General features: G+C 33.7%; 1 protein-coding gene across 1 annotated transcript; it reads right to left on the bottom strand.

The window, feature by feature from the left end:
* Window positions 1–2,701: 2,701 nt before the first annotated feature.
* Window positions 2,702–36,923, bottom strand: LOC129951294 (E3 SUMO-protein ligase ZBED1-like). The gene is made up of 3 exons (XM_056063383.1): window positions 36,483–36,923; window positions 36,222–36,437; window positions 2,702–4,711 (listed from the first exon to the last, which is right to left on the bottom strand). Exons 1-3 carry the CDS (start codon window positions 36,921–36,923, stop codon window positions 2,702–2,704), a joined length of 2,667 nt encoding a protein of 888 aa, XP_055919358.1.
* Window positions 36,924–61,237: the final 24,314 nt, after the last annotated feature.

The raw sequence follows: 61,237 nt of genomic DNA, 5'->3' as shown, positions 1-61,237 counted from the left end.
TAGATTATAGTAATGTTCGTGGGCTAAGATCGAATTTTTTGTGTCTGTATACATCCACATTAATTCTAACAGACCAGCTGTTTTGGCATTGAGTGAAACCCAAGTAGGTGAAGACTCCGATCCTGCTGAATTTTTTATTCATTGGTATTGCTTAGTGCCATTATTCTTCTCACACCATGCTCTCGCCATATATATTAGGAATGATGTTGCATATCAACTTTTACCACAATACGGTCATTGTACCAACTCCCTTTTTAATTTCATGTAGTTAAAACTTTCCGTGAATAAGCACATCATTCACTATTGTTTTCTTTATCGGAGCACAAACCTGGACAGAGTTTCAACTTCTCAGGAATTTGATGCTCTGTCTGACTCCATACATAGAATTGTCTCCCTGTATCCTCACACTGAAATCGTTATTACGGGCGATTTCAATGTTCACAATTCTTCGTGGCTTCGCCATTCGGGCCAGACAACGCCCAAAGGAATGTGTGCTGAGATTTTTGCCGAGTTTAACCATCTTACTCAGCTTGTCAATGAGCCTACTCGAATATCAGACGTAAATGGCCGAGCAGAAAATACCCTTGACTTGTTTCTCACTTCTGATCCTGATAAGTACACAATCAGTGTATTGACGCCTCTAGGCACATCGGACCATAGTGTTATATCTGCTAATTTCTCGTGTCAAACAAATCCAGTTAAAGAAAGAGCTCCAAAGAGAACCGTTTGGCAGTATTAGAAAGCCAAGCTGGGACGGTCTCAATAATTTTTTCAGGATCTTTAACTGGTCGCTATGCTTCCTCGGTAGCGACGTAGACTCCAGTGCAGATATGATTTCTAGTATGATTCATTTGGGAATGGAAACGTTTATCCCGAATAGATTTAAAAGTATTAAACCCAAGGTTAAATCATGGTTCGATTCGAGCTGCAAAGAGGTTATCAAGGAGAAAGAGGTGAGCTTCCGGTGTTTTAAAGCCAACCTAAAACCGGAAAACCGGAAAAAGTTTAAGCAAGCCAGGAAGGCCTGCAACGCCTATATTCGAAGGACCAAATTTTTACATGACCAAAAATTACGGCGAAAAATACTGCAATGTCCCAAAAGCAGTAAGAATTTTTGGTCATTTGTAAAAAACATGAGGAATTCTTCCTCTTCCTCGGTTCCTACGCTTGTTGTCAATGACACTCCTTTAGTTAGCTCTATTGATAAAGCCAACTTATTTGCAAGGCAGTTCGCCGAAAATTGCACCTTACCAGATAGTGTCATGATTCCTCCAGTTCTTGAACGCGTAAATGATTCTATGGGACCAATCTTTTTTCGTACTCGAACTGTGGCGAGAGTTCTTATCTCAACATTTATAAATCCGCTGGCCCAGATGGTATCCCTGCTATTATTCTGAAGAGGTGTTCTTCCACGCTAGCCAAAACCACTGCGTAAGCTTTTCCATCTATCCTATTCTTCTGGGCTCGTTCCGAGTAGTTGGAAAACTGCATTTGTTCAGCCAATTAAAAAAAAAGGCGAATCTTCTTCTCCCACAAATTACCGACCGATAGCACTAACGTCCCTTCTTTCTAAGGTCATGAAAAGGCTGATTAATTATCAGCTTAATAAATATCTTGAGGAACGGAAGCTTCTTAATGACCGGCAATACGGATTTCGTAGCAATAGGTCCACCGGTGATCTCATGGTTCATCTCACCGAACAGTGGAACAGATCTTTACATCGTTTTGGAGAAAGTAAGATTATTGCACTTGATATTTCAAAGGCATTTGATAAAGTTTGGCATCTTGTAGACCTGTGTCAATCGTGATTGATTCGGTCTTTATGACCCGTTCATCAAAAAGATTGAGTGATTGCAATCGTAGTAAACCAAATCAATCGTTCTCAATGTCAATCGTTTCATCCAGCTGTCTTTCGTTTTAAAGGAAATGGAAAAGAAAAGAAATATGTTTCGTTCATTCAACTTATTCTCATTCAAATAAAATGATATAAAATGGGAAGTAAACATAGCTTTGAAAAAATCAATCAATTATTTCAATACTAATCGTTCTAAAGTAAAGACCGACTGACCGAAACTGAATGAAAATGAAGTACCTTACTTACCTACTCTACTGCAAAAAGTAAAAGTTCCATATGGTTCCACTCGCTTATTTTCCAATTTCCTAAGGTTCGCTTACACTTAAATTCAGTCCACAATCGCATGGAGTGGAGATGAATTTTTGTAAGTAAGGTAAAGGTACGCTCATTATTATTCCATTGTTTATGAATGCGGGTGAAAATATATAAATAAATATAATTTGTTTATGAACCAACGTGAATGTGCCGCTTTCGCCGACGCGGCGGCAGTTTTTGTTGTTGTTTAATATAGTTTTATAGATTTACATATGTCTGTTCTATTCTGTATGACAGTTGAATTTTTGTGTAACGAAAAAATGTACCGCTACATGCAAAACGCTGAGAAACCAAGTCAAATAAAGTGAAATTAACAAGATCAAAATAATTCTATTTGAAATAAAACACATGATGTCTTTAAAATTTATAATATGGAATGTTTATTAAGGTAAGATATAGGTACGAGGAACTTTTTTTTAAATCGAAGTTATTGCACTCGATTGAACTCTTAATACGAGTACAGTAATAAAAGGTACATTTGTAAGTCTTATAAAATTTTAAGACGAAAAAGTATTAGGTATTCGACAAAGTCTACAAGTTATAATTTAAAAATAGGCATTGCGCTGCTTTTGTGGGCTTTAAGCTGCTACGCCTATTTGAAATCGTAAGACCTGCTTTTGAAAAAACTCTCTCGCATGGTACACTCGTTGCAACAATGCAAAGCCTCTTAAGGGCAAGGTTGTAGAGTCGTGGGTATATATGTTTTCTTTCCTTCCACCATTTAAGGGGATCATCGTTGCGTCGAATAGGTGTTTCATTGATGTACTTATCAATTTCTAAAATACTTGCAGCATGTTGGTTTGGGTTGGAAACGATTAAATCCAAATGAGAATCGAAATCTCCCCATATCAGTGCATCGTTTTGACGCCACGATGATTCGGAATTTGTTGAAGTTGATGCAGTAGTAGTATCTGGATCTGCCGGTGGTGTTTGCGTTGGGAACCATAACGCCTTAGCCTTCAAGTCCTTTAAACATTTTTCATTGGCTGTTAGGTTAGAAAACCCATGTTTTTTGAATCTTGGATCCAAAAATGTAGCTTGTGCCACTCTGTCATCAACAAATTGATCCACTTGCTTAAACCTGTTTTTAATGGAATTTACAAGAGTACTAATAATGAAATTAATTTCGTCGATTTCATTATTATTTTCAATAGACATTTTATTTAAATGTGATCTTATCGCTTTGATCATGAGCATCGTTTTTGAAATGGTGACATTTTTTTCAGCCGACATTTGTTCCGTTATTGCATGAAAAATTTTGAAAATATTTGTTGCCCTCTCCAAAATTGTCCAGTCGCTGGCCGACAAGCAATTTAGGTCAGGATTTTCAATTGCCAGAACTGCAAGCACAGCGGATTTAACAATTAGAATTCTGTTGAGCATTTCGTAGGTAGAATTCCACCGCGTTATGCAGTAATGCTTAAGCTTAAGTTCTGGAAAATTGAGCTCCCTTTCCATGCTTGCAAGTTTGACTGTTGCTTTAGAGCTTTTTTTGAAAAATGCAACAATATTTTTTACTTTCACTATTTTCGACTCGATAATAGCAAGTCCTTCACCAACAACCAAATTAAGGCTATGTGCAAAACACGGGAAATGGTTCCACTTTTTAAATTTTACAGCACCAACGACATTGTAAGCATTGTCTGTCACAACACAACACACTTTTTCTTCCAGGTTCCATTTATTTAATTCCGAGCTGAGCATGTTTCCCAGGTTAGTGATGGTGTGGCTTTCGTTATAAGGAATGCATCCTAGGAGACGTGACTCCAGGGATAAAGTGTCTTGCTGCTCTTGAATGAAGTGGACCGTAATTCCGATATAGCTTTGCTGCGTATTGGATGTCAAACCGTCTGTTGTGACACAAACAGCTGAAACTGTAGCTAATGCGTCTTGTACCTTTACTTTTGTCTCTTCATAGAGCCTAGGTATCAAAGAATTACTTACGGTTTTCCTTGAAGGGAGCTGGTAACTTGGATTAAGCATTTGAACAAATTTCTTTAATTCCTGGTCTTCAACCATACAAAATGGATAGTATTGCTTCACCATAGTTTTGACGATTTGTTCGTCTAATTGTTTTGAATAGTTTAAGGAAATGGGTTTTTTAGTATAGCTGGAAATTGTTTGTTGTCGTTGTGCTGTAAGTCGGGGCGTTTGATTAGAGGTTGATGTATGGTTATTGTACATGATGAAGATGAAGTTGAAGGACGTTCTGTTGTTGCAATTATGAATGGAGTAGTGAAAGACGTTGTGGATGGAACTTCTATTGCGATAGTAGGTGGTTGAGAATTTTGTTGTTGTTGGTTGATAGAAGATGAAGATGGGCTGTTGTTGTCGGGTATATTTCGCTCCTGAATATAACGCCTTTTCAACTGTTATGCCAACGTGTTTGGTTTTTAAATGCCTTCTTAGATTTCCGGTGGCACCTCCGCTGATGCTTATAAATTTTTGACAATAGAGGCATTTTGCCGTTTTCTCTGTTGTTTGAGAGAAATGCATCCAAATTGGACTGCGTTTGTTCTTAAGATCCATTATTAAATTTGTCTTTACAAGGTTAAAAAAAATTATACTTATTTAAATTTTCTATTTAGCTGAAAAAAGAAAGCTACCTGTAAAATTAAAATAAAATTCCCTTGATTTTCGTAAGCATTAATTTGCTGCCTGAGCCAATAGGTAGGTAGGTATTTTATGTAGTTTTGAATTTGAATCTCAAATTCACAATCGCAACCAAAAAGGCAAAAACCAAATACCAAATACCAGACGAAAGACAATAACGGAAGTTTTCCCATTTCATTCAAAACCAAAATGAAACAGAAACCTAAGTGATTGAAAAAGTGAACGATTGGAATAGAATGAAATTTCCCCATTTTATTCGCAGCCAAAATGAAACAGAAACCAAAATGATTGAAAAAATGAACGATTGAAAAGAACGAATCATTGAACTGAACGACATATGAACGATAGAATCTTTTAAAATGAACGATTGACACACCTCTAGCATCTTGCTCTCTTATCGAAAATGCGTGCTTTTGGTATCGACGAATCTCTTCTTCGTTGGATTAGAAATTTTCTTTCGAACCGTTCAATACAAGTTGTTTTGAACGGATTCAAGTCTGAAACTCATAAAATAAACGCTGGTGTACCCCAGGGCTCCGTTTTGTCTCCGACCCTCTTCCTCATTTTTATAAATGATCTCCTGTCTGCTACTTCTAATCCAATACATTGTTTCGCTGACGATAGCACTCTTAGCTTTTCATATTCGTTTCCAGACTCACAACCCTCCTCTTCGGATGTGGAACTTCAACGGCAAAATATGATTAGCTCATTAAATTCCGACTTACACAGCATTGTACAATGGGGAATAAAAAATCGTGTGTAATTTAATGCTTCGAAAACGCAATGCTGTTTTGCATCATTAAAGCGAGATAAACCGTCTTTGCCACTATCTATGAGTGGCACTTGCATCAACGAAACAGAAAATCTTGACATCCTCGGAATGTGCATCAGCAACCACCTATTGTGGAGCGATCACATACGCGATGTTGCCAAAAATGCCGCAAGATGTCTAGGTTTTTTGAGACGTTGCAAGAAATTTTGTTCTCCGTCTGATCTGGCTACAACCTTTAAAACCCATATACGTCCGAAACTTGAATATAACTCTCATCTCTGGGCTGGTGCTCCAGTAACTTATTTAAGCCTCTTGGACAGTATTCAAAAAAGAGCTTTCAAAATGATTGGTGACATTAACATCATCAACTCGTTTACATCACTCGAACATCGACGCAAGGTTTCTTGCCTCACCCTTTTTTACCGTTATTTTAACGGACTATGCTCTAGTGAAATAGCCAGTTGCATTCCTCCCCTTAAACAATTTAACTGTAATACCCGCGCTTCTAGGAATGCCCATCAGTTTACCCTTGAGCCCAACTTCGGACGTACTATGAAGTACAGAGATTCTTTTTTTAGCCGTACTACGCGAATGTGGAACGCCTTGCCACGCTCTATCTTTCCCTGTCATTGCAATGTTCAGAAATTTTAAACCAATGTACACCGACACATCCTATCCAACCCTTCCCTCTTTTCCTAATGCTCACACTGTGTCTTTGGCATTTTAAAGGTATAAAAAACCCTTTTAGTGTTTGCTAATTATAAAAAAAAAAATCTCATAAAGCTTTGTACATCTCGATTTAGATTGGAATTTATTATAACTTAGTTTTTGAATTGTTGGGTTAAATACATCCAAACGGTTTTCAGTACTGTCTTATAAATCATAAGTTTTTTCTAAATAGAAAGATCAACGTTCTCTTCTAGTAATCAGTAAATTCTTCTGTAATTTAAAATTCAGGTCTTCTCTTTTCGATGTGCTCTTTCCACTCAACTATTCCAAGGCACTTGGTATTATTGGAGGAATGCACTTCTGTACTGTTTATAACATCAGAACATTGTTTATGTTTGATTTTTTTTTTGGTAAAGTTTACATATATACTTGATAATGTTTCATTAAGTATAATGCACCATTTTTAATTCCATTAACTTACTAACCAATATACCACTTTCTTATGGACTTTAGGCCGCAAAGCAATTTTGAACTTTACAGATTGCATTTTGTTTTTTTTTTTTTCCTTTGTGTGGAATTTATCTGGCATTTACATTTTATTGTCACTGAAGTCCGCCATAGTATGACGTCAACTTCAACTGGTATTCGAATAAAAAACGTGCTTAGATGTGACCCACACTGTTAACTTCCCATCCCGTCAGTCGATTTACTTATACTTACTTACTTACTTGAGGTGGCGTTACAGTACGGGTCGGGCCTGGGGCTCAACCAACATGCGTCTCCAGCCAGCTCGGTAACCAGCTAGCTGCCTTCAGTTTCGCACGCCAAGTTGGTTAAGCTCTTAACCCTTAATCCTCTACTGCGTCGTCCCTCGAGAGTGGATTCGAAGACCTTCCGGGCTGGAGCGTTCGCTCTACATGACCCAGCCATCTAAGCCGTTGGACTTTAATTAAAATAGGTCAGTGTCGCTGTACAGCCCGTACAGTTCGTCGTTATATCTTCTCCTCATTCTCCATCTATGCGTACGGGACCAAAAATCACCCGAAGCATTTTTCTCTCGAAGCATCCTAGGACTCTTTCATGGCCTCAGGACTCAGCGCCATAAATAAGAACCGATGAGTGTCTTATAGATGGTGATTTTAGATGCTCGGGAGAGGATTTTACTTCTCAAATGGTAGATTGTGCCTCTAGTGTTCACGGTTGAATTTTGCACAATTCTTTCCAGAACGATATTGAAGAAGTAGATTGACAGTGCATCGCCTTGTCTAAAACCTTTTTTGACATCAAATGCATCGACCTCCATCGTCATTCTGCACAAACGGAAAAGTTTGACAGGGATGCCAAAACCAGACATTGCTCGGTAGAGCTCTTCCCTATAGGTGCTGCCATACGCGGCTTTAAAATCGATAAAGAGATGGTGGGTATCGATTTGAAGTTCCTGGGTTTTTTTTTCCAAGATCTGCCGTAGTGTGAATATTTGGTTCCTGGTCTGAAGCTACACTGATAAGGACCAATAAGGTTGTTGACGAGCGACTTCGGACTTTCACATAATACAGCAGAGAGGATTTTATATGCAATGTTAAGGAGACTGATGCCTCTGCAGTTGGCGCAACTTAGAGGGTCTCTTGTTTTATGTATCGGGCACACTATGCTGAGATTCCACTCATCGGTCAGGCGTTCTTCCGACTATATTTAGGAAGTCACCCCGACGGCACAGCCCCCAACCTGTAGGGTCAGATCCCTAGTATAACTCCAAGGACGTGGAGCCGGATAAACTGCTCCTTACAGACCTGGGCTCCGAATATGTCGAAGAAGCCCTATTAGGTGTTGACTAAGTACTTCAACCTTACTGGAACTGTAGATGCCACCGTTGATTCCATCTCGAGAACTCGTTCGCTGCCGCCTGGATAAGGAGAGGTGCCTTAACGGATACACCTCTCCCCCCTCTCTCGTTTGCTGCCCAACAACTTTCCACTGGGGTTAGAACCCAATCTCAAGTTGAGGTACTAGGCACCCGATGTTCATAGCGGGGAGGTGAGAGTAGGAGTTGATAGACAGAGGTGTTTGTCGATTTGGCATTTCTCTTGCTTAAAAGTTTTTAGGTTTTCGTGTTGTTGTCAGTTGAAGTATTCTTAAAAGTTATAAAATTATCCACATTATTTTTCATATAATGAAAAAATTTGATTTCAAAACCTATTTTTGTTAACGAGATTTTAAGTCGAAAGCCAATATTTAGCAATTTTAGTAGTATTTCTTAATTTTTTTTAAATCTTTATTTAAACAAATACAAATTGGAGCAATAAAATTAGTTTGAAGACAACGTCTACTATTATTCACGAGATATCAAAAAGCGAACAATAACTTCAAGTTCAATTTTTTGTAGATTTTATTTTTTTATAAAAAAACATAATTTTAAAATGTTTATTAAAATTTTTTTGAATGTCGAAAACAATTTTTTGTGTGAGATAAAAATAGTTTAAAGCAAATATTTTTAAATTTTACAAACATGTTTGAGTAAAAAGCAAATTTTTACCAAGTTTTGGTATAGATTTTTTTGTAGGTTATTATTTTTGTAAAAAAACAAATAAATTCGATGTTTCTCAAAATTTTACTGAATGTTGACAACAAAATTTTTTTAAAAATTATAAAGCCATTATTTTAAAGTTTTGAAAGGATATCTGAGTCAAAAATCAATTTTGACCAACTTTCATTAATTTTTTTTAGTTTTTTTTTAATTTTCTGTAAAAAAGCTGTCAACTCTGTTTTTCTCAAAATTTTACCGGTTGTTAAAAACAATATTTCTTGTAAGTTAAAATTATTTGGAAGCAAATATCTCAAATTTTGAAAAGATATTTTATTCAAAAATCAATTTTTAAAATTTGTATGTAATATTTTTTGTACGTTTTTATTTTTTATAAAAAAAAGAGGTTATTTCTTGTTGCACAAAATTAATTTTTAGATAAAATCATTTATTGTTCGTAAAATTTTTCAGGTAAAAAATATTGTTTTTTTTTTCAGTTTTTTTGGATTTATATTTAGAAGTCGATATTTTTACTGGTTCTTGAGCTATTAACGACGAAAAACTTCACTAACGTACGGACGTGCGGACGTGCGGACGTACGAGCTTAAGTACACACGCACTTACAGACATCTCTCCAAACATTTTTTATTTAGATTCTATTGACCTTTAAACGACGAGAAATGTCAGAATTTTAAATTTGACAAAACGGAACGATTACAATAACTTCTTATGGGAAGCTAAAAATTATGAGTGTTTTTTTTTGTAAAATGTTTTTGTATCGATTATCGACTAGATTTTGCAATATCTGTAAAGCCAGCGTAAAGAATTCATCTGTCATTGTATCGTCTGTATCGTCTGTAAAGGAAACCATCTTAAAGCGTCGGTGTCAACTGGTTTATGCCTGGTATTTGCTAGTGGTAAACGGGCTTAAATTTTCTATAATAGTTTTGGACTTACAGACTTATAAAAAGCTTGAGTAACATGGAAAATAGTTGAACAAACCTGTTATTTCTCAAATACCTTTTCCAACACATTGCAATTTATGTGATGATTCAAAATTTATCTTCTTTATTTTATTAGTGCTTTTCAATTTCAGTTTTTCGAAAACCTTTGATGTGGTTTGTATAAGCGATATTGGTCTTGGAAATATTATTTCTGTTGGTGTATTTACTTGTTTTTTAGCATTGACTTTTGCAATTTTTTAATAATCTGAAACTTATATTAGATTAAGGAAAATACCTTTTTTATTGAAAGTTTTGAAAAGTTGAAAAAGATGTCTTAGTTACAAATTTATCCATGTTATATTTATTTTTCAGTTTTCACCATATTTGTAAGACCCATTTAATTTAAACAACTTAAATTAAATTGTATCTACCTTATCTTTCAAAACGTCCTTATTCTTTAAATCTCATTTTTGTCAAAAAAGTCAAAAAATTAAGAATTGAGGCATATTTCTTTTTACTTTTCCTGAATATTGTTATTATTTCAACCAATTAATTTTATTAAATAATCAATTTTTCTATTTGTACCTATTTTATAGTTATATAGTTAAAAATTAAAAAGTTACATTTTTGGCTTTTTCTCCAGAATTTCTGGTTTACATAATATTTAATGATCAAACGTAAAACATCCTTTGCTTTATGGCTCATTATATAATTTTAAAGTATTATTGTATTTTCGTTACTTTATTTTTGTTCCTAAACCAATATCTGACGTCATTTACTCTCTATCCACTACCCAACAGCGATACCTATCAAAAATATTTTCACTTCGGTGCAACAAAACAATGCCCCGGAAAAATAGCAAAAACTTTTGAGGTTAATGTTTTGCAGGCGCGTTGTATTTGCACTCAAAACCGTTATGTATAGATTCCTGTTTGGTATCTCTTCAGTATGGTATCTACATTCTACACGTCCTATATGTCCTTACAACATCCGCTTGATTTTATATATTTTGTTGTTTGTTTATTTTCATTTTTTTGGCATTCAGATTTGTCTGTGTTTAATATCTTTTATCGATTTAACACTTATCACACAAAATAATATTACCAAGAATGAGGGCGGAAATGATACTAAGGGCAATCTCTATTTCAACCCAACAACGTGTGTGTGTAGATATTGTGCAAGGATGCATTTTTAAATGTACCTATAGCTTCATATGTATGTATATATGTAAGTCTATAAACATTTCAGCAGGAAACTGATTTAAAGTAGCTATAGAATTTTATGCAACATGTGTTCATGTAAATTTACACTTCAAATATACAGAAAACAGACCGTGGATTCTTAAATAAAAAAATAAAAAATAAAATAAAAGAGTTGATATATATTTATGTGTTGAGTTTCGTTTTTTTTTTTTTTGAAGTAGTAAACACTTCGTTGTAATAAATGTAATTTGAGTTCATGGTTTTTAGTAGCGTGAATTTTTATATTTTTACACTCGAATGATTTTTATATCGATTTAATTTTTTTGTCACTTTATGTGAGAAAGTTCTTTTATTGTATTTTGTCATTCTAGTACTTTAACAGTACGACTTGGTTTTTGGTTTCATCTTTCGTCCCATATAAATATTTGAATGTGTTGTTGTGAAGTTTAAATTTAAGTGTTTAAGGGTAAACAAAATATTTTAAAATTCTATATCATGACAAACTAAATAGTTATTTATTGGATCAGTGTCAGAAAATAATAAATGTTTCTTAGGCCTTGGTGAATATATTATACCTTGAGACCGAATGTAATGGTATTCTTCTAAAAACGTGCATGTTTCATGATTGTTCACTTTGGCGTATACGTACTTTTTCATTTCTTAGCCCATTTTAACAGATAAACACAATTTTGAAAGGCCAGCAATGCTATTTTGGCCATTAGTCAAAACATTTTAAACATGCTAAATGTTTGAGTATGTCGCCATACCTAGAACCCACACGTTGAAATAACGTTGTAAGGACCAAAAATTAAGTATTTAGATGGTTGCCCAATTATCATCAAACGTCCATTCTATACGTATTTTAAAAATAGATTTGAACAGTATTATTAAAACTATAACTATAGTACACAAATGTATTATTTTCATATTGCTTTAAAAAGGGTTTAAATTAATTAATGACTAAGGTTAAGAATAGTCCAAAATGGTTAAAAAAGAGATATGGTTCCCGTCTAAGGCATTGCGGATATATTCATTGATATATTCAATATTAATTGTAGAGTTATGGCCTCTTTTGTGACCTGATGAGATTAAGTCAAAAAGGTATTTGATTATGTTTACATGAATTTGTTCAAGGATTAAAGAAAAAAGTAAGGGTTGATATGGTCCAAAACTTTGTAGATTAAGCTATTTTAAGGAGTAAGTATCACTTTTGAAAATTTTCGTAATGGGTCCGATTTGTCAATTTGAAAATATCACATGAAATATTGTTTTCGATATTCATTAGTTTTTTTTATAAAAATCCAACAGTCCAATTTTTTCATAAAGAAATAAAATCTACGAAAGTCAGTACGCAAATTCGCTAAAATTTGATTTTCGGTTCTTGATATCTCTCAAATTAATTTCATTCATCTAATTTGTAAAAATATAAGAAAGGATGCTAAAGTCGGTAAAAATTTGTTTTCGACTAATAATCTATTTAACAAAACTTTGTTTTGAATCTAAACTATTTCTTTATCTGAAAATATTTTTGGTAATTTTAAAATATTTAAGAATAATTCAACTGACAACATTTTAAAATCGATAGACTGGATGGGATGTTATCAGTGTGCGTCGCATCCCAGCCTCTTTTTTTGTTTATTTGATCACTCCACTGGAGATGAGGGTTGCCTCTGCTTCAAGGTTTCTCAAGCTTAGTGTTCCATACCCTACGGTCCCTGTACAGCTCGTATAGTTTGTGATTGTATCTCCTTCACCAGATATTAATTTTCCTGTCAACACAAAAAGGTCCATATACCCTACATAGAACTTTTTGCTAGATGGTATCGAGGGAAACGTTCCATTCTTCTGGATAATACACTAAGTTTGGGATGAATAAGATTTTGTAAAGTATCTCTTTGGTACTTTGTCATACCGCCTTATTCCTCAAATGCTTACTTAGGCCAGCAAAACAACGATTAGGAAAAATAATTCTACATTTGATTTGAGCGCTGATGTCATTTGCAAAGTTATCAGCAGTACCTAAATAGATACATTTATTTACCATCTCTGAGTAATACCTATCAACGGTCAAGTTCTGACCAGTTCTACAATGGATATCGACTTTATTACTTACTTACTTACTTAAGGTGGCGCTACAGTCCTGTGTGAACTAGGGCCTCACGCAACGAACTTCTCCATCTAGCTCGGACCCTAGCTAAATGTCTCCAGTTTCGCTCTCCAAGTTGGGTAAGGTCACCTTCCACTTGTGAGCGCCACCTGATTTGCGGTCTTCCTCTACTGCGCTGTCCTGTGGGTGCGGATTCGAAGACTTTCCGGGCCATAGCATTGGTTTCCATGCGCTCTACATGACCCAGCCATCTTAGTCGTTGGACTTTTACCCTTCTGGCTAAGTCTACGTCGCTGTACAGCCCGTACAGTTCGTCGTTCCATCTTCTCCTCCACTCCCCTTCGATGCATACGGGACCGTAGATCACACGACGAACTTTTCTCTCGAAGCGACCCAAGGTGCTTTCATCCGCTTTTGTCATGGTTCATGCTTCTGCACCGTATAGCAGGACGGGGATGATAAGGGTCTTATATAGCTTGTAATGTAATTATATAATTCGGATGTCCTCGAGAGAGGACATTACCATTCAATTGCTTTCTTAGTCCAAAGAAACAGCGGTTAGCAAGAGTTTTTCTGCGTTTGATCTCAGCGCTGGTGTTGTTTTCTGCGTTTACAGCGGAGCCTAGGTAGACGAAGTCCTTGACTACCTCAAAGTTACGTCTGTCGATTGTGACGTTTTGACCAAAACGTCGGTGTTGTATGTCCTTTCTAGACGACAGCATGTACTTTGTTTTGCCCTCATTAACCGTTAAACCCATTTTTGCCGCCTCTGCCTCAATACTCACAAAAGCCCCATTGACATCACGCTGAGTTCTTCCGATTATGTCAATGTCATCAGCATATGCCAGTAATTGGACAGACTTTTGAAAGATAGTGCCTCTAGTGTTGACGTGTGAGCTCTGCACTATTCTTTCTAGCACGATGTTAAAAAAACCGCATGACAACGCATCATCTTGTCTAAAACCTTTTTTGACATCAAAAGGTTCTGTTAAGTTGTTTCCAACCTTTATGGAGCAGCGTGAATTCTCCATGGTCATCCTGCACAAACGGACGAGTTTGGCAGGGATGCCAAAACTAGACATGGCTCTATACAGCTCGTCCCTGTAGATGCTGTCATATGCGGCCTTGAAATCGATGAAAAGATGGTGGGTGTCGATTTGGTGTTCTTGAGTTTTTTCCAGGATCTGCCGTAATGTGAATATTTGATCAACTGTGGACTTTCCTGGTCTAAAACCACACTGATAAGGACCTATCAGGTTGTTGACGATGGGCTTCATACGTTCACATATTACGGCAGAGAAGATTTTATAGGCGATGTTAAGTAGACTTATTCCTCTATAGTTGGTGCAGTTTAGAGGGTCTCCTTTTATCAGGATCAGGCAAACAATACTGAGGTTCCATTCATCGGGCATGCTTTCTTCCGACCATATCTTACAGATAAGTTGGTGCATGCTCCTACCAACTTATCTCCAGCTGCTTTAAAGAGCTCGGCATTTAGGCCATCCGCTCCAGCGGCTTTATTAGACTTCAACTTAGATATAGCAATCTTTACTTCGTTTAAGTCGGGAGGACGGAATTGTTGGCTAACGTCGTCTATGTTGAATGGATCATCCTGCCTGACAGCGGAATTCGGATCGTCGTCGCCGTTATACAGTCTGCAGAAGTGGTCTTTCCATATCCTCAGCATTAACTGCGGTTAAACTGTGATGTTTCCACTTTCGTCTTTGCAGCCTTCGGTTCTAGGTTTATGTACCTGAGAATTTCGTTTCACCTGTTCATAAAACTTTTGAACTCCATTTCTGCTTTTAAACCTCTCAACATCTTTGATCGACTCTTTTTCCTTCTGAGAAGTCGGCGTTCCTCTCGCCTTTCTGCTCATAGAGTTCATGAGCAGCTCTGGTTCTTTTATGCAGCGATACTTTGCGTGACTGTTGTTTGGCTGAATTTGCCTGCCGACATAAGATTGATCTGAAGAAGTCCAAGTTCCTTTGTGGATGTTGAGGTGTGGAAAACGCGTACTGGCTACTATGACGTTTCGCCCCGCAGCAAAATCTATTAGCCTGAATACATTGTCGGAAGTGTTGTCGTGCTGGCTGTTCTTCCCGATTATTCCACCAAAGATGTCTTCCCTTCCTAGCATTTGTCTAGGAGCTCGAAGAACATATCTTTGGTGTTGTCGTCTTTCTCTTCTGTTGGGGATTGCGCGCATATCAGGCTAATGTTGCCAAATTTAGCCTTGATGCGAATGGTCATGAGGCGCTTATTGATGCACCTATAGGCTAAGACTTCTTGCCTAAGTCTGGCTCCAATGACGAAGCCGCATCCAAATAAGCGCTGTTGGTTTTCGTGGTAGCAGTCAACATAGTAGATATCGCAGTTTTTCATCCTCTTTTGGCCGGCCTCCGCTAATTCTTCGGCCGCACGTGGTCTGTTAAGGGACCTAAAATTCCACGTGCATATCCGAAATTCATTGTCCTTAATTCGTTTCAACAGTAAATCCGTCCGTATCCGAGGCTTGTTGGTGCTTCGCAACTATGAAAGCTTTTACGTGGCTAGGAAGTCACCCCGACGACGGCACAACCCCCAACCTGGAGGGCCAGATGCTAAGTATAACTCCAAGGATTGGGAGCCAGATAAAACCGCTCCTTACAGGTCTGGGCTCTGAATAAGTCGAAGACGCCCTATATGGTGTTCATTAAGTAGTTCAACCTTACTGGAACTGTATACGCCACCGTTGATTCCATCTCAGGAATTCCTCCGCTGCCGTCTGGATAAGGAGAGGTGCCTTAGTGGAAACACTTCTCCCCACCTCTCTCGTTTGCTGCACCCAACAACTTTCCACTGGGGTTGGAACCCAATCTCCAGTTGAGGTATCGACTTTATTGGATGACAGTAAATACATTGCTTTGTCTTCGTTAATCACAAAATCCATTTTGTTCGCTTCAGATACCGGAAAAGGCATCCATAACCACTCGTTTGGTTCTTCCCATAATGTCAAAGTCATCTGCATCTCCAAGGTATTTTGGGAATTTTTTAAAGATGGTGTCATTGATGTTGACGTTTTGACAAAGTTATCTGGTGGTTTTGAAGGTGTTTGTTGAGTTTCTACCAATTTTAAATCAGCAACGAGAATTCTTAATCGTGATCATGATAAGTCGTATCAGTATGGCAGGGATACCATTTTATAGTTCGTTCCTGTTGACGCAGGTAATATGATGCGTATCGATTTTATAATCTAAGGTCTTATCCAGGACCTGGCGTAGAGGGAAAAATTTGGTCTATGGTAGATTTTACAGGCCTGAAACCACACTGATAATTTCCAAAGTGGTCACATTTCTAATGAATTGGGCAGATAGTCTCATATCTCCTTCAAGTCGGGTGGTTGGAACTCCAGACTATCAACCGAATGGATTTGTTTTTTTTTTTTATATTTAGCGCTCAATTAAGAGGGTTTCGTACACCTTTAACATGCCAAAGATTTAGTGTGAGCATATATGACATGATGAGTTACAAGATCAACGCTATTCAATCAATTCCTCATGTGATCTAAGACGTTTTTATCGTTTATAAAATGGAATTCCTTTGTTCTATCTTCTCGCAGATATCACAATGTAACAACCATATTTTGAACTGAACATAAGTTTTTGAAGTCTTTTAAAATGCTATCCTCAGACCTGATTTTCCTAAAATGCAATATGAGCATAACCTCTGAATGTTTTTAAAAAAAAATTGAAACAGAAATTGATTTTTCAAATCATTAAAGGAATTCGTGTTAAAAATCGGACAACATTTCTTATAAATATAATCTGTTCCTAAAAAACTTAAATTTCTTCCCAAAAAGATATACAATTTTTTAGACTGGTCTTCGTCAAAAATTATTCATACAGTATTAAAAAAATATTATACAAAACTTAGAATTAAAATAATTTATTATAAAAAAAAATAAAATCGAAAACCTATTCTGAAAAATTTAACAGAAAATAATATGTTTTTTCAACTTATGCAGTTTTGAAAATATTAAAACTATATCCCATGAATATTTTTATTTGTATGCTATTTTGAGAATACTGAAATTGTCCTAGCAAGCAAAACCTTCTATATGGCAAGTTGAAGGTACTTATATTTTGGTTACTAAGGGAAATTAAAAAATGTTTATTTTTCAAATTACATCTCTTACGTTTGTTAGGATCCCAATTTTCCACCATCACTAAGCACATACTATTTGAATTAATAAAATATTAGAGTTTTCTAGGAAATTTTGAAATCAAATTAATATTTTTGAGTAATTTCCAAAGTACGTCTCGTCGTTGGTTGGTAAACCAATTTACGTTTGTGTGTCCAGTCCACCTCGAAGTTATTATATCCCCTTTAACGTTGTATATTCAGCACCTACTCGAAAATCACGCATAATCGACAGCAAAATTTTGATATTATTATCCACCACACCTCTATATAGTATAACACATATTTATAACCCAAATATAACCGTAATATGGTTTTGCAGGGCAACACTTTAGATCCGCAATGTGTTCAAATATATCATAGCACGCAATAATTATTTATGGGTTCGCATTTCCGACAGCGGATATTATTTGTTTGTCACTTACCCAATGTGCTGTGCATACCCGCTGCTGATGGATTGCAGTTTCCAGAGAAATATAATTCCAGCGATTAATTTCACTATAATATAAATAAATTAATTTGCAACGGTTGTTTGGCAAAAATATATAAACAACCACCGCATATCGTTCCCGTAATACCAACCTCTACCGTCGTCGTCGGCGTTGCGTCGCGTCGCTTGTTGGTCGCCACCACTGTACTGCCGCTTTACCATAACCACCACGTCCTCGAATTTAAAGAAGGAAGTCATTGAGAGCCTCGCTCCTTCGGATTCAATCGATTTATATTAAATCGCGCATTTTGTTGATATGATTTGAAAGGTGGTATATGAGTTTGATATGATACATTGGCACGAGCAGAAATATAGATACAACATTTGCAATTATGTTGATAGTGGATCCGTGAAGGGGATGAATAATTATTGAATGGATTGGATACGCGATACACGAGAGCGAGTTGATATCTGGGAAAGGGAAAAGGGGAAAGGGGAGGTATGAAATTTCAAAGTCATATGCATGTGCTGCGAAATTGCACAATTAATCATTGTGCCATTGTAATCCAATCATAGATTTGCGGTTTCTATTCTAGATTACGACACAACTCGAGGATACGAGAGAGAGTTGAGTTGAGATGCATCAATCAACTGCAATCGACATATAATTGATAGAATCGAAATAAATTGCTTAAATTTCTACAACATCCCAACAATATTTATATAGTTTATGAGTTTTAGGTTGCTTTTGACTTAGTTTTGAATTTTGATTTTGATATCTTATAGCAACTGAAATTTGATGAACATTCGTACGGATTATCACCCAAGGTTATTTCATATTATGTTTCTCATATTTCGATGTTATAATTTCAATCAAATTAGATTTATTGTTGTCAATATTGAACTCTAGATTATTCAGTTTTTGAAATACAGTGATTTATTATTATTTTTAATATTTGAAATGTTTTTAAACAAATGAGTTTGAAAGAAAAGAAAAATACATTAAAATTTAAAAAAATATCGAACCATATTTCAAAAATATATTTCTAGTGGATATTTTTCTTAAACACTATTTTTATACATAAAATTTCGTCAAATAGTTAAAATTATCATTCAAATCATTTCATCCATACACTTAAAACTATAATCGGTCCGAATTACCGAATTCAAAAAGTTGACATTTCTCGAAGTTTTGTGAGATCTGCAACATAAATAGAAGTTTTGTAAAGAAATGTCTGCGTGTGTTGTGTGCTTTCATGCATTCCTAAGTTGGAATTTTAATTTCCGTGTCTAAAAAAACACTTGGACTTTTCATTAATTTTGTTTATCAGATAAGATAAAACTTCGAAAGATGCAGAATGAACTTTGAAAAATATTGATTGTAAACGGTGATTTTTTAAGAGCTTGAGAACTTTTTTTAAAAAAAAAAACGCATAAAATTTGCAAAATCTCATCGATTCTTTATTTGAAACGTTAGATTGGTCCATGACATTTACTTTTTGAAGATAATTTCATTTAAATGTTGACCGTGGCTGCGTCTTAGGTGGTTCATTCGGAAAGTCCAATTTTGGGTAACTTTTTCGAGCATTTCGGCCGGAATAGCCCGAATTTCTTCGGAAATGTTGTCTTCCAAAGCTGGAATAGTTGCTGGCTTATTTGTGTAGACTTAAGACTTGACGTAGCCCCACAAAAAATAGCCTAAAGGATCTTGGTGGCCAACTTACCGGTCCATTCCTTGAGATGAATTGTTCTCCGAAGTTTTCCCTCAAAATGGCCATAGAATCGCGAGCTGTGTGGCATGTAGCGCCATCTTGATGAAACCACATGTCAACCAAGTTCAGTTCTTCCAATTTTGGCAACAAAAAGTTTGTTAGCATTGAACGATAGCGACCGCCATTCACCGTAACGTTGCGTCCAACAGCATCTTTGAAAAAATACGGTCCAATGATTCCACCAGCGTACAAACCACACCAAACAGTGCATTTTTCGGGATGCATGGGCAGTTCTCGAACGGCTTCTGGTTGCTCTTCACTCCAAATGCGGCAATTTCGCTTATTTACGTAGCCATTCAACCAGAAATGAGCCTCATCGCTGAACAAAATTTGTCGATAAAAAAGCGGATTTTCTGCCAACTTTTCTAGGGCCCATTCACTGAAAATTCGACGTTGTGGCAGATCGTTCGGCTTCAGTTCTTGCACGATCTGTTTTTTATACGGTTTTACAACAAGATCTTTGCGTAAAATCTTCCATGTGGTCGAATAACACAAAACCCAATTGCTACGAACGGCGACGAATCGACATTTCACGGTCCTCAGCAACACTCTCAGGAACAGACGCAATATTCTCTTCTGTACGCACTGTACGCATTCGTGTGGTTGGTTTAATGTCCAATAAAGTAAACTGAGTGCGAAACTTGGTCACAATCGCATTAATTGTTTGCTCATTCGGTCGATTATGTAGACCATAAATCGGACGTAAAGCGCGAAACACATTTCGAACCGAACACTGATTTTGGTAATAAAATTCAATGATTTGCAAGCGTTGCTCGTTAGTCAGTCTATGCATACTGAGCATCTTTCTCTTTGACACCATGTCTGAAATCCCGCGTGATCTGTCAAATACTAATGCATGAAAATCTTAACCTCAAAAAAATCACCCTTTATATTTTCACTTAATACCTCGAGAACTAAAAATGCTATAGCGACTACAAAAAAATTGTATTTTTTTATAATGATATTTAATAATTTAACAATTAACTTTTTTTTAATGTATACAAAAAAAATTCATAAAAAAAGGTTCAAACATTTTACGAACAAAAACTGATATTACAAACAGATTTATTTTATGCAACGAAGAATAACGTTTTTGAAATCTGTCGAAGAAATTTTATGATATTCAATCTAATTTTATCGTATACAATTATAGTTTTTAACATATTTGGAAAAATCAAAAAGTCAAAAATGAGAATTAAAAAAAAATTACTACGCAAAATGGGTGAAGGTATTAGCTTCAAAAATGATTTGATTGTATGTATAATTTTGTTGTTAACTTAATATAATGTTCCAAAAAAAAAACAACAATTATTTTTTTTTATAAAAACTATGAAACATTGAACTTATACTTATCTTATCATTAGTAAAATATTTTTGTTAACTTTTGTAGAAAAAAAAATAAGTGACAACTTTTTCTACAAAGCACAAGAATTTTCAAAAACAACAATAAATTGATAACAAATAAAGAAACGTTGACTTTAATTGTTTTCACCTTAAACGAAATAATTTGGTTATTTCCATGTTGTACCCGTGGCATGATGGTTAGTGCGTTGGACTGTAACTTAGAGTGTCCGTATAGGACAATCAAGTTAGTTGTAAGTTATGGATAATTAGGCTAGTTTTATTAATTTTTGTCTAGCTTGAAGAATGAATTAATAAAAATGAATTAAAAAAAAAAAAGTGCGTTGGACTGTCATGCCAGAGGTCTAGGGTTCGATCCCTACCTATGCCATCAAAAGTCTTTTCACGGGTACTGCCTTTTGCGAGGAATTGACAAATTCTTCAAGAGTGACTCTTGTCATGAAAAAGTGCTTTTTCAAATTAGCCGTTCGAATTCGGCATATTAACAGTAGGTACCCTCCATTCCTGACAACTGTACTAGCACACAGGAATGGTTGAGAGTTGTAAGTCACTAGGGAATAGTTCGCAAAGGACTGTTGCGCCACCCAATTTATTTATTTATTTATTTCCATGTTGTAAAGTTTTAGACGAATCGACAGACGAGTTGAGAAGTAATCAGTTTGGGTCGTTCTCAGATTTTTTTTTAAATGAGTGAAAGTTAGCACGAGTTTGACGGTTTTTGGACAGAGCCTAGAATAAAAATATGTTTTAATGGAGTTTAGTTTATTGAATTAAGTACAAATTATTATTAATTATTCTTATACTTATTTTGATGTGTCATATTTTTTTTAATTCTAACTTCAATATTGAGAAAAAAGTTAAAAGGAAGTACTTGTATAATAGTTATAAAAACAGTACTGGTGTTATTTTAATTCTGAGTAAAAATTTGGAAGTCATTGTATTTTGTCTGATTTGTCGAATTGAAAATTTTGAAATTTCATTTAAGAGTCTGTGTACGTTCATTCGTAAGTTCGCAACATTTTTTTTCGTAGTCCCTAGCTTAAGAAATAGTAATGATATCGACTTCAAATAAATTTCGTTACACAGAAAATAATGCAGAAAGGACTCTCAAAAAATTGAGTGGTTTTTTTTTACCATAGCAATTTAAAAAAGGCTGGGATGAGTTTCCATCCTGTCTGTCCATTTGCCTTGCTTAAAAGGTTTGTAAGTTCCCATGTTTTATTCAAAAAAGTTATCAACTGAATTATTAAAATAAAATTTTAAATTAATAACAAGATTTTGCATATAATGAAATAGTCTTACTAGCATTTTTTAAAAGTTTTTATATCTTATAAAAACCAATACAAATTGGATGAATAAAATAAATTTGGAGTAAATACCTTCTACCAAATGTTCGTACTGTTTTTTTTTTTAGATTTTATTTTTTTTTATGAAAAACGGAATGTTATGGATTTTTAGCAAAAATTCTCTGAATGTCAAAATCAATATTTTATGTAAGAAAATTAAATTTTGAAACCGAAATTTTTAATTTTTGAAATAACATTTGAATCGAAAATCAATTTTTACGAACTTTTAGAAATACGTTTTTTAGATTTTTATTTTTAGTTAAAAACTTTCCATTTAATTTTTCAAAAAATTTTATTGAAAACAATATTTCTCTTAAGGTAGAATTAAGTCTAAGCTAAAATTTCAAAGTTTTGAGAAGATATTTAAGTCGAAAATCAATTTTTCCTATTTTATTTGTATAGTCGATTGTCAATTCCATTTTTCTCAAAATGGTCCTCAATTTTGACAACAGTATATTTTTTAAATATAAAATTAGTTTAAAGCCAATGTTTCAAATTTTTGAAAAGTTGTTTTAGTCGGAAATCAATTTTTATTAACTTATATACATTTTTTTTAGGTTTTAATTTTTTGTAAAAACTGTCTATTTAATTTTTCTCAAAGTTTTACAAAATGTTGGAAACAATAATAATTATAAAATAAAATAAGTTGAAAGCCATAATCTCAAATTTTTTAAAACATATTTAAGTCGAAATTCAATTTTTAACAACTTTGATAATGGTTTTTTAGTTTTTAATTTTTTAAATAAAAATAAAATATTATATAATGTTATAATGATGATCGTTGCACAAAATTGTTTTGGACATAAAATCATATTTTATTCGTAAAATTTTCGAGGTGAAAATGTTGTTTTCAGTTTCGTTTTAATTTATAAAAAAAAAACGTTAATTGTTTTTTCAAAAAATATGTTTGTTTGGTATCAGGTTACAATATATTATTTAAAATTTAATTCAAGTCTGTAGCAATTTTGGTACGTAAGATATTTATCGTATAGCAATATTTTTACCTTTTTTTTTAAACTGGTATGGTAAAAAACCACTCACTCAATTTTTCTCAGAGGCCTTTCTGCACCTTTCTGCATTATTATCTGGATAACAAAATCTATTTGTAGTCGATATCTCAACTGGTTTTTGAGCTATGGACGACGAAAATCGCCACGAACGTACTGACGTATGAACTTACGTACACACGCACACACAGACATCTTTCTAAAAATCTTTTACTTTAACTTCGATTCTGGGGACCTTCAATTTGACAAATCCGACCCATTACAATAACTTGCGGAGTTTGAAAAGTGAAAATTTTGTTTGAATTTAATTGAATTTTATTTTATATATTGCCACCTGGTACCAAACAAGTATATTTTTGGAAAAAAAATCAAATAACCAGTATTTTTTATAAAACCAAGAACTGAAAAAAAATAAGTCACTTCGAATATCTTACGAACAAAGAATGATTTTTTTTCCAAAATAATTTCGTTCAACGAAAAATAATGTTTTTGATATCTACTAACATTTTGAGACTAATAAAAAGCAAAAAAAAGATTACTTAAAATTCGTAAAAATGTATTTTTGACTCAAATATCTTTTTAAAAATGTATATATTATGGCTTCAAACTAATTTCATATTATTAGAATATATTTGTGTTCAACATTCAGTAAAATTTTGACAAAAAACCGAGTGTACCGTTTTTTCACGAAAAATAAAAACCTTAAAAAAATATTACTAAGACTTTGTAAAACAAAAAATAAAAATATTGGCTTCAAGTTTATTTTATCTCACAGAAAAAATTGTTTTTTTTTTTAATTATTTGTATTTGTTTATATTAGAAATAATAACTAAGATTGGTAATTTCGACTAAAAATCTAGTCAACAAATATAGATTTTGAAAACAAACTATTTCATTATTGCAAAATAATTCAGCTGAAAACTATTTTAACAAAACACGAAACAGTATAAACTTTTAAGCGAGACAAATCCACATACGAAAAGGGAAGTTATCAGTGTTCGTTGGATCCCAGCCAATTTTAACTTCCTATTTTAAGTTATAGTAATGGATTTGATTTGTAAAATTGAAAATGTTGCCATTTCTCGCCGTTTCAAGGTCCGTAGAGTCAGAAATTTTAGAAATATAAAATGATTTCATGTTCAGAACAATTTGTGCAATGAAAAAAAAACGTTTTTAACATCTGCATAATTTTGAGAAAAATCGAACTAACTTTTTAATTTAAATTTACTTTCGACCCAAATAGTTTTCCAAAAATCTAAAAAATATTGTCTTCAAAATATTGTTTTCGATATTCACTAGTTTTTTTTTATACAAATCCAACATCAAATTTTTTCATTAAAAAATAAAATCTACAAAAAATAGTACGCAAATTTGGTAAAAATTGATGTTTGGTTCTTTATTTCTCTTAAATTAATTGCATTTATCCAATTTATAAAGATTTAAGAAATGCTACTAAAATTGATAAAAATTTGTTTTCGACTAAAAAATTTCTCAAATACATTACTTATGCATTCAATACTATTTTTATGACAAGCACTTTCCCCTCTGCTTGGAAGCAAACCAAGGTTATTCCTATACCTAAAAATCGTGATGCAGATGATTTTCGACCCATAGCCATATTACCATTTCTTTCTAAAGTTTTAGAAAGACTAATGAATCATCAAATCCGCACTTTTATAAACAGAAATAAATTGCTATGTATCAACCAATCAGGTTTCAGGCCTAAACATAGTTGTACTACTGCGTTAATTGACGTAACAGAAAATATAAGAAGTGTTTTGGATGATGGAAAAATAACTGTACTTACACTTTTGGATTTCTCTAAGGCTTTTGATACCGTCAATTGCCATATACTTTGTAAAAAGCTTAAGGATCAATTTCATTTCTCAAATCCTTCAGTAAAACTGATTCTTTCCTACTTGACCAGTAGATCTCAAGCAGTTTTTGCAAACAACTCTATGTCAGGTTTTCTTCCTCTGCAGAGAGGTGTCCCTCAGGGCTCTATTTTGGGCCCTTTGCTGTTCTCCATGTATATCAATGATCTACCATCTTGCCCATTGAGTTCATCTGTACACATGTATGCAGATGATGTTCAATTGTATAATAGTTTTCCACTTGGTATGCTCGAGAACGGTGTGCATGAAGTTAATGAGGATTTGAAAGAAATCGTTATCTGTTCCCGTAAAAATGATCTTTGTTTGAATCCTAAGAAATCAAAGTGCTTAGTAATTTCCAGGACTGCAATTGACACTTCATATTTCCCTGACATCTATTTAAATAATACAGTTATTGAATTTGTTGATACTGCGAAAAACCTTGGTCTCACGTTTAATAAAACGCTCAGTTGGAATAACCATATAAGAATTTCGATAGGGAAAGTTTATGGAAGTCTTCGAATGCTTTGGGCATCTCATCATATAACCCCATTAAAAACCCGACTAATATTGGCTAAAACCCTGATAATACCACAAATGCTTTACTGTTGTGAGATTTTTAGCAATTGTGATAATGAACACAAACGGAAACTTAATGTTGCCTACAATAGTACTGCGCGTTATGTTTTTGGTTTAAGAAGATATGATCACATCTCTAATTTCTCTAAATCAATTTATGGTATTACCCTAGATAATTTATTTAAACTTAGAACACTAACCTTATTTCACAATATTCTGCAAACCCATCAGCCGGAATACCTTTACAATAAAATTAACCATACACGATCTGTAAGATCTTGCAATCTCATACCAATACGCTGTTCATTTTTAGTATCTGAACGCCAATTTTATGTGTATGCCACTCGATTATGGAATTCCCTCCCTCAATCTTTAAAAATAATAAGCAGCTCGACCCTGTTTTGTAGGATGCTCAAAGAATTTTTCTCCTAATTATCTTGTGGATGTTGATGGTGATGATGACAATCAAATATATTTTTTCTTTTGTTTTGAATAAAATTTTCTTTTTAAGTTAACTCATTTTTGTTTATATAAATAAATTTCGTTTATATATTTTTTTTTTTGTAATTTTTAAAATTTTCAATTTATATTTAACATTAAGTGAGCGAATGAATTAGCTTTTTCAATTTTCTATTGTATTCTAAAACCACATTAGAAAAGCACAATTAATGTACAAATAGTATTATTATACTGATGTTTTACTCTAATTTATAAGGTATTGTATCTTACTGAGTAAATTTATGCAAATAAAATAAATGAAATGAAAAAAAAATTTATTTAAAAAAACTTGATTCTTAAACGAAACTATTTCTTTATATGACAAATATTGTTGGTAATTTTAAAATTTCTACGAATAATTCAACTAACAACTTTTTTAACCCAACCCTACAAATTTTAAGGCAAGACAAATCAATAGACGGGATGGGAAGTTATCAGTGTGGGTCGCATTCCAGCTTCTTTTTTTTAATTTGAATCATTATAAAATCCATACTACAAGATATTGTAAAATATTATTTTTATTTCTAACCTCTTAGTTTTTATATTATTGTTAAAGAATCTGTGTACTTAATTAAGCTTTATGTGTGAGAAAAAAGCTTTTAATCCTGAAACAGGGCAAAATATAAATACATTTTTTAATTTAGTTGGTTCAAAAGCAATCTTTTGAAAAAAAAACAGTCGTTATGAGTTATGTCAAGTTTTTTCGGTTTATCATCCTTTTTTAAAGTTTTTTATTGCTTCATTTTAAAGTTATTTTTTGTAATGATCTAAAGCCCAAAGCTAAAATTATCTGTTTTTCCTCGGATGTCATATCCAGTTATCCAATTTGTATGTTGACCTTAATTTTAATTTCTTGTTTAATGGTGAAACAACAAAAATTTAACCTGTTTTTTACTAACAAATATTTGAAAACTTTACAAATGTATTTAATAAAAACTGTCTAAGGTTCAGTGTTCTACTCGTACTTATTAAAACAATTTCGTAAGTCAACTTCGAATCATTTTTTGTAAGGTAAAGTTGTTTTTTGCAATCCTAACTAATAACTAAAGAAGTGACTTAACTTGTTAGGTCTTTTTTAAAACTGTGGCTTTATTTCTTAAATTATGAAATGCTTATAAAACATATTTTAATATTAAGAATTCCAAGCTCGTCTTAGTTCAAACTTAGCTTATGGTCACAGAAATTAGCTATTCAAAATTTCAAAACTAAATATTTCTTAAAATTTGCCTTCAAATAGAAATAATGTTGTTTTTTAGATTATTTTAAAGGAGTAGGTATTTTATGTTTGTATAATCAGAATAAAAGTTTATTTTAAAACAACTGCTCTTCTTCTGAAGGAAATTGAAAACTAGGTTAATAAAATAAAATTGAACTACAAAATCGCAATATTTGAAAGTAAAATAAATTATTCAAAATAATTAACTTCAAGTACTTTTAGAAATCCTATTAGACATTAATTTATCTAATTATGTGATAAAAAAAGTATTATTAATCAACTCAAGTTTTAATTTAAAAAAAAAATCTCCACATGCCTTTCTGAACAAAAAAAAAAGTCATTTGTATTTAAGCTGCTAAATATCACATTATTTCAATTTATTAACTGACAAATCCAATTTCAAATGTTTTTATGACGTAATAATCCACCAAACCCATAAAAAAACCAGAAATAAAATCAATTTAACCACCCTCATCATTATTATATACAAAAAAGGCTTAAGTAAGGTACCTACCTAGTTATGCCTAATAAATATACCTACTCTCATAAAATTATCAGCCACCTCATAAAAATTATAATGCCTCACAACCCTGTTAGGAATTCCATCATAAAAAGCGTACTAAAATAAACAAATTAAGTGATTAACCGCAAAACGAACAAATCCCACGAAAACATCAGCCTCTTAAATAGGAAGCAAGGTATACCTTCCTAAAAAGGAAATCACAGCACCGAACGTGTGCTACATAAAAAACCAATTATTATCCATAATATCCTTAATCCCAAGTGCTTTCAATCCACCATTCATTGTTTGGCTTATATAAGAAGTGGGGGTGAGTTCGACCGGCAAAGTGTAATGTGTTTAGGACCACAATAATAATTGAATAAAACAAATATAATCACACAAAATCACACAACCGCATTAAGTATCACACTGTCTTAACATATTTTCATTCGCATAACCAAAAAACCCTTTGCTTTCTTAATTTCTAAAAACACTTAAATCGAAACAATATAAAGAGTTTCTTCTTAAACAAAAAATAAGGACGAAAAAACGAAAGGCTGCTATTATGATCTAATAACACAGAAACATAAATTCACACACTGTTATGTTTTTGTTTTCGAATCTTATTTTCTTCTATTTTTGTTTTGTTATGAAAAATAAAAAAAAAATAATCCTTCCGTTGCGAATTTTCACCTTCATCTGTTGTCGTAGATTTGTTAACAATATCGAAAAACTTCTCTCATCATACATAAAATATCCTTTTCTACGCTAACCCACCATCATACTCATAGATATAATATCAAATCCAGGAGGAGGATACAAAAGCTTTTCGAGCACTTTCGTGCACTTTCCTTCTGAAATTAAGAAAAAATAAAAAAGGAGTAAAATAAATGCAAAAACAAAAAAATAAATACAAAAAGTAGGAAGTGCAACACATTCTACATTGACCCATTCATAGATATCCTTATAGGCTTATAGTTTCAAAAGGAACAACCAACAATAACAACAAAAGAGGATTACAAAAATATATTTTCTTATAAAGGAGAGCCTATGCGCTTTCTCACATCCAACGCAGGCGCTCTCATTTTCCAAATTATTATAACCCCCTTTCTATGCTGGCTGATGATGTGCATTTGAGTCTTAGTGTGTCCTGCCCAAAATATCCTGCGGTAGGTGGTGCGGTAGATTTCTGATCCAACAACAACACCCTAAAGCTTCCTTCCATATAATATCGCACTAATTATTATTATTTTCGAGCAACTCTCAACGATTCCAAAAAAGAGAGGACATTATTATTTGCACGTGGACGTGGCGCGGTATAGCAAGTTCCCTTTCCGGTTACACAAATACCCATACACAATTTGACATTTTGTTTGAGTCCTTCCTCTCAACGCTCAACGAAAGAGAATGTAAAATGGAAGAATTGAGAAAATACGCCAAAATAAAAGCTCAAAATCAATGACGTCACCGTTGGTCATAGTCCTCTTTCAACCTTTATTCTACCTAACTCTCGGCATCTGAGTTTGAGAACACACAGCAAAAAGGACGAATTGAGATGAAAAATAAAACAACAACAACTAAAGGACTCCACTATATTCGTATATGAGTTGAGTTGAGTCACACATAAAACACATTTTGAAGCACTTGGTTTCAGTACTGTGGCAAAAGCCGCTGAATCAAGTTTTCCGTGTTTGTAATTCTGTAGAGTATTTTTTACGAATTTTCGTCGTGAGAAATTTTCAAATTACCGAAAAAAAATTCAAAACATTTTCCATATTTCAAAAAAATCCAAAAAATAATTTTCTTGATTCAAAAATTTTTAAATAAAAAATATAAAAAATTTCCTTTCGTCGTCGTTGAAACGAGTTCGAACCGAAAATAACTGAATTTTTGAAGAAAAAAAAATCCTTCAATATCGAAGATCCTTAAATCTTCTTAACGAAGTTCTTGTGATTGTACGAACAAAAAATCGTGTTTTGACAAGTTAAAAAAAAAAACGAAAAATCAAATATTAAATGTCCTGATCATACTCAAAACCCTTTAAACTCCCTTTGCAACTCTATAATATCCAACTGCTTATAAAATAACTCAAATAAATGTAGATTACGTATTAAAAACTACAAAATTTAATTTACAATTTAGGTGTTCGATTTATTTGATATTAAATAAAAACAAAAATTTAAAGTAGTATTTATCTTAAAATTAAAATTAACAAAATAAAAAAAAAACGACCTTATAGAATAAAAAATAAGTAGATATAAATAAAATTTAACCTGTTGTTATTCATCGATTTATTTGCTGACGTTTTAAAGCACACTCGAGACACAACAACAACAAAACAAAAGTCAACCGTCAGTCTGGTCCTTTAACTTTGTACATTTAACCAAAACCTACATTACACTAAAAGGACACACGTATATAAATTTTTATAAAGAAGTGAAATTCAGTTTTTATATCCTTTCGCACGCGAAGCTCATGTACTGTCTGTTAATTCCTTACCTATACCTACCTGTCCTACCTATAAAGTCGCTTTATTAAAGCTTCTGACACATTTAATTCGTTGAAACGCACATAAATTGACTCGTCGTCGTCGTCACCGTCGTCCTTCATAAAACGTACGTAAAACCGGTGTAAATAGAAAAACAATCAGTTGTTGTAAAAATAAAAATAAAAAAAAAGTAAAAACAACTAACAGAAGGATAAAAACGTGAATTGTCCTGGGAGATCAAAAAATTATTATTGTAACGAAACGAAACGTAACGCGAGTGTTACACATTTATCATCATATCCTTTATACACGCGATTTTTTTTTCGTTTATTGTGTTGTTGGTTGTTGAAAAAATTTCAACATTTATGAGAATTTAAATAAAAATTTAATCCTCCAGCGACCTCAATTTAGAAAGACACAACAAAAAAAAGAAGTTAAATAAGGACAAACAACAAAATATTCAAATAAATATCTATACATACCCCCATCTCATCACTATAAGGGCATAAAGCATGAGTGTGTGTTTTGTGTGTTGGTAAAAACAAAAAGGATACAAAAAATAAACCAAATAAAGTTGACAGTTTTTTGTGTTATTGTTGTTGTTGTTGTTCTTTCCTATCATCCACGCGACTGACTGTGACTATTCAAAACCCCAGTCGCTCGTCGTCGGGACCTGGGACTAAGACCTGAGACCTTTTCTCTTCCTCCTTGCTGTCGCTCCTTATAATATTTCAAAACGTCACAGCATCAGAGTGGAACATCTTCCGAAAACCGTCGTCGTCGTTGTCGTCCTTACTTTTTGGTTGACATAAAAAATATACAAGAACACAAAAATAAAAAAAAAAATATCCTTCTTCTGCCTATTTTGGGAATTTACACAGAAATTTAATAAATTCCTCATTGTCGTCTCTGTACTTCTTCTCTTGACTTGTCTCGTGTCGTTGTTTTTTTTTTTTGTCTCGTTTGTAACGGTTTCTCCCCTTTATCACACTACTTCCGCTTTTGGTGGAGTCCTTATACAGATTTTTGCAAAGTCATTACATAAATCTATTTACATAGAAGATACTCTTCTTCTTTCCTAGAAAATTACTGTTATATATGTAAATAAATTTACATCTACGTCGACCTACCTTTCTACTCGAAGCCAGTTAACTAGAAAAACACGATGGAGAAAAATTACTTGTTTTTTGTGTTGAACATCCTTGCGTGCGTATGAAATAAAAAATAATAATAATAATAAACAAGGATCTTTACTACAATCAGCTGCTCGACAGCGTGTGGAGATTCAAGGATACTCGCAATTTTTGTTATTGTGTATTTTATTGTTTATTGCTTTATTTTGTATAAAACGCCGGTTGGAAAACTCGAATAAGGCCTTAAGTGTGACGCGTTAAATCGATTTTGTATTAAAAAAAAAAATTAAACAAAATATATAAAATTCAGGATTTTGAAGTGCCTCCTTTGAAATCTTCAAAAAGTAGTTTTAAAATTAATACACAAATAATTATAACTACTTATGCAAGGATATATCAAAAAATAAATTACAAAAAATTTAAATCTAGTCTTATTCAATAAAGTGCATTAAAAAAATTAAAATAAAAAATTAAAATATATAAAATATTTATATAATTTGTGTTTTGGTGTTTTTTTGTTTTATTTTTTTAAATATTTTGCTAAAAGTGAAATAAAATAAAAAATATAAAAATAAAATCTATTGAAAGTGAAAAGAAAATCAAAATTTAAATTTAAAAAAATAAGTATATTGAAAAAATATATAAAAAAGAAAATTCAAGTGCCATATTTTTTAAGGTAAATAGTGTGTGTTTGTGTCACAATAACCTACAAGGATTATGTTTTAAAGAGCAGACTCATCTTTAAGTTTTTTGTTTATGTAAGTCATGTTGAACATAGTTTAAATAATTGTTGTTTTATTCTAAGGATTTTTGTATATAAGAAAAATGTTGTATAAGAAATGATTTCAGTGTATTCGGTGGTATCATCACTTTCCTCTCATTGCAAATGAGCCACAGTTAGGAGCTTTGCCGTCTACACCCCTCCCCCCCTAACACCCCTCATTCTTTTCAATTTAATTCTTTTTCTTTCGAAGGGAAGAAAATACCAAAACCATGAGATGATGAATATGATAATAATATTATAATATTTAAATATATCCTCGTGAGAAGTGTGTAAGGAAAAGACAAAAAAGGATAATGTGAAAGAAGAAAAAATTGCGTGCAGCATATTGTTTGTTATTTTTTCTTATTTCTTTTTATTTTTTTAAAGACGTTTTCACTCTTCATCCCTTGTTCTTTTTTTTTAGATTTTCATTTTCGACTTAAAATAAAATAAAAAAACAAGGAATTATAATTTCCAACCCATTAATGGCCACCCCCCTAAAAAATTCTGACGCGCCTCGCGAAAATGCAAGTTTTTGAGCCTAGAAAAACACACAAATACACCTTTATACTATCTCACACAATCAACTGCATACAATATATGTGTATGAATATAAAATTTCGTTCTCTTTCACTTAGCACAGCAAATACAGAATGATGATGGAAATGAAGGTGTGCTTTTTTGGGGGTTGGGGATGATTTTCCAAAAAAAGAAGAAATGCATAAAAAAAAACATTCACACACAACTACATAATATATTAAAGAAAACGCAGATAAGAGCGAGAGAAAGAGCGAGAGTGATACTGTAGAGTAAAAAACGGAAAACGGATAACACGATAACTTGTTGATTCAGTTTTCGATGTATTCGTGTTTTCTAAGGGAAAATACCTTAGTTAGGGGTGTTTGAATTTCCTTCTTTTCGTTTCATTGCTTGTTTTTTTTTTTTTTTTTGAAAAATTGTATGTACCTTAAGTATGGGGGTATATATGTATGTATATTTTCACTGCACGAGTTGATTTGCTGAAAATTAAAGTATCTACAGGTAAAGTTCAAAATTTAAGTTGAAAAAAGAAAAAAAACTCAAATCTGTAAAATAAAGAAAAGCAAACAAATAGACCTAATGAACTATTTAGCTCAAACTGTTTTAATTTTTTTTTTTTGAGATTCTGCACTGTTTTCTATTTAATCCAACCCTATAATGGTTGGGGGTGAGATTTTCTCTGTTTAGATGTATTTTTTTTTAGGCTCGCTAACTTGCAGTTCATCCACCTTTCTTCTGTGGAATGTATATATGTATGTACAGAACACAGCCATTATCTTGCCTTTTTTATATAGAGTGATAATGTTATTTTATTTTATTTTTTTTCGTCCTTTTTTGTATATGTATGTACATATTATTATTTGCTTCTTCATGTTACGCATCAGCACAAAAGGAGATGAAGATGATGATTATGATGATGATAATGACGGTGCTGACGATGATTAAAGGAGTAATGTGTGTGAGGGGGTGGTTTGTTTGGCTTAAGGGGCCATAAAAGGTATGGGGGTTTTGTTATCGTTTTGATACGTGGAACATTATGATGTCTGGCGGTTAAAGTGGTTTACTCTCTGTTTTGACCTTGAGATTAACCTTTGTTTATTTATGTTTCATTTTATTTTATGTTGTTTTTTTTTTCTTTTTTTATTTGTATTTTCTTGTGCGTTGCTATTTTGGGATTGAATGTGTGGGATATAATTTGTTTAGATTTTGTAAGAGTTTTTGAGTAGGTGTGTGTGTTTTTGTTTTGGATAATTTCAAGGGAATAAAGAAAATATTTTATTTTTTTTCGAAAAAAGTTTCTGGGATATTATTTGATGACTCGCAAGGCTTTTTTCAAGATAATTCATCTTTGAACTTGGAACAATCAGAGTTGCCAAATATATTTGCATAAGGGTGGTTTGTGTTTGAATTTGTAGTCCTCTTATTTTAGGTAACAGCTAGAATTGAGTTTGAGGCAGAAGAAAATTACTTAGTATCTAAATCGTGTTAGCATAAAAATGATTGTGTTTATTATTAGTTGAACTTCTTAACCTTCTATAAATGCGTCTAAAAAAAAATTAACAGGGAAAAACTGGGGGGAATTACTAAGATCAAATTTATAAAATTTATGCTAATATGGGTTGCAGATTTAATGTAGATTTTTCAAAAATGAAAGAATTTCTTTACAATTAGTCTCTTAATAAAATAATTAACGAATAATTTCAGTTCCTTACTCCTGTTTTTTCACATACTTTCATACGTACAAAAAGACTGGACTGGAATGGACAAGAACAAGAGAAATATGAAAAAAAAGAGGCTGGGATGCGACCTACACTGATAACTTCCCAACCCGTCTGTCGATTTGTCTTGCTTAAAAGTTTGTCTATATTTACTCGTATCAATTTTTACCAAATTTGTGTACTATTTTTTGTAGATTTTATTTTTTATGAAAAAACGGACTGTTGTATATTTATATAAAAAGTTTTAGTATTTATTTTTGTAGGTTTTTATTTTTTCGATTTTGAGAAAATCGTATTGACAGTTGTTTTATAAAAAATAAAAACCTAAAAAAAAAAATAATAAAATTTGGTAAAAATTGAATATCGATTCAAATATCTTTTAAAAAACTTGAAATTCAGGCTTCAAACTTATTTAATCTTATAAGAAATATTGTTTTCAACATTCTGAAAAATGTTGAGAAAAATCGAATTGACAGTTTTTTTACAAATAAATTAAAAATTAACAAAAGTTGGTTAAACATGATTTTTGACTCAAATATCTTTTCAAAAATTTGAAATATGGGCTTCAAACTAATTTTTACTCATAAGAAATATTGTTTTGAACATTAGGACAAATTTTTAAAAAAAATCGAATTGACAGTTTTCTTACAAAAAATAAAAACCTAAAATAAAATGTATAAATGTTAAAAATTGATTTTCGACACAAATATATTTTCAAAAATTTGAGTAATTGCTTCTAACTAATTTTTGCTTATAAAAAATATCGATTTCAACATTAATACAAATTTTGAAAAATTCGAATTGACAGTTTTTTTACTAAAAATAAAAACCTAAAAAAATTTAACAAAAGTTAGTAAAAATTGATTTTCGACTCAAATATCTTTTCAAAAATTTAAAATATAGGCTTAAAACTAATTTTATCTCATAAGAAACATTTTTTTTAATATTCGATAAAATTTTGAAAAAAAAACGAAACTAAAACAAAAAAATACTAAAACTTGGTACAAAATTTACTTTCGACTATAAATAGCTTTTCAAAAATTAAAACTATTGGCTTCAAACTTATTTTATTTCACAGAAAATATTGTTTTCGATATTCAGTAATTTTTATATAAAAATCCAACAGTCCCTTTTTTCATAAAAAATAAAATCTACACAATATAGTACCCAAATTTGGTAAAAATTGATACGAGTACATATAGACAAACTTTTAAGCAAGACAAATCGACAGACGGGGTGGGAAGTTATCAGTGTGGGTCGCATCCCAACCTATTTTTGATTTGGGATTTGTTCAACTTAATACAACCTTAAAGATTTCTTAAGAAATCTATTAAAGAAAGAAATGTTTCTGGACATTTTTTATTTGTTTAATGTATTTACATGTTGGGGTGGCGGTTGTGGACAAATTTTATTAAATCTTTCATATTTGTCTACAGGAAAGACTTTAAATCAACACCAGCTGATAAACTAAGGCTTCCCCTAAATTGTCCCTAAACATAAACTTGATAAGACATCAAGTTTTAAGGTTCTCCATAATTCAATCAACAAGCTTTATCTGTCCATATGCCCCCCACCAAGGGATGGATAAAGACACGGACCAAAATTAATGGGGCGGAAGTAGACAGCTACAAAAATAACCGATAAATAATTAAAAACTAACAGAAGATAGTTTTTGAACCCAACAGGAAATTTGAAAAATGATTGAGAACGTTAGGTTCCGGGCATGTTGGTTTCTATCAATAAAACTTTCATCTGGGCTCTCTGGAAAAACGAAACTATTTCCTCCCCCGGCACATTTTTTCATAAATCTTACTAAAAGCTCACAAGATTCGACCATTTTCTTTATGACTACTCCCACAAAGAACTTAGGAACCTTTTTTCCGTACATTTTTACAAGAACATAGTCACTTTCATCTATTACTTCTTGCGGACTAATTTCCAATGGGTCAATTTCTGCCACTGACATATCCCGATCTTGGTCGAAATCAATATAGCTTACTTCCTGCTCGTCATCTTCGGATGATGATGGCTCAACCAAAATTTTTAATTTTTTTACTGTTCTGTTTTGTTTTACTTTTTCCTTAAGCAGCCCTTTTCTCTCCTTCTCAGCTCTTTCTTCTAGTATTCGATCCTTTTCTGGAGTGCTGGTCAAAACTGAAGAACATTTTTTCTTTCGGCCCCTTCTTGTTGGACTCCTTTTCAATGCTTTTGGGTACGGCCGCGCTTGTTCTGGTGTTATTGGTGGGCAGTTTGTATCTTCTGGTTCAGCCCTCTTATTTTCACTTGTAGGTGGTACTTCTTCTGCAATATTGGTTCCATTTTCGATTAAGATGTCAGTGACAGATGCTGGTAGAAATTCGTCATCGCTGAAAATATTTTCGTTTAGTGGAAAGCATCCAGATTGTTTGAATCCAGATAAAATATTTTTCCGAGAAAAGGCTTCTTGGAATGGTTCGCAAGAAATTCCGGCAATATCAGAAATAGAAATCACTTTCCCGGATGTTATGCTGACCATGTGCTAAAGGTGGCTCTTAAGCGTGATTGGAAAAGCCCGAAAACTGCAACACCAAGAGTTTGTAGCCTATGGGTGGTATGAGCTGGAAAGGTTAGCAAAACGAGTCCTTTTTGACGACAGTACATCACTAAGCACCGGTTTTTTTTTAGAAGCATGAGTGTATTTTTTTATGTGCTGAGCTACTTTGAAAAATGATTCGCTGTTCATCCAACCATTTTGAACTGCTAAGCCGAGACTATCCTTAGGTGATCCTACCAAAAAGCTTTCTTTGAAAAACACCGTTGGAAATATATAGACAGGGGGGATAGCATTCCCATCTGCTTTCACGATTCCCACGAATGTTACTTGTTCCCCACGCACTCCACTCACTGCCTGGCCGACTTGCTTGCAACCGGTTCTTGCAACAATTCTTGGCGCTCGCAAGACCGTGCTTATGCCAGATTCATCAACATTAACTATTTGTTCTGCGGTAAAATTCCACTTTGTTTGCACTTCTTTTAAATTTTTGAAGAAGCTTTTTACATTTGTTTCATTGAAACTCATATTTCTGGCTATGGAAGTATTTTCCGGCTTACGCAAGGAAAGTGTTGGATGCCGCTTCATGAATGCCTGCATCTAATCAACTACAGCAAGCTTATTGTCTTGCCAGGGTGCTGGAGTTTGCCTTTCAAGTTTTGTTGCATAGTCAAAATAGAGTCGACGAATTTGATGAAAGATTAGACCTATTGAAGTCTTGAGCAGTGAAGAATATATTCTTCTAATAATCCCTCCTCTTCGTTTTGTAAATACTTGATTGTTTGTGTATTTTGATGTATATTTATAAGATGCTGACTTGATTTCAATACACAGAGGGTCAGACTTTTGGATTCGTTTATGCAACATAGATTTGCTAAGCCCATATCGCTCCGCGACTTTGCGTATTGATCCATTACTATTTTTTAGATCTGCAATGGCTGGAGTAATGTTATTTTCATCAATTGCAGCCCTATTTGTTGTCGTCTTCCGATTTGTAACCATTATTAGTCTGAAACAAATAAGATGTCTTCTTATTTCAAGATATTAAAAAAACATAGACTGGGGTGGATGTGGACACTGTCCCAATCGACCCCATATAGTGTGTCCACATTCACCCCACAAGCATTTTTTGTAAAGTAATACATTTATTTCTTAGAAAACCCTCTCTTTTAAAAAAACAATGATCACCAATGTTATCAAGACACTTCGATAATGTAAAAAACCACTTACCTGTATTTATTTCTGCTTTGTTCTTAAAAAATATCTGCGAATTTCTGAGGGAGAATAATCTTACTTTTAGAGTGAAAATCACGAATGAACCTGTAACAATTTTTACACAAGACTGACAGATTTGAAAACCTTAAGGTTCCTTCACAATTGAAAAAGACAATGGATGGCATCATTGCCATATTCAAATTTTCAACGAGTGGACTTGAAATGCCGATGTCCACATCCACTCCTTCATCTCTCTATATAAAATTTCCTTAAAATGTTTAACAAATTAACAATAATTGAAATTTGTGACACTTGTTTTTGTTTAAATTCTACATTTATTTTTCTTAACTTATAATGTGGTTAATGTAAATTTTATACAAGTATCAATTTTTGAATAAGTTGGATAACTACGTTCTAAAATAAAAATCTCACAAAATTTCAATATTTGTTTAAAGAAACTGCTTTCAAAACGGACTTAGAAATATTTAAAGTAAAAACAGAATGATTTTAAGACTAAGCAAAGAAAAATAGTTACATTTAAAACATAACAATTATTGAAGTTAGTTTTGAATTCAGTTCAATTCAATACAATATTTCACAAAAACGTATTTTTGAATATGTATGGTTTTTACATTTTAAACACAAATTCTTATTCTTTTTAATGTAAAAAAATACAAAACTGGAAAAGCCTTAACAGTTTTCAAAAGCAATTTGAAAGTGAAAATCAATGTTCGAACCCAACCTTCCACAGCGACCATAATTTTGTATTCCTCATAATCACTTTAAACATCACAGAGCTCGTTTAAGCTTGTTTCGCATACTTCGGGAAAATGTATAGTCGAAATATTAATATGAAACATTGAAGGCTTAAACAAATTTATGTTGACATTTTCCCCTGTTGGCTCTTGTACAACCTGCATACAAACGAACCATAATATCCTAACATATCAAGTTAGGGTAAAAAGAGTGAAGGGAAGGAAAGGGTTTGGTTTGGTTTATACCAAAGTATAACATAACAAGTTCCATATATGTAGATCTACATAATACCCATTATACTAAACACTATGCACATATTGTTATAGCATGTCAAAATTTTGCCAAAGAATATGTATTAGTTTTACCGGATATCCTGTTTATAGACACATATATTTTATAGTACATATAAATTGAAAATATAACAACAACAACATGTGTCTAATATAATGTTCAACAGGCGGAAATGATTGTGCACACCTTGTGCACGCATATTACAATGAAATTTTGCGATAATCATAAATGATGATTTTGAATTTATCTATGTTTCCTTATACATCCTATAAAACAGCTCTACAATAGAACAACATTATGTTTTTGGTTCTCTCTCTTATTTGAATTTTGCAATAATTGTACTTCGGGGAATATATTTTATAGTTATAGTAGTTTGTCATTGAAAGGTTGACCCAAACCTCTATGCACTGATCCAACAGACTTAATGACACACCTTTTCATAGAGGAAATGACATCAGTTTTCTAATTTCAGACTAATGTATATCTATATGTAAAGTATGGCTAACCATAACTCATGTCAATGTGATGATGGTGTTGGTTGTCAATTAAAGAATTGATTTTTTTTTCAGTGTGAAGTGACGAATACATTTCCATATGTAAATTACTTTTTGAAAGGACTGTTTCAGTGGAACGATGAAGGAGTAAAGATGGTAATATTGTAATCAAGCAGAATGTCACCTCTTTTTTTAATTTACAATACAAGTCTTAAAATATGAATTTATATTTGAATATTGTCTTAGATTTCTGTTTCTGAAATGAGTACATTTTTATTATCGATATGAAAATTGTTCAAAAAATTAAGTATTTGGCTATATGAAAAAAAAACTAGATCCACAACTAAGACTTGTAGTAATATTTATTTTCATTAAACCTAATTTGTACTTAAAAAACCTTGAAAAGTATACAATCCTTAAATTGAAGTTAAAACTAAAGGGTTTCAAATACGAGGTTTAACTTTTTATGTTTTGAAACGATACAAAGCATTACATTTATTTACAAATTCACTGCAAAAATGGTGAACGTTTTGCAGTCACAATTTTTAAGTCGCCATCAAGCACTTTCTCAAGCGAGATTACTGAAAGAATTGATTGAAGCTGTTTTGACAAGTTAGTGGTGTCAAAAGGCGTTAGGTTTTGTCGCCCAAGTCCATGACACACAGATCCTAAAATGACATAAGGCCCAAAATCAGTCAAAAGGCTCAAAAAGTTCAAAAAATAGGAAAAAAAAGTAAATCGAATGTGGTAAATAATTTTTAAGTAAGTAAGTAAGTTAGCTCAAATTGTTAATTTGGACAAAAGAATTTTTAATTTTTGATTAATGAAATGTTTTTTGGACATCGTTTCTATTGTCTTATCTTATCATGGGCTTTGAGATGCCCATAAATAGTAAAGCATGTATATAAGACATGCATGTTATTCAAATTATTTTGGGAGCTATGACATTTTTATTTCGGCGATATGGTTTTTTGGCCAAAACACCTAGCCAAGCCGTGTCAAATATGTGAACACGTTTTCATTGGTAAATTATTTTCAGTGATAAGCTACTTTAATTAGTAGAATTGTCGCATTTGGGGCTAGGTAAATTTAGGTTAATGTGGCAGTCAATGATTGAAACGGACACACTATGGCTCATTGTGATACCACATGAATCTTGAGGCTTCCTCCTAAGGTCAATGGAACCAGCTTGAGTCTCTTACGAAACGTGAGAGGCTGATTATGCTGATATGATTTAGATCACTTAGATCGTTAAAGAAAAATTGTCCTAGATGATTTTTGCGTTTTTGAGCTAGAGCAAGGCATGTACAGAGAAGGTGTAGAACTGTTTCCTCCTCTTCCTCATCCATACAGCTTTTGCAAAAATGTCATTTGGGAATACGCCTAATCGAGTGGCGAGATTTTTATAGGGGCCTGACTATCTGCGAAAATACGGATACCAGAGGTTGATATCACGTTTTCTTTAAGAAAGGACAAGACTTATTTATCGCCTTCCGGCTGGAACACGTTACAATGATTGGGACGGTGGAATGAGAGACTTAATTTCAGTCGTTCAGAGTGCACACCTCCACCAACCCCTTCTTTTGTTTTTGAACCATCTGCATAATAAGGAATTGACTCGTCTTCCAGGAATGCTCTTTCCTCCCAGAAAGATCTGGGAGGTATAGAAATCTGGAAGTTTCTGTCGAATTGCAGTTGGGGGATGATGCAGTCTGTGTACTGAATTGATTCTTAATACCTAAGAATTACAGAGTGGCCAATGCTAGTCTACTGCTACGAAGCTTTGAGGCGAATAACAGAGCTTGCAGCTATTTGTTTGCTAAATATGTCAAGAGGTGGCACCTTACTCTACTAAGGTGTCCAGTACCGCAGATGGGGTCGTGCGAAGCGATCCTCTGAACGTTGGACTTTATTTAATTTGTCACAATTAAATCGGTCTGATAACCGACGTGTATTTCTTCTTTCCAATGCGTGATTCTGGGTTGTTAGCCTCATTTATTCCCAGAGCTTTTTTGCTACAGTAACTTTTTTGATTCTTTCCCGTACGTTGCGTTTCCAATTTAGTTTTCTATCTAAGTCAAGACCCAGGTATTTAGCCTCGTCTGAGAATTTTAATTGGATTCTTTTAATATAGGGAGGGTTGATAAATTGCATTTTATATCTCCTCGAAAATAAGACTAAATCGGTTTTGTGTGAGTTGACACCCAGTCCACACCGATCAGCCCATAGTATTAGTCTGCCTAAGGTATTTTGTAAAAGTTCTCTTAAGGTGTTAAGATGCTTTTCTGAAACTGCTATATCAACGTTGTTCGAATAGGAGATAATTCTGAAACCTTCGTCATCCAGATCCATCAATTATAAAAGGAAGTGGTCCTAGAAACTCTCTGAAAATGCTTAAAAGCCACCCAAGAACTTAACCTTCACCAGCTGCCAACGATCAGCCGATGTTGTGCTATCATCATCGCTCCTGTCAATGACCGCAACCACGACTTTGCCCTTCGTGACGTCATGGAATTGAGGAGAGTGCTTGGGTTATGCACACGAGGCCGTTTTGGTGTCGGTATGGCCCCCTCAAGAGACCTTTCGCGTTTAGACGTGGAGTCTCATCTGGTCCTTGTTGCAGAAAGGACACTGTTTGCCCATTAAACTGTTTCAGCCTCCAATAATGCGCCAGAGGTCTTTAGGATTCTCGCAGCTTGCCGCCTTTGTTTGAAGAGGATGTTCGAGAGTTTTTCCTTTTCAAGTTTTAGATGTACTTTCCTAAAAGGTGATCATCATCACGGGTCGTTTGACACCATAGATCCAGCCCAATAAAGATAAGAGGTGGTTGGAAATAAATAAATAGGGTAATGAGTCAGTTGATGTTAAGAATATCATTCTGATATGTAAGGAAATGATTAGGATCGGTAAACAGCAATTGAGGTAGGTTACCTAGGGTGGTAAGCTGTCTAGATTTTTCGCCATTACATTGGGAAGGTGGGACTCAAAAGTCGGTGACATAAGCGTTGGCTTGTATGCCTTTTGTTTATGTGGGAAGCGATAAAGATTCTGGAAAGGAAGAGAGATAAGAACATCCTCTAGTTTCAAGCCTCATCTGGAGAAAATTCTTGAGATTCATTGACCTTATTCATCTTCTACAACTCGACAAGTTCTACGATCAAAGCAAAAGTTCTTTTTTTGGTTTTTCGAAAAGCAGTGTTAAAATTACGATTGATAAATGACACTTCCAAACTATCATTTGTATGGCCGCAATTAGAAGATTTTGATGTATTTAAAGTCATAATTTTCAACAAAACGATACGGAGCTATGCACATCAGAAGCAACGAAACAATCAGAATTTGTCAAGAAAGTTTCTAACCGTTTTAATTCTTGAAAGGTGATCAGAAGGAAGGATAAGTAATATGCCTATGCTTCACAATAGTAACAAAACTTGGAAATGGAATAAGTAAAGTAATCGAAGATTGATGTTGCAAATGTACGAATTGGTAACACAAAATTTTACGGTAAGGCTATGTTGTTGCAACTTTATCCAAAGCAGCCGTTTGGCGCATTATTTTGTCTTTAAATAAAATCTATTTTTAACTTCCCATAGGAAGTTATTGTAATGGGTCCGATTTGTCAAATTGAAAATTTTGACATTTCTCACCTCCAAAATTGTACGACCAAAATATTATTTCATCTCCAAAATAATTTTGTGCAACGAAGAATAATCTTTTTGACATCTGATAAAATTTTGAGAAAAATCAAATTGACAGTTTTTTTTTATAAAAAATAAAAATCAAAAAAAAAAACATTACTCAAAGTTTGTAAAAATTGAATATCGATTCAAATATCTTTTCAAAAACTTGAAATTTAGGCTTCAAGCTTATTTATCTTATAAGAAATATTGTTTTTAACATTTGAAAAATGTTGAAAAAAATCGAACTGACAGTTTTTTACAAAAAATTAAAAACGAAAAAAAAAATACAAAAGTTGGTAATAAATTATTTTCGACTCAAATATCTTTTAAAAATTTTGAGATAATAGTTTCTTACTAATTTTTTCTTATAAGAGATATTGTTTTCAACATTAGGACAAATTTTGAGAAAAATCGAATTGACAATTTTCTTACAAATAATAAAAACCTAAAAAAAATGTATAAAAGTTGGTAAAAATTGATTTTCGACTCAAATATCTCTTCAAAAATTTAAAAAATTGGCTTCAAACTAATTTTATCTTATAAGAAATATTTTTTGCAACATTTGGTAAAATTTTTAAAAATTCGAATTGACAGTTTTTTTACAAAAAATAAAACTCTAAAAAAACAATACTAAAACTTGGTAAAAATTTACTTTCGGCTCAAATAGCTTTTCAAAAATTAAAAATATTGGTTTCAAACTTATCAGCGTGGGTCGCAACCCAGCCTCTTTTTAATAATTAATATTATTCAATAGCATATTAACACAACGCTCTTAATAATTGACAGAGACAGTCGTTCCATCGTCGCTTTGGGAGAAGTAAGGTCCAATGACACATACGGATCAAAGAGCGCACCAAACAGTGACTTTTTGTGGATATAATGGCCTTTCTTCAATTGATTTCATTCTTAGAACCCCAAATACGAAAATTTTCTTTATTATATACCCACCGAGACAGATATGTGCTTTGTAGCTAAAAAAATTTTGTTCGAAAAATCGCGGTCCACTGTCTGTTGTTCAAGCAGCACCGATTCGACGTATCTACACTTTTTGAATAGTCAGCTGGTTTCAGTTTCTGTGTGACCTGGACTATATATGGATTTACATATAATGTAAAACAAATGCGAAATAGGTCAAAATGTGCGGTAAGACAGTTCTAATTCCTGAGAAATACTTACAGTAGCGATATTTTCAATAGTACTAGCAAAACGATGATGCCCAGGTCTTAAAATATCGGTAACCAATCCAGTTTCTTCAAATTTCTTCACGATTTTGCCAATTACTTTCGTAGTTAGATGATTATGTGAAGAATAATCTCCTCTTAAACACGATATGTGGCTGTAGCAGAATCACCATTGTTGTTGTAGGTTTTAAAAATGTGCATGTGTGGAGCAATAGACTTTTAACTGACAAAAAAATTGGTATAACAACTTAGTTTGACAGAATTCGAAATTTATACTTTTGAAACCGGAAAATGGATAACCCGATGCAAAGCACTTTTTTCAAAATTCACTGCAAATCTGGTGAAATTTTTTGAAGTCACCGATCAAGAAAAAATTGCTGAGTTGTCTCAATTGAGAGTATTGAAACTAGTAGAAAAGATTGAAGCTGTGGAAAAAGTTACTTATTTCAAGAATCGAAACCGTAGCAGTTGCACAAGAACAACTGAGTATATTTGTTTTAAGAAATTATTTTCAGTGAGATTTAATTAATAAAATTGTCACGCTTGGGGCTGCAAAAATTCAAGAATGATTGTGAAGACATTTTTCATCTTAAATGTGTTAATCTATGGTGTGATTTTCAAATATCACTACCAAGCTATGTGTTTAATTACTGTTTTCAACAAAACGTTATGGAGTTATGTGGCCCACAAGTTATGAAACAATTTTACAAAAAAAGTCTTCTGACGGTTATATTTTTTTGAAAATGTGATCTTAATGTGATCAAGTAGAAATCTTGAGCCATGTGTATCAAAACATTCAAAATAAAACAAGTTAAGTTATTGAAGACATTCCGTTGAAAATGTACGAATTTGTAGGTCAAGATTTCATAGAAAGGCTATGGTACCAAGGCAGCCGTTTGGCCTTTTGTTAATAACATTCCTTAATCCATTTAATGAAATATACATCAATAAATTTGTCCTTTAATATAAAAATGATATTTACTATCATTGCTTTTTTCAAGATAAGTTTGTCAAAAAGATTTTGATCAAATTATTATTTAATTATTTTTATTTTTTTCGAAGAATGTCAATTGAATCTTTTTAAAATGTTATCAGTTGTTTACAATTAGAATTAAAATATTCTTTAAGTCAAACTGGTTTCCAAATCCGTTTTTACCAACTCCTTTTTAAATGAGGATGTTTTCTTAAAACACTACCATTTCAATTTTTAAATCTAATTTGATGTCAAAAGAGTTTTTCTTAGATGTATACAATTATTTTAATGGTATTTCTCGAATTGCAATTTGTTGAATGTTTTTTGATATTAAATCAAAATTTATGATACAAAATTGCATTTAAGTCGGTAGTGTTATTGATTCGAGAGACATTTGGGGTCAACCAAACTTTTAAAAGGCGGTTCTGCATCTATTGTTTTTATTGTTAGTAAAGCCACATTCATTTGAAGTTCACGTCTTTGTGCTTTATTGAAGTATGGATGACTGAAAAAGTTATCTTGAACGTACGGACAAATGAATATACGTTTGTACACACGTATAGAAACCTCTCTAAAATTTTATTCTGCGGACAATAAAACATAGAATAACGCCAACATTTTTAATTCGATAATTCAGACCGATTAAACAACTTCCTGTGGTAAATTAAATAAAACTCAAATCTTAAGATATCTTAAGATATAATTTTCTGTACCAAATATTGTGGATTTACTGTAGTCAAGACTGATCACAAATAGTTCACCCTTTTTTTGCCATGAAATGAAGAATTATGTGACCATTAAAATTTGAAGAATCATCGAAAACTCAATTAGCCTCTTGAAAAATATAAAACTAAATAAATAAAACTTTGTAACAACTTTAATTTTAACATAAAATAATTTCACAGTTTTATATAAATTAATTTTTGAAAACATTCCAAACCAAAAATCTTTCCTTTTTCATCCTTTAAGCAATAAAAACGTAACAAGCATAATATATTTTATGGCAAAAACCATAAAAAGGATTTTGAGATAAAACCTTATATTACCTACATAATACATATAAATATAAACACACACATTGACCAGTACAATACTCGCTGGAATATTATGAAGAAAATCATCCCATTTCCAAATGCAACTGAAAAATCTGGTTTTATTATTTCAAAAAATTCCCCAATTAACCCGATTTTTGCCATTAAAGATATTTTATATGTACAAAACCATCATATCTTATTATCCTGATAGACCAAGTCGAGACCCAGTGACGTTCTCAATTGCAATACACTCTCAACAATGGCAACACACAGCTCAAAAAGGACAAAACAAAACACACACAAAAAAAAATAAAAACGGTCAAAAACATAAAATTTTATAACGCTGCCCTTGTTTCTCATCTTTAACAGTATTTTTTGGTCATAAAGTTTAATCTTATATTTGCCAGAGAATATAAAAAAAATATAAAAGTTCATATTTTCGTTTTGGAACAGAACAGAAAAATATGCTCGTATATAAATAAGATGATTATGGATACGAAAATTGCGGTTTCAGCTTCATTTATGAGAGGGTTTTTATGAAAATGAAAAGAAAAAGATATTAAAAAGAAAGTCTCATAAATGGTTTTCCATTAAATTTATAATTCAAATCTAAGTAAAGGGCCCCAAAATAAAAAGACAAGAGAAAGATTTAGGATTCAATTTAATACTCAAGCTAACCCAATCGGATCAAGAATAAAAATCAATATCCTTCTAAACCCCAATCCAAAGCAACAACTATATACTCCTAAGTAGGTACGACCGACGACAACGTACCAGAATCAACCTTACTGAACATAAGGATTCTAAGGGTACATTTTGTATACCTTTTGGCTTCCATTTGAATTTAGACTATAAGAGTGTACGACTCTCCTCGAAGTCGTCTTGAGTCGAGGTGGAATGAAGGTTTTTGGAGAAATATCCAAAGACAGACGCAGACGAAGGATGAAAACTATTTTGAATTCGCAAGATGTAGTCAAACGTAGCACATTACGTATTTATTCAGTACAAGCAACACGTCTCTACATTTTGCAGCTACGCAAACACATTATTAGATTTTGTGACAAAGGTGAATTTGTCATAAGCCCTCTCGTTCGCTTGCATATAATTTAAGGATCATAAATAGAGCGGGGGGATGATATTGTGGTGTATTTCATGTTCAATGTTCATGTGAGGAAAGGACGATGATGTTGGTTCCCTTTTCAAAATCGTCTACACACATGATCTTGGTAATGAGAATGGAAATGCATAAGCCATCATAGAATGGTCAGAATTCTAGGATTATTAATGGCTGTCGTACCTATATGCATAAGTATATCCCTATATGCAGAGTATTTATAGAAAGTGCTCAGGGGCGTATGCGTAATATTTCGGAAGCATCATCCAGCAAATTCTCTTCTCTCTGACTCTGACTCTAGACTATAATGCCTAGCGTGGATTGTTTATGCTGCAATAAATATTCCAGATTATTAATGTGTTTTGCAGTGATTTATATAATATGCGCATAGATAAACATGAGATATATCACAAAATATAGCGGTTTATTTCATACCGCACCTATTGAAATGAATTGAATGGAAATATTAAAGTAAATCGACCAAAAAGTCCGATGACAACAAATTAATTTATAATAATTGCTATGAACAATTTGTTTTTGTTCTTCTTAATTTCTATAAATTTTGTATAAATGCGCTTAGATGATGATAATAATAATTATAATTTAATTAAATCTTCTTCATTTACACTCAATGATTGTGTGATGATAATTTTTCAAAAATTCAAATGATTCATTTTTGGTAAATGGTGGTGATGATGATTTTATCAGAATTCTATAGAAACAAAAAACTAGACAGCAATATTTAGCAGAGGTATAGTGGTGGAGAATATTCTGGCTTTATAGCTGTTTATGATGTGGTTTTAATGGAAATTTATCAATCTATTTGAAATAATTATTATTTATGACTGACTGAAAATAGAAAAACATTTACGGCTTTCGTGAATGCAGGAGGATTATAGTTTATTGAAAGTAATAATAATTATTTAGTTTAACCATTTGAATAATGATTTTGTTGGATACATGTTAATTTTGTGTAAATTTATGATGGTCAATAGAATAAATTCAGCTTAAATTTAAATGATTGTATATTGTCATCATTATAATCTTTGGTTATATTTAACAAAATCCATTAAAACTAATTCTAAATCAACACATTCCATTATAAAGAGATTTTCTAAAGCATTTATCAAGACATTTCAGATAGATAAGATTTTTTATTTATAAGAATGAATTGGTCGAGCCAAATATCTAAAACCTTTACAAGCGTTATTTACATATAAAATATTGGTAATACTTCTCAATAAATGCTTCCATTCCCACACAAATTGAAACAAAAATACATATTGGACTTTGATTAAAATTTCACACATTAAAAACATGGTTGAAAATATCGTCATAATCTTATGGCATAGTAAGAACTTTAATATTGAACTTCTTCAAGTCTAGGGCATTGAATGACAGGCTGATATTTCTTAAATGCATATATTTAATGTAATAATTTTATATATTTCATGTAAACATATTAAGACATAACAGCAAAAGCTGCCTTAAAACCTTAATGCTTGATAACTTTTTTTAATAATCATAATTGTCACTTCAGAAATTTTGAAAAGTGAACAGTCAATATTAATGTTTTGAATGAGATAAAAGTCTTTAGACTTTGATCAAATTCTAGATTTTCTTTCAAAAACTGCTATCAAGATTTGCCAATTTTAGTATCAATTTTTTAATTTTTTTTTAAGGCCGATTCGAATTTTTCTTTAAAAAAATTAGATGTCAGAAACTTTGCTTTTCTTTTGATAACATCATTTTTAGATGTTCAAATGGCAGACATGTGCATCCAAGAGGACACAAGGTTAGGTTAGGTTAACGTGGCTGCGGATTTAGAATCCACACACTTAGGCCAAGAGAAATGCCCATTGTGATACCACATGAATCTAGAGAATTACTTCTAACTAGTAGAACCATTTTGAGCTTTTTATAAAGCGAAGAAGATATTTAATATCCTTTTTAGCTAGTTCGCTGGGATTATCAAAAGAGTAGTCCCCCAGATGAAGTTTGCGTTTGAGTGAAAGAGCAGGGCAGGTGCATAAGAGATGAGAGATTGTTTCCTCTTCTTCTTCGTCCATGCAGCTCCTACAGAAGTCATTTTAGGCTACGCCAAGTCGTATTGCGTGTCTGCCTATAAGACAGTGTCCTGTAAGGACACCTATTAGGGAGCTAATATGAAGTCTGCTTTGAGATAACAAGTCTTTAGAGCGCTTTAGGTCCAGTGAAGGCCATATGAGTTTTGTGGCTGCGCATGTTGGTAAGTTGTGCCACCTAGAATTTGCTATCGCAAAAGCTGTTTCTTTTAGCATAAGTTTACATGTAGCTATCGGTATACCTATCTTCTCCCTTTCAGGTGAAATAGGTTTGACGGTTCCATTTTTAGCGAGTTCATCGGCTCTACAAATTCCTGTGATGTCTCTGTGGCCCGGCACCCAACAGAGGTGAATGTTAAATTGCTGCGCCATCTCCATAAGAGACGATCGACAATCGAGGGCCGTCAAAGATTTGGTTGAGACACCGTCAAGGGATTTGATATCAGCTTGACTGTCAGAGAAGATGCGGATATCAGAAGTTGATATCACGTTTTCTCTTAGCCAGGAGAGAACCTCTTTGATCGCCAAAATTTCCGCTTGAAAAACGCTACAATGATTAGGGAGGCGGAATGAGATGCTTAGATTAAGCTTTTCTGAGTTCACACCACCACCAACTCCCTCATTTGTCTTAGATCCATCTGTATAAAAATGAATACTTTTGTTATCCAGGAGTTTTTTGTCCTCCCATTCATATCTGGATGGAATGGATACCTGGAAGTTTTTTTCAAATAGGGGTTTAGGTATAGTGTAGTCTATGTACTTTGGTATAGAACCAAAGAGGTTCAAAATGATGGAGTGTCCCACATTGTTGTTGGTCTATTGAGATGAGGCGTCGAGTCTTATCGCTGTACTCGCTGCCACTTGTTTACTGAAGATGTCAAGGGGTGTCAGATGGAGGAGAGTGTCTAACGCTGCTGAGGGTGTGGTTCTCAATGCCCCGCTTATGCAGAGACATGCAGTGCGCTGAACTCTGCTGAGTATGTCGCAATATGTGACTTTCTCCAGTGCAGTCCACCATACTGCAACCCCGTACACAAGTATTGGTCGGATGATCGATGTGTATAGCCAGTAGGTTATGCGAGGTTGAAAACCCCATTTTCTTCCTATGGCTTTCTTGCAAAGGAAAAGAGCTACTGTAGCTTTTTTAACTCTTTCCTGTATATTGGATTTTCAACTTAATTTTTTGTCCAATATCAGACCATGGTATTTGGCTTCATTGGTAAAAATTAGTGGTATACCTTTTATCGAAGGAGGTACAATTACTGGGATCTTGTATTTCCGTGTGAAAAGGACGAGGTCTGTTTTTTGAGGATTAATACTAAGTTATCACAGTTATCAGCCCATCTAGTGAGCATATTGAGTGCATTTTGGAGGAGGTCTCTCAGTGTATTAGGATATTCCCCTGTGACAGCGATAGCAACATCATCGGCATACGCAACCACTCTGTAGCCATCCCTCTCAAGGGATATTAGTAGTTGGTTAACCACTATGTTCCACAGGAGAGGGGACAGAACACCACCTTGCGGAGTGCCTCTACTGACAAACCTTTTTGTGCAAAAATCTCCCAAACTGGAGTTGATGATCCTGCTTTTTAGCATTAGATTAATCAACTCACAGATTGAGTATTCGACGTTTAAGGTCGTCATAGCAGAAGTGATAGCAGATGTGTCAACGTTGTTGAAAGCGCCCTCAATATCCAAGAAGGCCACCATAGTGTATTCCTTTTTATCTAGGGAGTATTCGATAGTTCTTACCAGAGTGTTATGTAATACAAAAGACAGGTAATAGCTTTTATGTCTAAGATGGGTTAAAAGAGAAGAAGGAATTCTAGACAGAAAATATACATACAGTACCAAAAAACCTAAAAAGATTATATATGTAAGTACTTACCAACCAATAGTTCTATGTAGATAGTGTAAAGGTAGGTAAAGGTAGAAGTATAGGAAGTTTACATCCAGGAAAGTCCAGAGAGATCAAGAGTGAAAGATTTATTAATTTACGGTTGGCAATTTGGTATATCGGTTGAGGGAAATTTAAATTTAATTGAAATGTTTTCGGAAATTCATTCCTTTCTTTGGCGAGGACCGAGCGGTGCTACCACTTCCGACCCACCCACCGACGATGACGTTTTATACTTGTAGATTTGTAAATATATCCCTTATTTCGTTTTATCCAATTTTCTATATATGTATACCTCTGTTGTGTGGAAGACTGTATCAGTCTGTATAATATCTATACTTCCGTAAAGCCCTTTAGTTCTTAAAACTTTCACATTTGCAAGCCAAACATTGTCCAACATTTTAATGTGCCAAATTTAGGTATAGGTATGTTGTACACATAGAACTGAAAAGAGAATGCACAAGAATTACTTAATTTGAAATTCCTTAGAGCTCAATGTTTCTTTCTTCCCCCTGAAATAGGTACCTACAGGCTTTACCTAACTATACATTCTATTGTTATAGTTTTTATTTTTACAATGGGGGATCCTCCTTTGGATAACCTAGATTATAGTCTGTTTCTACCGATTTCCCTTTGCAGTAAGCATGCTGAGACATTGATAGTCTCTTCTCAATGTTGTTACGTATATGGATATCGATCAATCGTTCCAGAGTTTTGAGAATGAAAGATGATAAGCTAATAGGTCTTAGGTCCTTAGGGTTGACATGCGAGCATTTTCCCGCCTTGGGAATGAAAACTACCTTTACATCTCTCCAGCGCCGAGGTATATAGACCAGATTTATACAACTTTTAAAGATCATCTCAATGATGGGCGAAGTTATATCAATGGTATATTGTAGCTCAGCTGGTATGATTTGATCTGGACCTGGAGATTTGTAAGGTTTGAAACTATTCAGAGCCCATGTCAATTTTTCTTTTGTAACCAGACCTTGAGGAAAAATTAAGTTAATACCCGACCCAGGACTGTATGTTGTATTAACGGATTGGGAGCTATCTGGGAAGTGGGTGTCTAATAGCAGGTTTAGCGTTTCTTCGCAAGAGTTAGTCCATGTACCATCTGATTTTTTAAGACAACTAGGCATGGTTGGACTTGTGGAGAGAATCTTCCTTATCCTTGATGCCTCCGCGGATTCTTCTATTGAGTTACAGAAGGATCTCCATGAGGATCTTTTGGCTATTCTCAATTCTAGTTTATACTTTTTGAGAGATTCTTTATAGGAATCCCAATCTTGGGGATGTCTAGTCTTTTTCGCTCGATTGAAAAGCCTTCTACAACCTCTCCTGAGTATATCTAGTTCAGCAGCCCACCAATATGGTTTCTTCTTTCCTCGCACTGTTGTGAGGGGGCAGGCAGTTTCCATGGCTTTATTGAGGGCTGCTGTAAGTTCATGAACCCAAGACCCCTTGCATGACAGTCCAACGCACTAACCATCATGCCACGGGTACTACACTTATTACCAATTACTTGTTAGAATATAATCGAAAAAGAGACTCACCTCTGTTATTTATATCGGTACTACTCCATGTAGTATGGTGCGCATTGGCATCACAATCGATATTAATAAGGTTTGTTTTCTGTCTTGTTGATTCAGCGACCGTCTTCTCCAAAATGGTACCAGGCAGTGGGCCCTGGTGGTCGTAGCTCAAATACGCTGATACCAGTCAGTAGGTATGGTTGTCTATTACCATACTGGCTGTGGTGACGTCTTTATCACTGAAATGAGGGAGTAAAAATACATTTAGATTACGTTTTACTAGTATGCAGGACCTTGGGTTACCTTTTCCTGTTACATATAGTACGTAGTAGCCAGGAGTTCTCAATCCTCGAACCAGGGATTTCACAATCCAAGGTTCTTGGATGAGAACGACATCTTCTTCTTTAGAGGAAGAGGACACAAGCATCCACAGGTTTTTCTCAAAACTCACCTCTGTCTATCAACTCCTACTCTCACCTCCCCGGGATGAACAACGGGTGTTTCCACTAAGGCACCTCTCTTTATTAAGACAGAAGCGTAGAAATTCCAGAGATGGAATCAACGGTGGCTTCTACAGTTCCAGTAAGGTTGAACTTATTAGTGAACACCTTATCGAGCTTCTTCAACTTATTCGGAGCCCGGGCCTATAAGGAGCGGTTTTATCTGGATCCCCATCCTTGGAGTTATACTTAGGATCTGGCCCTCTAGGTTGGGGGTTGTAACGTCGGGGTGACTTCCTGGCCACGTAAAAGCTTTCATAGTTTCGAAGCAAAAAACAAGCCAACCAACGCAAACGAATTAAGGTCAACGAATTTCGGATCTGCACGTGGAATGTTAGGTCCCTTAACAGACGACGTGCGGCCAAAGAATTAGCGGAGGCCCTAGAATGCTATAAAGCAGACATCACCGCCATCCAGGAAATACGATGGGATGGGCCGGGCAAAAAGAGGATGATAAACTGCGATAAGTACTATGGTGACTGCTACCACGAAAATCAACAGCGCTTATTTGGATGCGGCTTCGTCATTGAAACCAGACTTAGGCAAGAAGTCTTGAGCTATGGGTGCATCAATGAACGCCTCATGACCATACGCATCAAAGCTAAATTCAGCAACATTAGACTGATATGCGCGCACGCCCCCACAGAAGAGAAAGACGACAACACCAAAGATATGTTCTTCGAGCTCCTAGACAAAACATATGAGCAGTGTCCTAGCTATGATATTAAAATAGTCCTGGGCGATTTTAATGCCAAGCTAGAAAGGGAAGACATCTTTGGTGGAATAAGCGGAGAGAAAAGCCTGCACGACAACACTTCCGACAACGGATTCAGGCTCATAGATTTTGCTGCGGGGCAAAACATCCAGTACGTGTTTTGGACTTAGACTTCTCCAGATCAATCTACCGTCAACCAAATTGAACATAATGGGATCGACGGCAGACACACTTTCAGCATCATGGATGTACGAACTTTCCGAGGAGCTAACATCGATTCGGACCACTACCTCGTTGTAGGGAAGGTAGCACTTCGGATTTTCAGACCCAAGGCAAAACAGGGAGGTGCTGGGATAAGGTACAACGTCGAACGGCTACAATCGCCAGAGATCACCAAAACCTTTTCCGACCGAGTTACCTCTCTCGCAGTTCTCTGCCGCCAGCACAATGTATCGAAAACCAGTGGCAACATTGCAAAGATGCAATCAGAGAAGCCGCATCTGATGTGCTGGGTTTCAAACAGCCACCAAAAAGGAACCCCTGGTTTGATGAGGCCAATGCAGCCAAACAACAGGTACGCAAAGCGGTGCTGCATAAAATGACGAGAGCTGCTCATGAGGAGCATGCTCCGACTTCTCAGAAGGAAAAAGAGAGAAGCGTGCGGTCGAAGATGTTGAGAGGTTTAAAAGCATTAATGAAGTTCGAAAATTTTATGAATAGGTGAGGAAATGCTGAGGATATGAAAGGACCACTTCTGCAGACTGTATAATGGTGATGACGCGACGAACCGAATGCCGCTGTCAGGCTGTTTTTATTTCTAAAAAAAGCTTTGATAGAAGAATTGAATGTACCGAACACACGCTTACACAAACTCAGATACCATTTCTTAAACGATGGATTTAGGTTAAAAATCCAAAGGTTTATAAAAACTTTTCTTCTTACCAATTGCAATAACTTTCAAAGAAAAGTTAATACTCTTAAGTTATAAGAAGTTTGAACTAGGTACTAGAGTAATTGATTTTAAAATTACAATATTAATGCTGCAAGAAGAAAACCTATTTTAAAGATTTTGAGTGCATTTAGTGTGCCTATAATGAAAGATTCTCAAAGTTGAAAATCAAAGAATTATTATGAATAAAAGAAAAAACCAAGAATTAAAGAATCAAATCATTTCAAAGATTTACCAAAGAATAAGCCATGTTGCATATTCTCAAGGCATTAAGTTAATCTCCATTATGTAAGTACATTGACTTCATATATCCCAAAAAAGAATAGGTGTAAATATTTAAATAGAAACCTTTTTCAACAATAATTGCACACATCATGAACTCTCTCTCTATGGGCTCTATGACTTAATCCATCAACGACGAACGTAACGTCCTTATAAAATTATTCCTTTTGATAACTTATCTTTCAATTATTATTCCTACAAGCTCTCGTCTTGCGTTGCATAGGTAGTCTAAAAGCTGCAAATTTATGACAAGGACTATAGAGGTACATCTTCATTGAAAAAGGATATAATAATAAGAGAATATCTAATTAGAAAATATACATTTAAGTATTTTATATCCAAGTTCCTTTCTCACTTCTCTATCATAAAAAGTGTATATGTATTTCTAAGGAAGTTCCTTCTGAATTTTATTATTAAGTACTTTTAGCTCCTTAATGGTTGTATGCTCTGTAGCTATTCAAAAAATAAAAAAGAAGAAGTGCTATATCAACTTCACTTCAACCACAACAAAAACAACAACAGCAGCATATTTCACTCTATAGAAAGCGATGAAATAACGGTGAATTTAAGAGTGTGGACAAGAAAAAGGACCTCTGATGCTAGCTATAATAACTTATACCTATATGTACCTACGACTTGCAGGATATAGAAAAGTATTCTTCTTTCATTCTATGAAGATATATATAAAACGCCAAACCCAGGGATTGATGAACAATGGAATATCCTTAATTGAATTTTAAGAATATTTTATAAAGTCCTTATAGAAGGACTATAGTGCTATCTACTATACTAACAGGATAATGTGAGAGGTAGTTGAGTGAGTAAGGTGGGGGGATTGGATGCACCACTGTTGTCGTCATAAAGTGCACACATAAGCATATTTCTTATAGGACGAAGGTCTTTGTGGAGTGTGCCTCAGCTTGAGCCTTATAGCCTACTGATGCTGAAACTGAAACTAAAGCTAAAGCCGGTAACGCAGAGAACAAAATTTGCCTCTTTCGCATCATCTTATCGCATAATTCATGCAAAGTCCTTTCGGATAGTATATCTATTGTTCAGCTGGATTATGAGAGAGTATTTTTGTTACTTTTTTTCTGCCCCCCATCCTCGCTCTGATATGTTGTATAATATGCCCTCTATCCTTATCTGTGCATCTCTCTGTAAGGGATTAAGTATTACTATGTAATAAATTATGGAAAAAAGTTACGAAATAAAGAAAAATCCTCATGCAATTAGTTGCATACTCATGTTTACCATGCAAAGTCATTAATTCGTGCTCAAAAGCAGTAACCTTTTAAACTGTTGGATGAAAGTGTATACCCCGATCTCTCCAATTTTTTGTATTTGTGCAGAATTTTTGAGGGTGTACGTACAATGTAGACGGCTCGGTGGCAGGCGGTGTAAAGGACGAGTTTGTTGAAAGAGGACATTACATCGATTCTGAGGGTAGAGCTACGTTTATATAGATATAGCTGATGGTCGGCAGCGGATAGAGCGGGGCTACGGCGGTGAAGGGCGGTCTTCGGACTGAACTGGATAGTGGATATAGTGCATTTGGGACTGTGAAAAGCGGATGTGTTTAATTTTTAAATGCAGTCCAAATAAAAATCTCGTATTCCCTTTTAGCAACACTTTCCAAGCGATATAGTTTTCGTTTTATTTTTCCTTTCGTCTGCCATATTCATTTATTTTGCACTTGATTTGAGGTCAATTGGAAAAAGGTTCTTCTTGTTTTTTTTTTTATTTTTTGTTAAGTACCTACAGACTTTACAACGGGGTAAAAATTCAGTCGATATCGATGTAAAAGGTGTTGCTTGAAGGTTTGGGAAATGTTGCAACTGTAAATTTTGCTCAAAATATGCTTTGAAGTTTTTTTAATAAAAAAAAAAATAAGTTTTGAATTCATAATATCTATGATTTTTAATAAGATTTTAAGAAATATCACAGTTATAGAAAACTTTTCAAGGTCATTCCAACCTAAATGAATGTATTATAGATAGATATCTGTTTTAGCTTATGTCGATTTTTCAGGAACCAAAAAGATAATAAAAAAGATGCTAAGAGTTTAAGCCAAAAATGCCAACAAATCACTTTGAGCTTTTTTAAAAACGGAGGTGTTGTTTAACATTGGTTTTGAATTCTTCAACATTTCAATAACAGGAAAAGATAGAGCATGGTAGGGCATAACACATTTACGTTGTTTGACTAAAAAACGAACCTCTGTACCTTATAGCAGTCCCGAAATTGGTCCCAATGGTAAATTGATGTGGTTTCCTAGATTTGTATTGTTATGACAAACAAATCTTATTTAAATTTTTCTAAAAAATCATTGAAGACGTCGAAAACGCTATCCTTTGTTGCATCATTCAGTTATTTTGCAGTTAATATCATTTTGTTTTCATAAAATTTTTGGGCTAACAAATATTTGTTTATATAAACAGAAATAATTTGCTTGAAATTTTTTAAATTTAGCCAAAAAGACGTTAGACCAACTTTACTAAAATTGATAATGTTATGGGTTCGTGAGATGTTTGGGGTCAACCAAATTTTGTACTGTTTTTTTTAAAGATATACATTTTTTCATAGCTTGTAATTTGTACCTTATTTGAGGTAGATAGAAATGGCGATCTCAAGGCAACCTAGCCTGAGATCCAATTAGCGCTGTAGTGCGCCGTTTTGATACCAAAAACTCGTTTGACCTTTGATTGAAAGGGATAGATTGATAGAGAAGCTTTATAGCGATTATGTTCGAGCCATTTTGTCGCATTGCGAAAAAAGATTAGGTCTCTAATCTTTGTCTCAGATAGCTCATCGAGTTCTTGAAAGAATGCTTTTCCAAAGCATTTCATTCTGGTGTTTGCCAAAGCAGGACATTTGCAGAGGAAATGGATTATCGTTTCACTTTCTCTTTGGTCACTACAACTACGGCAAAAGGTGATGTAGGAGATACCCAACTTCTCCGCATGAACTACTATAGGCCAATGTCCGGTACAAACCGCAACAATCCTGGCTATGTCTTGCCTTGGCCTGCATAGACGATCGTTTGTACGGGTTTTGTTATAGGTGAGCCATATCTTCCTAGATATAATGCAGTTGGGTAAATTGCTCAACCTTCGGTTTGATTCAGTTTGGTAGATAGAAAAGATTTTACTTTTCATAGCACCAATAGGAATGTTAACCATTTCCGCAAGTGAGCTATGAAGGGCCGATCCTTGCCTGGCTAGCTCGTCAGCCACGTCATTTCCCACAATACCACTATGGCCCGGAACCCAGATCAGGGTGACATTGAGGTTAATAGTCAGGTTCGCAAGCTCATCACAACATTGCTGGACTAATTTAGATGAGGATATGGCCGAGTTAATGGCTTTGACAGCTGCCTGACTGTCTGTAAAGATAGTCACATTTCGGTTTTTGTTTGGGTTTTGTTTAAGTATCTTACATCCCTCCCTTATTGCTAGCAGTTCAGCCTGAAAAACGCTGAACCTTATTAGAAGTCTTTATATATTTGGCTCTAGGCATTTAACTTAAAACCATTGATTAAGATTTTAGTTACCTTGAAAATTTAAAAGATGTCAAATTTAATTTGAAAAAAAATCAAAAAAAAAATCTATTTTAAGTTGAATATCTGTTTATATTTTTGTATGAAAACAGTTTTAAATAAAATGTACAAACAGGGTCATGTATCCAAAATGTCTGTTCAAAAATACTTTCTGTATTTCACAATTCAAAAATGTACCTGATTTAACATTTTTGATCATCAAATATTACTGAGACTAATAAGAGCTTGTGCAGAAAGAAGTATTGAAATCAGTTAATTAGTTCCTGAGAAAACAAAATAACAGTTCTATGGGGGTCCCATTCTGAAGCGATAAAAAAAATACAAGAATTTGTATTTTCTTAAGAAAGAGGCTTAAACCCTTAGTATCCCAATTTGAAGTCTATCGTAACAATGGTTTGGGCTTAGGGCTCGAGGACTGACGGAATATTGATCGTAATTTCATGTTCTCAAATTTAGTTCAGCAATGCTTTGAACCTCAGTAAAGATTTTAAGGTCATCTTTCCTGCCAAATAGTTATTATCCGTAGTACCCGTGGCATGATGGTTTGGTTAGTGAAGAGTTTAACGCGGGGTTTTATATAATTCAAGTTTTATTACTCTAATACGTATACAATGAAATATACTAATATACACGAAAATTAACAAATCAATTAATGAAGAAGATTGGTGGCAGCACAGGTGCTCGCGATGATGTCCAGGATGTAAGTGACCGAATGATGCGGCGAAAAGGTAAAGGTGACAGATGGCAGCGGCGAAAAAGGGTGTCATGGCTGACACAAGGAGAAAATATTTCTCCTTCGCTGCACGACATCTGTCAGACACAACAGTTAGTGCGTTGAACTACCATGCCAGAGGTCTTGGGTTCGATCCCTGCCTATGCCATCTAAAGTCTTTTCACGGGTACTGCCTCTTGCGAGGAATTGACAAATCTCCAAGAGTAATTCTTGTCATGAAAAGTGCTTTTTCAAATTAGCCGTTCGAATTCGGCCTAAAATTGTAGGTCCCTTCCATTCCTGACAACAGTACTCGCACACAGGAATGGTTGAGAGTTGTAAGTCACTAGGCCCCTTGTTCTCAACGGACTGTTGCGCCACCCAATTTATATATATTCCTGCCAGATAGGATTGGAAGGAATGCAAAGTTACGAAAAACTCCTTTAATGTCTCTTAGTCTTTCCGTCTACCTGATTTTACCATTTTATTTCAAGCAGAATTACCAGCAATCAGAAAAGCATGCGAAACACTCAAAAAGAACTTAAACAAAAATAGAAACGTCAGCCTTCGTGTCACTCTCATTTGCTTTACAGGTCATAGTGGCATTAATGAAAATGAACGGGCTGATGAGTTGGCCCATCAAAGATTGGCCCGATTGGCCCTTAATAGCTCACTTGCGAAAAGGAAACAAATTCTTCTTGGAGCTTTGAACTACAAAACTTTTCTCAATTGTTCTGACAGAATTAAACAGCAGGTGGAACATTCTAATAGACTTAATTCCATGGTCACTGCAATATTTACCGGACATTGGACGGAGTATCTCTCAGTACCGTGCGAAGGTGAAGAGACCAACATGAAATTGAAACTGTTATGAACTTTCTTTATAATTGTCCTGCCATAACCTAAAGACTTTGATGAACTTTTCAAGATGAAAATCAAAGACCTCATTTTTTGTCTAATTCAGTCGCGATGCTTTTACTCCCATCTCTACTAGGGTGATTCATTTCCGCAAAAAATAATTTTTTTCTCGGTGCTCAAGCAAAATATTAATTTACCTGTAGAAAAAAAAATGTTTACCAAGGTAGAGCTCTTAATATCAATTTTAAGTACTTGCAGTTTAAATTTTAAGTTTTCCCATTTAAAATACATGTAAAAAAAAATATTTTTTTTTCAAATTTCTAATGCTCGCCCGCTTTTTACAATATTGTGAATCGGTTTTATGGACCTTATAGGGAATTTCACGCTCTTTAAAATTGTCTTCATGTTTTTTTCTGTAACTCGTAGTGGTTCGCCAGTAGGAGTCATCAAAGTTCAATTTTTTGAATG

Source organism: Eupeodes corollae, chromosome 1, assembly GCF_945859685.1.
Source record: "Eupeodes corollae chromosome 1, idEupCoro1.1, whole genome shotgun sequence".
Classification (NCBI taxonomy): Eukaryota; Metazoa; Arthropoda; class Insecta; order Diptera; family Syrphidae; genus Eupeodes; species Eupeodes corollae.
This window is presented reverse-complemented; position numbering and strand designations above follow the sequence as displayed.

Bases quoted from the DNA above. Each gene is read 5' to 3' on its own strand.
- LOC129951294 (XM_056063383.1), bottom strand. From the start codon at position 36,923: ATGGTCAGCATAACATCCGGGAAAGTGATTTCTATTTCTGATATTGCC. The intron at 36,438-36,482 runs GTAAAACAAAAC...ATTTTGGTTGAG, and splicing joins AAGGGCTGCTTAAGGAAAAA to CCATCATCATCCGAAGATGA. The intron at 4,712-36,221 runs GTAAGATTTATG...AACCTTGTAAAG, and splicing joins TCGAATCTTGTGAGCTTTTA to ACAAATTTAATAATGGATCT.